The 72,089-nt window shown below is 47.2% G+C and overlaps 2 protein-coding genes across 2 annotated transcripts; both read right to left on the reverse strand.

The window, feature by feature from the left end:
• Nucleotides 1-26,580: 26,580 nt before the first annotated feature.
• Nucleotides 26,581-46,166, reverse strand: LOC126519047 (b(0,+)-type amino acid transporter 1-like). Its single transcript, XM_072284667.1, has 7 exons — nucleotides 46,148-46,166; nucleotides 43,743-43,931; nucleotides 43,109-43,210; nucleotides 42,604-42,864; nucleotides 36,998-37,123; nucleotides 36,011-36,107; nucleotides 26,581-28,131 (listed from the first exon to the last, which is right to left on the reverse strand). Exons 1-7 carry the CDS (start codon nucleotides 46,164-46,166, stop codon nucleotides 27,369-27,371), a joined length of 1,557 nt encoding a protein of 518 aa, XP_072140768.1. The 3' UTR covers nucleotides 26,581-27,368.
• Nucleotides 46,167-49,847: 3,681 nt separating this feature from the next.
• On the reverse strand, nucleotides 49,848-62,156 carry 7B2 (Secretogranin_V domain-containing protein 7B2). The gene is made up of 8 exons (XM_050168803.3): nucleotides 62,004-62,156; nucleotides 61,281-61,414; nucleotides 58,972-59,233; nucleotides 57,858-57,986; nucleotides 53,880-54,097; nucleotides 51,648-51,698; nucleotides 50,515-50,586; nucleotides 49,848-50,116 (listed from the first exon to the last, which is right to left on the reverse strand). The coding sequence occupies exons 2-8, from the start codon at nucleotides 61,401-61,403 to the stop codon at nucleotides 50,042-50,044; spliced, it is 930 nt and encodes a 309-aa protein (XP_050024760.1). The 5' UTR covers nucleotides 61,404-61,414; nucleotides 62,004-62,156; the 3' UTR covers nucleotides 49,848-50,041.
• Nucleotides 62,157-72,089: the final 9,933 nt, after the last annotated feature.

A 72,089-nucleotide genomic window follows, 5' to 3' on the forward strand; every position in this document is an offset into this window, starting at 1 on the left:
GCACATTTAGCGCGTTTCTCAAAGGCTAAATTCCGCCCGCGACTTATAGTGTTCGTGGCCGGCTGTCCTGCGCATCACCTCTCCTGAGACACTTATGAGCAACTTCAGTAGCAAATGCACCACGTATCACACTCAGCATGTGTTTGCAGCGTCTCCATGAAAGCCAGGCGAAAGCATTCCGAGCGCACAACCGTCGACGTGTACAATCGAGGCGATTGATTAGCGTGCGCGAGTTTGCGCTTAAAGTTATTTTACAGCCTCGAAAGTGAATAAGGGTGCTAAATGTTTTAGTGTGGGGGCTGTCGATAGGATAAACTCGGAGGCCCTTCATTGGGAGCTAAAGTTTTCCAGGCGAAGAACAACTTTTCAAGCGCAGGAGCCGCTGCGACAAAGCCAGCGTGAAAATGATGCAGCGCTATGACACCTTCACTGGATCAGGGCTCCATAGTTCTATACTTTCCGCTGTTCCTTATACAGAGAGAGACAAAACGGGGAGGAAATACGGGGAGGTTAGCAAGTGCACGTGCCGGTTGGCAACCCTGTGAATAAATAAATACAGGATGTCTAACGTACCATGCGTAGAAATTTCAAAGGGTCCGGAACTATCCCTCGGGCTTGGCGAAAGAACACAGTCCGCGGATCACATACGCGGCTCTTAACATCTCAGCCATATGTCAAACTCGCAGCCACGGACTTAGCCAAATTAAACACCATGATCCGACGAAGCACAAAGGCAGCCTTGGGCCTTCCGGACCACGCGGCCACCGCAAGGCTAGAGGCCTTAGGCATGCATAACACGATCGAGGAGCTCTTAGACGCTCACCACACAGCCCAAGTCCGTCGTCTCTCGCTAACCCCGGCTGGCCGCACAGTCCTCCGGAAGCTTAGTCTCGCGGCTGTTCCCGAGGGGATAGAGTACATTACGATTCCGCGAAAGGTCAGGGGGCATATTTATGCCCCACCTCTACCCCGCAACATGGACCCCGAGTTCCATCAGGGCCGTCGGCAGGCCCGTAGTGAAGCCATTTGGCGACGCTACGGCTCGCAAGATGGAGTGCTCTACACAGACGCAGCCAGACACCCTCGGGGCGACCTCATGACCGCGGTGGTAGCGGATCACAACGGAGGACTGATAGAATATACAACAATCACGGCTGGCCGAGTGGTGGAAGCGGAGGAAACCGCGATTGCCATGGCCATGCATGCGGAAGCGAATACCGTCATCAGCGACAGCAAGCAGGCCATCGGCTATTTCGTCCGTGGTAGAATTTGCAAACAAGCGTACCATGTCCTCACACGACGCCCCCTAAGCGGCTTGAAAACCCTCGTGTGGACCCCCGCTCACGCGGCTGTGCCCGGCAACGCGTCTGCTCACAGTTTGGCTCGAGATCTCGCGCGCCGAGCCTCGTCCGCGGATGCGGACGGCGTGAATGAGGAGGAGAGACACGAGGAACCCTGCGAGACTTATTATGAAATAGCTCATCGGTATCGCTTGAGGCGTCGCGCGCTGCCACCACCGGCCAAGCAACTCGACAAAACGCAAGCGGTCGCGTTTCGGCGACTTCAGACAAATACATACCCACACCCAAAATACATTAACAAAATCACAGGGGGCAGGGAAAGTGACAAATGTAGGCTCTGTTCAGAAACAGGAACACTAACACACATAATGTGGGAATGCACCTCGCTCCAGTTCTCTCATCCCCCCGTCAGCAGCGAGACTGACTGGACAGCCTGGCTCAGTTCCGGGGACGTCAACCGACAACTTGAACTGGTGGACTGGGCGGAAAAGGCCAAGCAGGCCCAGGGCCTTACTTGAGCCCTAACCCTCAGCCACGTCCCTCTTTACCCTTCCCCCTTCTAGAGTTGTATAGAATTAGCCTGTATTGCTTCTCACTCGGTCTATGCATTCTTGTATGCAAAAGGTCACAGAAACCATTCTGCACTCCTTGAGGAGGAAGAAGAAGACGAGGAGGCGTGCAGACGTGTCTTGCGTGCGCTCCTAGGTTTTTCGATGTTCCTGGCGGATTTATGCCTGTGCTCAAGCCAATTTCGATTGGAATCATCAGCGGAAGTCGCCAGGATCACCTGGATACCAAAATTGCGGCAAGTGAACCCAATTTTCGGATATTTTTCGCCTTTGACGCGTCGTCCCGGCGGCTGCGTTCGACCTAGCGTCGACTCCGACCACTGCCCGCCGACCAAGCGTCGGTGCGCCGCGCAGCCGACCCCTGGGGCTTAGCACGGCTGGATATTTTCGGCGAAAATGGAGGTTGTTGTCCAAGGGGAGGATATTTCTCCTGAAGAATTTTCCGAAAAGGTCGGTTGGTTCACGATCAACACAAACCAGCAAGGCGGCAGCCATGATGGCGGCCGCGAAGGAGGAAGCCAAGGTGTCGGCTCGGATCGAGGAAGGAGACAAGATGGCGGCCGCGGCCACGTGAGCACCAAATCAATCAAGATTGCGGGGAGGAAATTGGCGCTGCGCTCTGTGGCGTCACAGCAACCACGCCTACCTACTGGCCTGCATAAGGTGATAATCCGACCGAGCGGTGGATTGAAAGCTCTATCTTTGGGTGGAGACGTGAAGATATATGAGATTGTTCGAGCCGCTGCGGGCGTGAATTTGAAGGAGGCTAAGGAAGACATTATTCAACTTAACACCAAGCAAAACACCATTTTGGTGGGCACCATGAGTGAAGAAAGAATGCATCGGTACCTGAAGATAAAAATACTTCAGGTTGATCAGGCAAAATACGAAGTAAACGCCTACCTGTCAGCCCCCGATGGTAGTGGCAAAGGAGTTATTCATGGGATCCCGGTGGAACACACGGAAGCACAGATTCTGGACAACCTGGATTGTTCAAGGAACCCCAAAATCAGAGGGGTCAGAAGAATGGGGAAGACATCTACCTCAGTTCTGATACTCTTCGTAAATGATAATGTGCCGTTTTGGATCTATTATGGAGGTGGGCTCCTCAAGTGCTTCCTCTACAAAAAGAAGTTTGAGGTGTGCAACGCATGCGGACATCTTGGGCACCGCTCTGATGTGTGTCCGGACCCGGACGACGTCAAGTGCCGCGGCTGCGGTACGGTGAAGCCACCGGATGGACACGTGTGCGATCCCAAATGTGCTCTTTGTGGAAAGGGACATGAACTGGGCAACAAGAAGTGTCGTGAGATCTACCGAACTCCGTACATCGTCAGGAAACGCCGGTGGGAGCGGAAGCTCCAAGAAGAGGAGGCGAAGAAAACACCCCCGTCTGGGCGAAAAAGCCGCTCAAGAAGCCGGGAGGGCTTCCGGAGCCGCTCCGACTCCTTCCCTCGCCTCGATCACCCGGGCCGTTCCAGCTCCAGGGGCCGCTCGAGCTCCAGGGATCGTTCCGGCTCCGGGGTCCACTCCGGCTCCAGGGCAAGATCGTCGTCAAGGCCGAGGAATGAAGCCAACAAGCAAAGGGAGGTGAGCTGGGTAGATAAGGTCTCCCCAAAAAATACGGAGGCCGAGGAACTCGCCAAGATGAGAATCACGGTAGAGAAACTCATTAAAAGAGTAGATGACCTCGAAAAGGAAAACGCTATGCTAAAAAGGGAGAAGAAATTAGCTAACGCAGTCAAAACAGCTAACACGATTGTAACCCACCCAACCGTTGAAAGCACTGTGGCGATGCAGGTAGATGACACCCGCTCCCCACCTCTGAAAAGGAAACCAGGCGCGAACGCGCCGCAAGAACCCACAATGGCAGATCTGTGCAAAAAAATGGACGACTTCCAGGCGAGCTGGGAGGCAAAGTTCGCATCAGTCATCCAAGCCATCCAGGCGCTATCGGAAGAAAGCCAGAAACACAGGGCCGCGTTGGTGAGCATTAATAACTGGCAGAGGGAAACAGAGCAGAAGGTACATGGTGGTTCTCAGACGGCTGCGACCCTAATACCACTGGCTGATAATTCACAATTCAATCATGGCCAGACACAATAAACACACAATTTGGCAGTGGAATTGCCGCGGGTACCGTCGCAAAAGGGCGGTCCTACAGCAGCTCCTTCTTGGCAAAGACAATCCGGACGTAATCGCTTTGCAAGAAACTGCAGGGATGGCAAAATTATCGGGCTACATATCATTTAGTACAGATGATGGAAGATCCGGAGTAACCACCTTGGTCAGGAGAAATTTGGCAGTCGTTAAGCACGACACGGAGGTTATCAACGTAGACCACGTCCTTGTTGAACTCATTCCGGCAAAAAAGAAAGAAGGCAGCCTCTTTATTCTCAATATCTATAGCAGCCCGAAACAAAGGAAGGCCCGATTTGGGCCTCTTCTCCAAAAAACTCTGCGTATTGCCAACGGGCAAGCTTTGGTAGTGGTGGGAGACTTTAACGCCCAACACGCTGCCTGGGGGTGCAGAAAAGAAGGAGTTAAGGGAAGGGAACTCTGGCTGGATGCACAGCAAGAGGGGCTCACCTTAATGACCGACCCCCAAACCCCCACTAGAACGGGTAATAGTGTCAGCGTAGACACCTCACCCGACCTCACATTCGTCAAAAACGTGGGAGATGCAACCTGGGTTAATACCCAGGAAAACCTAGGTAGCGATCACTTTATTCTCGAAACAGTGGTGAGCGCAGGCCCTGCCAGGAGAAAAGGCAGAAACCAGCTAATTGTTGAATGGGATGCCTTTCGCAAAATAAGAAGCGAGACGGCAGTGAGTGAGATAAGTGATATTGATGAATGGGCTAAGAAACTGGGCCAGGACGTTAAAAACGCAACCAAAGAGATAACGGAGGACTCTGCACTGGAGATAGCGGACAGCCACCTCCTCCATATGTGGGAGGCTAAGCTCAGCATGGAAAAACGGCTCAGGAGGCAAAGGTGGAACCGCAATCTCAGGAGACGGATCGCTAGGCTCAATAAAGATATAGAAGATTACGCGCTCAAACTAACCAGGCAGAACTGGGAGTCCACCTGCGATAGGATGGACGGAAATATAGGCCTAGCTAGGACATGGAATCTACTCCGCTACCTGCTGGATCCACAGGGCTGCAAAACAGCGCAGCGACAGAACCTTCAAAAAATTCTTCACTTGTACGAAGGTACGGAGGTAGATCTAATGAAGGACATACAGGAGAGATACATAGGGGACACTAGCAAGGAACCCCTACCTAACTATGAAGGCGTAGGCAACTCCAGCCTAGACGAACCCATCAGCGAGGCGGAGGTCCGGGCGGAGATCGCCAAGCTCAAAACCAAATCAGCTTCAGGCCCGGATGGCGTTAGCAATAAAATGCTTCGCAATCTAGACGATAACTCTATAACTGCATTAACTAACTTTATGCAGAAGTGCTGGGAAGAGGGTAAACTACCGAATCAGTGGAAAACCGCTAAGGTGGTGATGATCCCAAAACCAGGCAAGAAACTCCAGATAGAGAACTTAAGACCTATCTCTCTAACCTCTTGTGCAGGCAAGCTTTTGGAGCACGTTATTCAAACGCGGCTCAATAACTACATGGAGGATAATGACCTCTATCCGCATTCGATGGTGGGCTTTAGGCCCAGGCTCTCTACCCAGGACGTGATGCTGCAACTAAAACACCAAATCATCGATGCGGAAACGGGGGACGCAAAGGCAATCCTAGGGCTTGACCTAGCGAAGGCCTTTGATAACGTCACACATAAAGCCATTCTTGAGAACCTTCAGGACTTGGGAGTAGGCGTACGAACCTACAATTACATTAGGGACTTCTTGTCAGACCGAGAAGCAAAAATCCAGATTGGAGACTGCCAATCAGATGACATTAAATTAGGCAGCAAAGGGACCCCACAGGGCTCTGTGCTCTCGCCCTTTCTTTTCAATGTGGCCATGATCAAACTCCCTGAAAGACTGCAGGCTATTGAAGGACTAAATCACAGCATATACGCTGATGACATTACGTTGTGGATAGCTAGGGGCAGCGATGCCCAAATAGAGGAAACCCTCCAAAGGGCTATCCAGGCAGTTGAGGGTTACGTCGGACCTAGGGGACTTAAATGTTCACCGCAAAAATCGGAACTGCTTCTATACCAGCCGAAAAACAGGGCCAGTAAGGAGGAACCGCAAATCTCTCTCACGGCTGGGGGGATCCCCATTCCAAAAGTGGACAAAATCAGAGTTCTGGGACTTTTGATTCAGGCCAACAGCTTTAATGGCGAAACAATAAGGAAACTAGACGGCTGCGCACTGCAGACCATGAGGCTGATCCGCAGGATCGCCAACAGGCGGTCCGGGATGAAAGAAGCGAATCTGGTTAGGCTAGTCCAGGCCTTTGTGATAGGTAGAATAGCTTATGTGGCTCCCTTCCTCAATTTTAGGTCATTCGAGAAGAAGAAGATTGAGGGCATCATACGTAAAAGTATAAAACAGGCGCTGGGGCTTCCCATCCGCACTGCAAATGAAAAGCTTTTAGCTCTAGGGCTCCACAACACTCTTGAGGAGATTATTGAAGCAGTGAGGATCTCGCAGTATGAGAGACTTGCGGGAAGCCCTACGGGCAGGAAAATCCTAGCTAGGCTGGGCATAAACTATGAGGGGCAAGAAGGCATCAAAGTCGACCTGCCGCGAAGCGTGCGGAATCGACTAATAATCCCACCACTACCTCAAAACATGCACCCAATCCATCACAAGGAACGCAGAGAGAAACGGGCGGAGGCTCTTGAGAAGCGTTTCAAGAACTCGAAGGACGTGCTCTACGTTGATGCTGCAGACTATGGCAACGGCCGCATGGCGCTAGCTGTAGCGAGCGCTGAAACTAGATTGATAGCCAGTGGCACAGTTCCAACGGATTGCTCTCAGATTGGAGAAGAATCTGCCATAGCACTTGCAATTGCAAGTACTTCAGCCAAAATTATAGTCAGCGACTCTAAGGTTGCGGTGATGAACTTTGCCAGAGGCAGAATTTCTCCCGAGGCGAACAGAATCCTGCAGACCTGCAGAGATAGCAGGAAAATTGAAATAATCTGGGCACCTGCGCACGCCTCCCTCGCTGGGAACGAGGCGGCCCACGAATTAGCTCGAGGACTTACATTCCGAGCTGGTGGGCTAGCCGAAGGCTTCACGGGGCGAGACCGCTTAGTGTGCTACAGAGAGATCACACAACACTACAGACTAGGGCGGGTTAAATATCCTCCGGCTGATGCATCCTTAAACAAGAGCCAGGCCTCCACTTGGCGTCGCCTGCAAACCAACTCGTTTCCAAGCCCGGTGTCGTGCAGCCTCTACTACCCGGGTCAGTACTCCAGCCAGTGTAAGCTATGTAAAGCCAGGGCTAATCTTAATCACATTCTGTGGGAATGCCCACAGGCTCCCTCTGAGGGAAGGATAAAGTCTTTAGAGCAATGGGAGACCTTATTACTCAGCTCCGATCCGGAGATTCAACTGAAGACCGTCCAACTGGCCGAAACCGCCGCTAGGGTCCAAGGACTCCTGGCCGTCGTCTAGGTGGGAAGGCTTAAAGCCTTCCCTACATCTGTTGGACAAATAAAGTTTTACAATCCAATCCAATCCCCCTTCTAATAAAGTTTATCACCACCACCACCACCACCAGCCAAATTTTGCAGTCGTGCGCAGCGCACGAATATCGCAGGCCGAGGCCGAAGTTACCTTTTTCTCGGGCTCTCTTTTCAACAGAAGCCTTCTCCTCACTCTTATTTTAGGCTGCTACATATTGCCATATAGCGAATTTCCGTACGCGACTACTATTCGCTAATAGATGACGTCCATCAAGAAGATTGTTTGAAGCAGTGAGCGTCTTCTCACTGCTACAGTGTATACTTATTGTCGCAGTTTATTGAACAGGCAGAGGCAAGCGAAAATCAAATTTCGATGGGAATTACGCACTTCCGAAGTATCATTTGCTAACGCTCGGTAGCGCCTGCGTGAGTAAGAGCCACACTGCCTGTCAGTGTCGTAGCGGTCGGGTTTCGTTAAGTTCTATTAGTCTTGAGCACTCAACTGCCCTCTAACCACGCGAAGGTTTAAGGTCAAACCACACGTTCGCTTGCCAGCGCGCGCTCGCTCCTGGCCACTCCTGGCAGACTTCGCTTCGTATCGAGCAATTGCGCAAAATGCGCGATTTGGATGTGGCTACTCTCCGTTGGTCGAGCTGCTGTAGTACAAAGCTGGTGCGCATCACATAGCACCACATTCCCGTCCAGACGTGAGAACGTGAGCAAACGCGCACAGTCCAGCCCTGTTGTGCACATAATCACTACAACTTGATGTAGCTGCATCTGCAGCTTAGCGTAGTTACCTCGGCCGCAGCTGGGAGCCCGGACGAGCATGTCCACTGTGCTCCTGCGGCTCGCTCTAAGTGTTACTCCGAGTGGTGTGTGTGCGTGCGTGTGTGTGTGTGTGTGTGTGTGTGTGTGTGTGTGTGTGTGTGTGCGTGCGCGTGCGTGTGTGTGTGTGTGTGTGTGTGTGTGTGTGTGTGTGTGTGTGTGTGTGTGTGTGTGTGTGTGTGTGTGTGTGTGTGTGTGTGTGTGTGTGTGTTGCACACGCTCGAGGTGAGTCGCCAGCATGATGAAAACTCGTTAAGAATTCTTTCAACGCGAATCCGGATTGCGGCATCCTTCGCTGAACCGATGAGCGCGCTGTCGACGTACTTGCCCAAGTGAACATCAAGTTGAAGTTTATTCGACCTTCGGGAATTGTTGAGACAAAATTGAAAGGAAATGCGAGTATAGCGGCGTGTAGGCGTCTAATACACAGTAAAACACTGTAGCACGCCGTGAACTCAAACTTAATCAGAGCAATAACCTCCGAGTTTGGTGTGGCGTAGGCGCCAAAATCGGAAGTGGGGGCGTGTATGTGAACATCCAAAATCAGGTTCCAACTGCGCGCCACGGTGACGTTCATTAGGTGGAGGGTTGTGGGCACCGCCCCGCACCTCCGTAGCCTTCTCAGTGCAAGGCACTGAAGAAGCACCGAGTGAACCGCCATGGGATCACAAGCGATCTTTGATTGCCAATAACTTCGCTTCTGCTGAACGCACTGAAATACTTTTTGCGACAATGTATTTCTAAAGTAGTCTGCTTTAGCCTCAAGCGCGCTTCTCGACTTCTATAAAAACTGGTTCAAGACCCCTGCAATATGTCACAGACCTGCGCGCCACACCCAGCCCATTCACAGCGTAAGCTGCAGGACTGCCTCCACAGGAGCTCCATTCTCGGCACCACGCACTACGGGGTCTTCGCGGCGAAGTCTCTCCTCGTCGTTTTCACGAGAAGGGTCTGAACTGTCCGCCCGCCATCGACAGCCAGCTACGCAGCTGTCTGCTGAGCCCGATGTTCCATGGTTGCGGCCTCGTGCGTTGCTATACGACTGGCTTCTTCACCAGTGGTCGGTACCTTGCGAGGAGGCGCCATAAGGTGTACCGAGGAGTAAACACAGGTATCCAGGCTACGTGGCGCACATTTCACATCCCTTTCCGTGTGACACGGTATGTTGCTGTTGTTGACGATCGTAATAAAGCTTTACTGGCATCCCCTTCAAAACCGGGTGGTCACCAATGGCCTCCTAGCTTGCTTGAGTTAACCAGGGCCAGCAAAGCTCAGCGTGCAACTGCTGCATGGCGGGACGCCTGGTGGAATATAACAGAACTGCGATGCAATGTTTGTACATGTCGACGCTAGGCGACGCGCACGCCACATCGCGTGTCAAATGGCACGATACGATGCTAATAATGGTGATGATGGTGATTTAATGGCATCCCTCTGAAACCGGTCGGTGACAGCGACCTAGCCTATTTGTATTAATCACGTGTGCTATACATGTTTCTCACGACACAAATATTTATACATCTCCATAAGTTCCCGTCCTCAAGACTTCTCTATCTACATTCTACCCCTGTCTATGCAACTGCAACATGAGGTGCCTCCTGGTGTGATAATATGCAGTTGCAAAGCAAAGGGCGCACTTATAGACACCACGCGGAGCGCATCTCACTTCGCAAAGCAAGTGGCTCTATACATCCTATATTTGTTTTTCTTCCCTAAACCTTCTTGACTGCCTCATACCGCTACCTGTGCGACTGCTGCATGGCATTCTGCCTGCTGTAATGATATGCAACTGCAATGCTAAACCTGCACGCATCGACGCCACGCGTTTCGCGTGTCACATCGCGTGTCTCCTCGCACGTTAGGACGCGTTTGCAGGGAAATTTTCTGCGAGATGCCAGCAAGCGCTGGTCTGGGTCGGTGGTAGAGTAGCTGAATCGCACGCAGCAGGCCCTGTTTCAATTCCAGCGGCAAGAGGGCGGCGGAGGCGGCGGACACCATCCCCAACCAAAACGGCTATTGGAATGAGCCTGTAAAAGGCTTACGCTGTAAAACGCGGATTGCCGAACAGGCCACCGTCACATGCGCAGCCGCCCTGGCTCGCTTCGGGGGCCTGTGTGGCGCAAGACGCATGCATCTGGCTTGTCTAGCTTGCCGTTAGCCTGGTTGCTAGGTGACGCAAGAAAACTAAGCCGTAAAGTTTAGGCTCATTTCTACGCAAAGCTGTTACTTTTAGCAGAAAAGAGATAAAAACACTGTAAGTTTAGTTCACATTCTTTTTTTTTTTCAAGCTCGCGTCAGAGAACGGATGGGACGAATGGTAGGTGTGACGTGTTTGCTTTTGCCAGTCTTCGCCGAGTGTCTCTTCTTGTTGAATTTCTTTCTCTATGATTGGACTTCATATGGAACATTCCGGTGATGACGACGGCGAAGGCAACGGCGATGGCAGAAATGTGCCTGGAGTGCTCATATATTTGGTATCGCAATAATATAAAACTTGTTTTCAGAACATTATTTTCCATTGTACAACGTTACAAATTTGTAAGTGTTTGAAGGCTCTCTTCATTTTTATGTCCTTTTTCTTTTTGATCTGGATTGCACAAGAAAGCTCGTGGTACAGGACGCGTAGCCTATAAAGAGTCTCGGAATACCTATCCTAACCCCGCCACTTAACACGTCATCTACCCGGACGTCTACCCCGATGATGTATGCCCCTCGTGCGGGGTCACGGCGACACTCGCACACGTGCTCTGGGAGTGCAGAAACGCTCCGCCCGACTCTACCTCCGACGAGTGGGAGAAGACCCGACGAAGCCCGCTCCTACAAGACCAGCGATGGGCGGTCCTGCAGGCTCGAGCAGTGGCCGCCAGGTACTCCCTGTCGGTCCCTGCGCGGGAGACGCCACTGCGCGCGGACGTGCGTCCTGCAGGACCTTTATTAAAGTTTGTTTTCTGCACAATATAAAACCTCTGGAGGTAAATATTCATGAAGTGCCTGCTGGGATTTATCGCTCACGGCCAACGACGCCGACACCGACGCCGACGGTACCGGCTTTTCTGCGACACGAGCTCCTTAACGCTATCGCGTTGAAAACCAATAACGGATTATTCAAGGTCGCATGCTCTCCGCTCTTGTATACCACTACGCCCTGGCCTTGAATCACAATAACAACGTCAGCATCTGTGAGCTATAATGCATTTTAGCCTGAAATGGTGTGCATTTCTCAAAATTGGGGATTTGTACTGAAACCTCTAGCGTGGAACTAAGCAGTGCCAACTATTCTGCACCCTGTAGGTTTGCACACTGCCAAACTTACCGGCTTTTCAGTGTGCACGAAGTGTGCCGACCAAAAACAGCACGACGTTAATGGATGTATACCGATGTTGACGCGTGTTTTACTGGATATTTTATCAAAACACAACAGAAAATCTGGCTGTGAAACATTCCTGCTTAAACTATTGCACTAAGTTTGAGAATATGTATGATAGGAAAAGAGAGAAGAACCCGTACCGTAGTACGGAGGTTTGAATGAATTAATACTTTGTCAGGTCGAGCAAGCCAGACGCGATCTCATTGACGCTGTTTCGTATGTTGTCGATTGAAGCGAAGGTAGCACTTGTCTTTCACACTTAGGAAGCTAGAGAGAAAAAGTGCTACGCATTCATTTACACGTGAAGGCAGCGCAGAGTATCTTTGCTGAATCAGTGATCTCGGAGGTCATGTTTTGTATGGCGTCATCACGCTCACAATCAGAGCAATATTGTCAATCGGAAACTGGAGACCATCATGAAAAATTCCCGATCCGTCTTTGCGTTGAGCAACACGTGCTACACAAATGTTTTTTTTTTCTTTCAAGCGTTAAGGAAAGCAAACAAAAGAGAAACAAGTGCCGCAGTACTAGTGGCGTGGCACCTTCTCGCGTGCTTTTGCGGATTTCATTGGGTTCCTGTATGCTGCGCTGGCTGTAATGACGCCACCGAACGAGGCCGATGCCGTTGTCATAAAAAAGGGCCATATTCTGATTTTACCGCTGCTCTGTTCTTGCTCAAATTTCGCGAAAAGATAGCGTTTTGGGGTCTTCGACACACAGACAGACAGACAGACAGACAGACAGACAGACAGACAGACAGACAGACAGACAGACAGACAGACAGACAGACACACACAGACGGACAGACAGACACAGACAAACAGACACACACAGACAGACACAGAGAGACAGACAGACAGACAGACAGACAGGCAGACACAGACAGACAGACAGACACAGACAAACAGACACACACAGACAAACAGACACAGACAAACAGACACACACAGACAAACAGACACACACAGACAGACACAGACAGACAGACAGACAGACAGACAGACAGACAGACAGACAGACAGACAGACAGACAGACAGACAGACAGACAGACAGACCCAGGAAATTGTGTGAAGTACTGTCGGCAGTTGCGAAAGCAGCTTTACACGGAGGGCGGCCGCGAGTTCTATTCTGGAACACGCGGCAACCGTCCCTGAACCTCCGCTTTTTGCAGCTGCCGACAAGCGACAACATATGCTTCTGCTTGGCTGGCCTAAGCAACAGCTTTCTGTCCTCTAAACCAATGAAACTTTCCATTTTTATCCTCAAGGACTATGCAAGTAACTGGGTCAAATGTTACATTGAACGGCATGCGCCCTAAAATGTGATTTTCGTGTGAAATTTGAGGAAGAGCAGAGCAGTGGTAAACAGTCTTTCTCTCTCCTAACATTTTAAGAGAAATGCGGGCGTCTCTACGATTGGTTCTAGGTATTGCTTGCAGTACTCTTCTTAAAAGGGCCCCTAACCAGGCCCCATGGCAAATTTTTGTTATACGCTGGAAGTTGTTACGTGTTCTCTAGGAAGCGTTCTGTCGCAAAAAAAAAAAATTCACGTTGGCTCATTAATAGCCGAGATAGAAATATTTCAGATTCGCCAACCCATGATTTCAGAAGGCGAGCGCCACCGCAAACATGGACGCTCTCTCCGCTTGCCCCGTCTTGCCTCCGCAAGCAAAATTCCTGCCCCGCGTTCTCCCGTACCGGACCCCGAGGATCGCGCGACGCATACGTCACGGACCCCGTCTTAAATGTTCTTTCCGGTTTTTCTTTTTCGGCGTGGCGTACTTTTGCTCACGGCACCGTGCGTGAGCTGTTGTGATTGTCTCGTTTCGCGCAGCGCACAATTTTGCGCGCATCGAACGAGGCCAAACGACTAGTGGCATAACTCAGTTCTACGCGAATACTGAGGCAGACACAAGCGGATCGCAGAGCGTGATCACGCGCTGTAACACGGTAGAAATAAACATAGTTTCGGTAGCTGCGCATGTGCCTGCATGACCGTGGGAACAAGCAGACGAGGCGGAAGTACACCTCCCTTGCTTCATTGCCAAGTAAAACAAAGAACACGCGGACATTCTGTTTGTGTGTTTTATTATCTGTCTAAACTTGAATTCGTCAATTCAAGCGGCAGATATCCCACAAATAACAGATGTTGCCTGGAATAATTCTCGAAGTCACGTGCCTAGATGATTGACGTCACACTGCGGACACGAGCCTGTAGGCGCAGGGACATGAGTACGTCACCATCCGGCTTGGAGCACTGTCGCCGAGAGGGAAAGGGAAAACTGCGTTCGGATTGAAATGTCAGACCTCCTCGCGGCGCGTAGCGACGTAATACTTTGCAAACACGATCGTTAGCGCGCACTGTATGATGTGCGCTTGTCAGCTCAATATGGCCAGGCCTGGTGAGGGGCCCTTTAGTATTCGATATCCACCGCGCTGCCACACGAAAACTTTCGTGGTATTCCGCTCAACAGCCTCGTTGTAGAAGTATGCATTTGTTCCGCAACGAACACTACCGCGAAGATCTCTGTAAAACAGTTACATGCTGCGCCTAAATGAGGGGAAAATTACTCTTTACCTAAATATTCAGGGATCGATAATCACTTCAGAAATTTACGTCGAGTTCACTGTGTGTGTCTTCAAAAAAAAAATAAGGGAGTTTTGCGAAGTCTTGAAAACCGAAGCCAACACTGGTGCCAAATTTGACCGGAATACTTTGCGTGTGTAGGAGCTCCACCACCGCTGTTTTTGCTTGATGGCGAAGTTACCCGCGACTGTCACTGGGCTCCGATACAGGCCAGCGTCAGAGACAGTCTGCACAGATTCTATAAGACAACTTCCAAACGAAGTAATGGTAGACGCCTGGAACCATCTGGAAGACGTCAGTGCCACGTTAGGCCAACCAGCGTCAACAAGAAAAAGCCCACACCGTAGCTGTGGTTTCGCACTTTACGTTTGCGAACATATTGAAGACACCACATAGCTTGTATTGGACGCATAGGAAAGCGTGCCTACGTTTTCTTGCGTGCAGACGACCCTCGCGCCGTGTTTTAACCTTCAAGCTTTGCCGCCGTCTTGATTGGACAGCGAAGTAGCCGGCATCGTTTTTAACTTTGATGCTGTCGTGGCGAAGCTCTGTTCTTTTACTCCTTCGCCATAATTGAAACAAGACCTATACCCGATGACAACTTTCCGTAACAGCACAGGCAAAGCTACGCGAACTACTACGAGTCACATTTTCCATGCTAACTCAAAAGTAATTGGCGGTGACTGCGAAATGAGGAGATACCATCGTAGCGTGGAAGCCGTGCCGCTAACGCAGCTGGATGGTACCACAAGTTCTACGCACGTCTGCATCATTGCCACAAAATTTCTGCCGATGTGAACAAATTTCATTTTTTTCCGTAAACAATGCAAAAATCCCTAAATATGGGGAAATTTTTCTATAGCCGACAACACTACCGCAAGAAACGACGTGCAACAACAGCTGTGTACCCTCCGCCACTCCCCCAGTCATGTGCACGCACCACGCCCCCTCCCCGTGCCCCCTCCCCCCAAAAAAGGACTCCTTGTCAGCCACTGGAGGGAAGGAAGCAATGAAAAGCAAGGAGGTCAACCAGGCTCTGTCCAGTTCGTCACCATACATGTAAGGAGAAAATAATGGAAGAGAGAGCGAAATAAACGTAAAGATTAATCACACACACTAGATGAGGCGCAGCACGTCTACAGTCTGGCAAACAAATCCGCCGCGTGTGTGTACTATAACAAGTGTGGCTTTGAGGTATAATGAGCTGCGAAGCCAGGCTCTAGCAACTTCGATCCAGTAAAATGCTCGTCGTGCAATTTACAATGTCCCTTGGATCCCAAAGTGTGCGGTGTGTATTGCGACAAACATCACGCATCGGTACCATACTATGGTATTTTGCCCCCTAAGGTCGGGCCCATTCCATTGTTTCAAAATATAACTCGGTGAACAGGATGCACGCCAGACACCTATTTCGCAAAGCCTGAGGTTGATGCGAACGGAGCCGCAGGCCTGGCTGCCGTCGTGACAGCAGCATAGGAACGCAGTGTATTGCTCACTTCCGATAGGTTACGAGCAAAAACCGAAGGGCAGCACGAATAAAAAAATAGAGAAAGACGTAGTTTTGTGCGATCAATCATTGCACTGGGTCACAAGAAAATCTTCGAGGCTTCAGAATGACTGGATTGTGTTTTGAGTGAAGGGACATATCAAGCTGGAATAACATGTTTTGTAGAGAAATCTGTAAAACAAAAAAGACATGCAAGGTCATATAGCTACAGGTTCACATGCAAGAGCAAATTATGCAATCAATAACTAGCTTTGTTTTACGAAAGCAGCTGCGGAGGGCACTCGGTCGCTAACAAAGTTCTCTTTCATGCACATTAGGAAACTGAGAAACCAGTAGTAGTAAAAAACCTTTATTGTACGAAATATGACGAGCGGTCTTCAGGCTGGTCGAGGCCGCTATGCGGAGTCTCCGCTGGTGCGGGCTATTCTGTTCGCCTGGAGTATGCCAGCTCTGTGGGCTGCCTCATCCGAACTGGAGAGCAAGGTCTGCCATCCCTCCCGCGTCCTAGGAACCCGTAAGACGTACCTATAGCACTGTCAACTACGAGCAAGAAAACCAACAAACGATTCCGCGTGCAACTTTTTACACGCGAACATTATCACTCATACTGTAGACTTCCGAATAGGCCCGGCGGAACTCTTCTCATTTACTTACATTATTAAACTTACATGTAGGAGTTTCAACCTTGCCGAACGATATATATATATATATATATATATATATATATAGATATATATATATATCAAGAAAAAGAAACGGGCATGGGCAGGGCATGTAATGAAGAGGGAAGATAACCGATGGTCATTAAGGGTTACAGACTGGATTCCAAGCGACGTGTTCTAGGGGGTGGCAGAAAGTTAGGTAGGCGGATGAGATTAAGAAGTTTGCAGGGACAAAATGCCCATATCTATCTATCTATCTATCTATCTATCTATCTATCTATCTATCTATCTATCTATCTATCTATCTATCTATCTATCTATCTATCTATCTATCGATCTATCGATCGATCGATCGATCTATCTATCTATCTATCTATATCATCTGCTCACGCCACTCTTCAACCAAATAAAGAAGTATGTTGTTGCTTGCCGGCATCCTGTATTCGTTGTTATACCGTCGTTAGCAGGCCACGGTGGCCGTTTCATCGCCGTCTTCCTAGCTTCGTCATCCAACTCTCCGCATACCGTTTTCGTCACTCCGTCGTCGCAATACCATACTCGCCAGGCCATAGCTGTCAGGCCATAGTCACAATGCAGTCGTCTCCATGTCATCGTCGTCATACACTCATCGTCATCCTATTTTCCTCATGCCATCATCTATACGCTGATATGGTATACCTTCCTCCTCATCTCAGAATTATCCTCTCACTGTCATCCTGCCCTTGTCGTCATGCCCATGCCGTCACGCGATCGACGCCGTTCCTTCTTCCTCATTTCGTCGTCTTCGTGACCTCATGAGCAACGCCTACCCTGGCGAGTGAGTCACATCGCAAAGTGGGCCCCTCCCGGAGACAGTGGATCTCACATATCGCCGAAGCAATGGAAATATCACACTTGCCACTACAGATTAGAAATAAAGATGTCTTCAGCAATATAACGTGTCGCTGCGTTGTTCGAGTGCTAATCGCATTAACTTCGGCAGTCATCGTGGAAAGGGCTATGCCGCAATTTGTAGTCTTCAGGTCTCTCGGCACATTGCCGAATGTAACAAAAACGCACGTTTTTCCCCTTCCTCCTCGCAAACTTGGTAGACCAGTAAAATTTCCTGTCACCTAGTTTTGCTTTGAATGCTTATCAAACTCGGCTTGAGGTCCTTTTAGGAGTAATCAAGCAGACAGAAACAGATTAAAACGTTGTGCACTAGTTTTTATTGGGGCAGCGAAAGGGTTCAACAGCTTTTCAGACAGTCCTTATTTTTGGTACGGCCGCGGTTAGAGCCCCTTGTCATTAAACGGAACCTCCAGCTGTGATCGCAGCTGTTCAGGCTGCGTCCTTGTTTCCCTCCAGCCTCGTCGTTTTATTGAGTGAAATGTGCAGTGCCGGCTGCACTATTCGCCTTTAGGTTCCGCCCTATAGGGATCTCTCTCCGTGCATCACGTCGCCAATGAAGCTTCTAAATGTGCTTCGATTTTCTTCTCATAAAAGCTGCGCGTGTCTCCAAGATACTGTCCCAAATGACAGGCAGCAGTGACGACAGCAGATGCCATGCAACTATGTACTTGAAAAATTATGGACTTATCAGCTTACTGTCCGTTGCCTACAAAGTATTTACTAAGGCAATCGCAAATAGAATCAGGAACACCTTAGACTTCTGTCAAGCAAAGGACCAGGCCGGATTCCGTATAGGCTACTCAACAATAGACCATATTCACACTATCAAACCGGTGACAGAGAAATTTGCAGAATATAGCCAACCCTCATATATAGCTTTCATTGATTACGAGAAAGCGTCTGATTAAGTCGAAACCTCAGCAGTCATGGAGGCATTACGTTATCAGGGTGTAGACGAGCCGTATGTAAAAATACTGAAAGATATCTTTAGCGGCTCCACAGCCACCGTAGTCCTCCATAAAGAAAGCAATAAAATCCCAATAAAGAAAGGCGTTAGGCAGGAAGATACCTTAGTAACTTGAGATTCGCTGATGATATTGCCTTGCTTAGTAACCATGGGACCAATTGCAATGCATCCTGACTGACCTGGAGAGGCAAAGCAGAAGGGTGGGTCTAAAAATTAATCTGCAGGAAACTAAAGTAATGTTAAACAGTCTCAGAAGAGAACAGCAGTTTACACAATAGGTAGCGAGGCACTAGAAGTGGTAAGGAAATACATCTACTTAGGGCAAGTAGTGACCGCGGGTCCGGATCATGAGACTGAAATAATCAGACGAATAACAATGGGCTAGGGCGCGTTTGGCAGGCATTCTCAGATCATGAACAGCAGGTTGCCTTTATCCTTCAAGACAAATGTGTATAACACCTGTGCCTCACCAGTACTCACGTACGGAGCAGAAACCTGGAGGCTTACGAATAGGGCTCTACTTAAATGGAACCAGCTATGGAAAGAAGAATGATGGGCGTAACGTTAACGGATAAGAAAAGAGCAGATTGGGTGAGGGAACAAACGCGGGTTAATGATATCTTAGTTTAAATCAATAAAAATCAATGGGCATGGGCAGGACATGTATTGAGGACGGAAGATAACCGATAGTCATTAAGAGTTACGGAATGGATTCCAAGGGAAGGGAAGCGTAGCAGGGGGCGGCAGAAAATTAGGTGCGCGGATGTACATGGCCGGGGTAGTTGGAGTAGTATGGGAGAGTCCTTAGGCTTGCAGTGGGCGTAACCAGGCTAATGATGACGATGAAGACGGACATAGGACTTTTCGTCCCGTGAGTTGTCTAAGGCTTTGCCTTAATAATTTATTTGCTAACTTGCCTAAGTATATCAGCCCAATAATCCGTATCTAAGCAACGCTCCTAACTGTACCAAGGGGGTGACGAGATTTCTAAAGACTTCTGCCGCAGAAGAACGACGGGTTAAAAGGATGCGCCCCTCTGGAATACGAAATTGATAAATTAACACACGAAAAGTGGCCGACAACTATACTCCTAGAAGCACATTTTACTTAGGTTTAATAAATAAAGCTTGTGTTAAGAATGAGTATAATTTGTTCTTTCGCGAGTTAACATTCGTTGAAGCCATTGTAGCGCAAATAGGACAACGAACAGAGAACCAGACAGCGAGGGTGCTATACACACAAATGATTTATATTCTTTTTCCAGCCGAGCACGAAATAGGTTACGAGTAATGTACATGCATGTTGTGCAGCACACGTGAGACCTGATTCTCTGTTCTTTGTCCTTGTCCAATGGGTATCTTGTGTTCAGAACGCTGCATAGAAACAGAGCGGGTGCCAACTGTAGGCAAGTGCTCTCCAGGGCGACAGAAAATTTAGGTGAGGTGATGAAATTAGACAATTTGCAGGTGCAACTTCGAGTCAGCCAGGAAAAGACAAGAGCAATTAGAGGTCGCTGGGAGAGGCCTCCGTCCTGCCAGTGGACATAAATATAGGCTGATGATGATGATGATGATGATGATGACAATTAATATGAAAAACGTAGAAAGAGCGATCCTCTGTACATGGCTGTCCTGCATTTATAACACTTTTACTTGTGTTGCACGCCCAACGAAAATTGTATTCTAGTAGTCAGAGCGGCGCTCCAATCGGTATGTGCCAGAATGTTTAACCAGATGTGGCGGAAGTCAAAATTATAAATCGTATTCTGGAATGTTTCTATCATTTTGCACGCTTTACATTTTGAATTGTGATACCTGGCTCGTGTTATTCTTTCTGCATTTCTATACAATTGCCGGAGGCTTAAGGCAATGAAATATTATGTAACGAGAGCACCACGGCTTTTAAGTCGTACACAGAGATGTGAATTAAGTGTTGTCTGTAGATAAGTTATGTGCTTTCTTTTTTTTCGTTTCTTATTTAGGACAAACGCAAACAAGGAAAGCAGCTTTCCAACACAGTGGTACTATCTCAGATTCTCTCCGAGTACAGCGTTGGCAGCTTCAACATATGACTATCGATACTGAGTTCATCCCTTAATAAAACACCGTTATTCAGCCATGGTGAAAGCCTGCAGGCGATCGCGTCCCATGCGGCCAGCGACATTCGCTCTAAAGAAAGCATTTTCAATACAGAGAAACTCAGCGCGTGTATGTCTATGACTTCACAGTTATCTGGATGAATGAGGTGTTAGGAGCCATGCTATAATGGCCATCCCGTCAGGCGGCAAGCCGGAGTTATGGGTGAAGCATACTCTTCCATCCGTGTACCTCAAGCATTCCTCGTTACTGCTTGACAGTCTTCGCTACTTATGGTCATGCGATTCTTTAGGCACTCACATTCTATAGAACCTCACCATAACTAAATTCCTCATTTATAGGCAGTTTTTATCTCACATCGTCTTTTTTTTTTGCAGCTTAATCGGAAGAATTTGGCGGTCACTTTGTAATAATTTTCTGAAATACTCATGATATCCTTATTTATAGCTTAAGAACTTCACTTGGGCTGGTTCGGCTTGATCGCCGCTTAGAAGTTGGTTCCAAATATTTTTTCCGTAGATATTTCTCCCCGGTGTAAATTCTCATGAAAGTAAGCAGAAGCAAACCATACTTTAGCTCCAGACAAGGCCACTTGTACCAACTGTATACTACAGCCTCGTACTCCTTTAATATTATTATTATTATTATTATTATTATTATTTGTTTTGAAAACATATATACATTTGACAGGAAAGGGAAGGAGTAGGCTGGCAACTACCACCGATGGGGCACAACGCCTGCCTACTCTTCAAGAAGAGAAAAAGGGAAAACAGGCAGTACACCATACACATAAAGAGCCATATCATCGGATTACAAAACGTCATCGTAGTATTTCACGAAATTATGAGAAATATGTTGCACAATATAGTTGACGGCATGGTAACAAAAATAATTTTGCTGTTCGGTTTACGTAGAAAAGTAGTCCCAATAAAAATTGAAGAAGGATATGAGTTTTTAACTAGCCATTTTCGCTGTTACTCATCCAGGTGTTTTCGCATTTCCTAATGCTGCACATTCTAAGGAACACTTCCCGTGGATGTGCATTTTATGGTCTGTGTACCCACTTTATAATGTATTGAAGAGCTTAGCTTTGTTCCAACAATCCAACCACTTAACTACAAAAAGTGGAAGAACATCACACTTCCCAGTGCAAATAAACCCTGAGCATGCCGATAGCACAAAGCTAGCACTAAAATTCATATAATAGACATTTTTTAAATATCCTAACTCTAAAATAAAAAAGCCTATATAAGAAGGGATGAACATATATTAACATAACAAAAGCTTACAAAACGTGACTCTTGGGTAACTGTACATTCAGCGTTAGGAATCAAAATGGCGAACACAAGTGTGAAGATGCCTGAATGTTTCAACGATATGCAGTACGCACTACCAGAACCCGTTTCATTATTTCATATGATGAAATGCCCGGCAACATTCGGCCTTTACTGAGGCGATTTTATTGGTACTATGCCATAGGCTTCTAGCAGCTGCATCATCGTCTTCGAGGAACAGTGACATGGAGAAAAAAAATGACGTGTTCACTGTATAGCTGCCACCAACGAGCATGTTTCGAATTGTCGTAAAGTAGGACTTTCGCCCGTGTAGATGGTTCCCATATAACCTTGTTATTCCTATCGCTATTTTTTTTTTACACGACACCAGCTGCAGGCAAAGTAAGCAAGTTGTGTCGAAAGCGCCAGCCAGGGCACCAGGCGCCTACTTTCCCATTGCATCGCATGCTTTCTTCTCCATCATCATCAGCCTGGTTACGCCCAATGCAGGGAAAAGGCCTCTCCCATATTTCTCCCACAACCCCGGTCATGTACTAACTGTGGCCATGTCGTCCCTGCAAACTTCTTAATCTCATCCGCCCACCTAACTTTCTGCCGCCCCCTGCTACGCTTCCCTTCCCTTGGAATCCAGTCCGTAACCCTTAATGACCATCGCTTATCTTCCTTCCCCATTACATGTCCTGCCCATGCCCATTTCTTTTTCTTGATTTCAACTAAGATGTCATTAACTCGCGTTTGTTCCCTCACCCAATCTACTCTTTTCTTATCCCTTAACGTTACACCCATCATTCTTCTTTCCATAGCTCGTTGAGTCGTCCTTAATTTAAGTAAAACCCTTTTCGTAAGCCTCCAGGTTCCTGCCCCGTAGGCGAGAACTGGTAAGACACACCTATTATACACTTTTCTCTTGAGGGATAATGGCAACCTGCTGTTCATGATCTGAGAATGCCTGCCAAACGCACCCCAGCCTATTCTTATTCTTCTGATTATTTCCGTCTCATGATCCGGATCCGCCGTCACTACCTGCCCTAAGTAGATGTATTCCCTTACCACTTCCAGTGCCTCGCTAGCTATTGTAAATTGCTGTTCTCTTCCGAGACTGTTAAACATTACTTAAGTTTTGTGCAGATTAATTTTAAGACCTACTCTTCTGCTTTGCCTCTCAAGGTCAGTGAGCATGCATTGCAAACCATCAGCAAATCGCAAGTTACTAAGATATTCTCCATTAACTTTTATCCCCCAATTCTTCCCAATCCAGGTCTCTGAATACCTCCTGTAAACACGCTGTGAATAGCATGGGAGAGATCGTACCTCCCTGCCTGACGCCTTTCTTTATTGGGATTTTGTTCCTTTCTTTATGGAGGACTACGGTGGCTGTGGAGCCGCTATAGATATCTTTCAGTATTCTTACATACGGCTCGTCTACACCCTGATTCCGCAATGCCTCCATGACTGCTGAGGTTACGACAGAATCAAACGTTTTCTCGTAATCAATGATAGCTATATATAAAGGTTGGTTATATTCCGCACATTTCTCTATCCCCTGATCGATGGTGTGAATATAGTCTATTGTTGAGTAGCCTTTACGGAATCCTGCCTGGTCCTTTGTTTGACAGAAGTCTAAGGTGTTCCTGATTCTATTTGCGGCTACCTTAGTAAATAGTTTGTAGGCAACTGACAGTAAGCTGATCGGTCTATAATTTTTCAAGTCTTTGACGTCCCCTTTCTTATGGATTAGGAATATGTTAGCGTTCTTCCAAGATTCCGGTACGCTCGAGGTCACGAGGCATTGCGTACACAGGGTGGCCAGTTTCTCTAGAACAATCTGCCCACAATCCTTCAACAAATCTGCTGTTACCTGATCCTCCCCAGCTGCCTTCCCCCTTTGCATAGCTCCCAAGGCTTTCTTTACTTCTTCCAGCGTTATCTGTGGGATTTCGAATTTCTCTAGACTATTCTCTCTTCCATTGTCGTCGTGGGTGCCACTGGTACTGTATAAATCTCTATAGAACTCCTCAGCCCCTCGAACTATCTCATCCATATTAGTAATGATACTGCATGCTTTAATGTTCATGAAATGTGTGCTCTGGAATACGCAGATCCTGGGCGTGCGAGTGGTCTCGATCACGTGACGGTGTAAATGTCGGTAAAACTTATACAGAAAACCTGTATAAATGGCACAATTACCAATATAGTCACTGCTGCATTGCAAAGGAGACGCGTTTCCTTATTAAAATTGTACCCGTCTGCCTGTCTATTGTCGATTGGCTGGGAGTGTTCCTGCACACGTCTTTGGCGTCGGGGAGGCTACAAGGTGCATCACGCTGCTTCTCGTTAAGAGACACCAAGATGGCACTCAGCAGTAGAATTCAGCTGAAGTATGACATGACAACGGGCAATTTATGTTGGCATTTCATGCTAAGGCTTCATGGAGGACCCTTTTCTCTTACAACATTGAACATGTGTCTTTGATATGTTTGTTTTATAGCAATTTAGCTGTTCCTGATAAGGATTGATCATACTGTACATACCAGGTGCACGGCCCACTGCTGCCATGACCATAGATGTGGCGACGCTCTGAAACTTCTGTGGCGTCACCCGTACCGACTCATCTTGGGACTATATGGATGGTTCTTCGGGCACTCCACTTTCTGTAGTTCACCGGAATAGTTCAACGCAATAGTTCACCAGAATATATTAATTTCAAGCATCGCTGCTTATGAATGTTCCCTAGAAACGGCAAACTTTGGTAAGGCGCCTGGAGAAGAAAAATAAGGAAAGGACGACATAGGTCTTAGGATAGGTACAAAGTAAGATCAACAAAATACATGAAAGGAGGCGGGCCTCCATACTTTCCTTCTTAGAGAGGCGCTGCAATGAGCACATTGATTCAATCATTTAATGCTATGAGTATATCGTGCGCCTTCCGTTGGGTCAGATTTATTGAAGTGAGTTTAAGAATATAACGCATTAGAGTCAGAAATTAGCGTGCGCTTACCCTCGCAGATTTCGCCGCTCGCACGGTAATGTTAAAGAACTATGTGGCTGCACGAGGTTGACAGCATGCGAAATTTTTGTAGACACGATGTTCCATAATGGGTATTTTCCCCCTACTTTTATCAATGTATTTCAACTGTTGCTACATTCTACACCTTTTCCCGCTCTCTATGGAGACACAGCGAACATAAATTTGTGTGTAACGACAGCGCCACGTTTTTCAAATTGCAGCAATAGATTTCTACTATTTTTAGGCCTTCGGAACATGTAAACACACAGGTGTGAACAAGTTGTAAGTGTGCAGAGTACATAGTCTTCTTTCTCCTTTTCACTTGGCACGAACACAATCTTCCAGACCACTTTGCTGCGCAATGCCATCTACCGTCCGAAATGACGTCCTCCCGAGTTTGCTATAACTTTACCAGTTCCGGCGGTCAACATACAAGCCGACTTAATGCCTCAAAAAAAAAATCGCCATTATTCAGGCATTGTCACAGCGTGCGCACCACCGCAGCACCTGTATTTTTCATCCGCTCTTTGCTCAGAGGAGACACATTGATTTCCCAGGTGCCACAGAGTTTTCCAGGCGCCACAAATCCTCAAGCAGGAAACGCGCTCCTAACACACAGTCACGTAGTAACTGATGCAGCAAGCTGCAATGATTATGTGTTTTTTTCTTAAAGGATGAGGTCCAGTGGCGTAGCAACAGGGGGGGGGGGGGCGTGGGCCCCGGGTGCACGGGGCCAGTGAAGGGGGGGGGGGGTGTCATATACATCTGAAGACACCCCTCCTTCCGCCGGCTACACCCGGGGAGGGGGGTGACAGAAGACCTATGGGCCCCGGGTGCCAGACGACCTAGCTACGCCACTGATGAGGTCACCGGTTCTCCGCATCCCTGCACTTTTGCCCTAATCATGAAAACAGCAGACGCTCTTCTCTAACTGCATCACAAACATTTCGTCGGATACTTCATTTCGCACTAAGCCCTAACTCCAGCATTGTTTATTAAAGCAAAATCCTTCGCGCGACCGGTGGTTACTCAGGAACGCAAGTTCTTCGATAAAACATTTTTTTTTTTACAACTAACGGTTTCATCTGAAAATACGCATTATATTTGGCCCTCCTCTTCATCATTCGCGTTGTCAAATAGGGGCTATAACTCGTCCACTTAAAGGCCAACCACAACTAAATTTTGGGTCTCATAAGGAGGAGGGAGTAGATTTTAATGAAGAGAAAGAAGCATAAATAGTTGATACAGAAGAGCCTCCGCGAAAAATTCTGCAGTTGAAAAATGACTGCCTGCTTCCTGCGAGGATCGCAAAAGTGGGCAGTTTTTAGTACAAAAACCGCAAGAAAAGGAAGAAAGCCATTACCACTCGCCGGAAGTGATGCATGACTCAGAAAGCACGACACCTTGGCGTGGCCTCTGAGATTGGGCACCACATGTGGATGCCTTAAATAATGCCGGATGTGACGTGCTGGGACTCACGTAATAGCCGCTAACCACCGCATCCGTGAGTCATCTGCTTAGGCGCGATTTAGAAACTAGTACTAGAAAATTTTGGAAAATTACAAGCCCGCAGCTTTGCCGCAATGTTTTTAGTTGCAATGCTACTTTACTCAGTTATTAGCAAGTTATCCCAGAATTCGAACCTATAAAACAAGATTTGGAGGGCTTATTTTGCCATCAATAGAGAAGGCCGTACCAAAACTGAAAAACAAACGCATAGAGGCCAGACCCAAAAAATAAAACAAAACATGATGTGTAGTCCCCTCTCCCCCCCCCCCCCCCGCATGCACCCATAATCACGAATAAATTGGCCCCAAAATACGTGAAACATGAAACATCATCGTAAACACAATTAGACACACTTTTGGACACCAAAGTTATATAGAGCGTGCCTTAATTGCGAGTCTATGTAACAGCAACGTTATGACATTCGGCAAATCGGACAGAATGTGATCGTTCATGTTTATTTCATATAGCGCCTAAAGATGATATTAAGGGCAATGACGACATTCCTGTTTCACCTATTCCTTAAACGCTATTGCAGCGAGCGCAACACGAATAGCTCAGACAATATAGTGCCAGCTTCATTTGCACGTTGTAGCATAAAATTTGAATGGAGAACCTTCGGCATGGGCGAAAATTATAGAGGTTATACGAGCGCGTTGCTTTATTGCCTTTTCATCATCTCTGCTCTTCTAAATCAAACATATGGTTTTTCCGAAGGAGCTAGCAATTGGAGGACAATATTCTAAATCGGATTTCCGCACGAAAACGAAGGTTTGGCGTGTTGCAGAAAGGCGTCCTTATCAGGCGCTTAGACTAGTACGCAGATCTACTTCTTGACACATTAAAGCGGAATTTTCCTATTCTGTGGTCAAGAAACATTGTCTATGTAGTAATCAGAAGCGATTTAAATGCTTTCATTACCAATACCATCCTTCTCATAGCAATGAAACACTTTGCGGTCCTTAAATGTCTCAACAGGTAGTGCGACCAATCCCCGCTACTCGTAGAGAAATTTCTAAAGTATGCGAACACTTTTGAGGCACAAAAAAAACGGGATTTTATTCAATTGCTCATCTTCTATTACGCAAGACGGTTGTGGCGGCAAATGCTTGAACTCATCCATCAGTCGCTTTTGATGCCACCAGACTTTCACAGTAAATTAAGAGCCCCACGTTTCAATAGATGCAGCTGTCGCGACATGGCACTGAAAGGAAAAGCTTCTGTAGAAACATTGACATGCGCGAAGTGCCCGGCATTGCGCATCCATAGACCTGGAACACTAAGTACGCGACGCTCCCAGCGAAAAGAACCGCCATCATTACGACGAGCACGTAAAAGTCCGCAGCTTTCCATAGGTCCATGACCACACTCGCAAGGTTTACAACGAAGCTAACAACGATGAAGAAGTACGGCACTTTCACTGGTCTCGGCGCATCCCTCATCGTGCAACGAAGCCTGAGCAGGGCGAGCATTGTAAGCAGGTTGAAGACGATACCCAACAGCATTACGCTGTTCACTACAGACTCTAGGGAGCCAACGGCGGTGAAGGCGGCGGACAGTGCGCCTCGAACTACCAGTGAGACAACGGGCACGGACGACTTTGCGGAAACGAGGCGCAGGGCGGACGGCAGGTGGCCTCTCCTGGCGGCTGCGAAGCCAAGCCTGCTTTGGCTGAAGAATCCTGCCGATAGCGTCCCGAACGTGCTCACTGAGGCCAACAGCGGTACGATGGCGGTTCCGGCCGGACCCCAGCACTTCGCGGCGAAGGTTAGGGCTGTGGTCTCGGAGGATGCGATGGCGGTGGGTTCGAGTACGACGAAGTAAGCGAGATTGGTCGCGATGTACATGAGCATGACCGTGGTGACGCCGAAGACCAGTGCTCGAGGAATGACCCGAGACGGATTTCGTATTTCTTCGGCTAGGTTGCAGATGCTGGACCTGCGCGTACAAAAGATTATGATTTTAGAGAGGCTCGATGCGGATCTAACAGAAGCGCGACTACTGTGGATAAGAAGTTTCCTATATTTTTCCCAGAAGTGCACGATCGCCCATTTTCGTACGTAGTTTTTCTTTCCCTATGCTGTGGTGGGCCTACATTACTTTTTTTTTGTTGAATAAACGTTGTCGCATCGTTGTCACATTGACTCGATAAACAATTTAAAATTGTATGCATCAGGCTCTCTTATGAAAGATGCAAACTTTTCTTTAGGCTTTTCTGCTTTAGTTATTGCTCTATTAATCAGTGATCACCGCTGCGCTTGCACTATGAGGTTCCTGAAATTGTGAAAGCATAGACATAGCTTAACAATTGGAAGTATTTATAGGCATATATAGGGATAGTGACTCACAAATTTGCATTAAACTTGCAAGCCTTTATAAAACCCTGTCAAACCAGTCCTGTCCGCTGGTTTGCAATCTGGTATTTTAGCGCTAGAGAAATGTTAAGCTGAACTAAAAGACAACACTTTCTACGACCAGTGTTACATGCATGGTTCTGCGAAAATAGAGTAAACATGTCCCCATATATATATATATATATATATATATATATATATATATATATATATATATATTGCGATGAGGTTTATTCTCGTTCACGACGTTGTGGAACGCTAGGTAAATCAAAGCACTGCAAGGGCTGTCCGAAGCACGGGGCTCGCTCGAGATCACGGCACGGCCCTTCGTCTTCCTCTTCAGACGGCACATACACAAGGGCGCGTCTGCTTCATTACAATGTCCCGGGAGCGAAGCGTAGCCATCCTGGCGACTCAGGGCGCGGAGAAGATGAGCGGGTCGTAGTACGGTTTCAGGCGGTTGACATGTACTGTCTCTCGCCCGCGACGACGCAGGTCTGGTGACACTGTGAGCGGCTCGACGATGTAGTTGACCGGTGAAGTGGCCTAGATTATACGGTATGGACCGTGATAACGCGCCAGGAGTTTGGAAGAAAGGCCAGGAATGTGGGCTGGTATCCAAAGCCACACAAGCGAACCAGGAGCAAAGTTGTGCGGTGGTTGATGAGCACGGTCAGGTCTTGTCTTTTGACGTTCTTGAGTCTCACTAGTCAGGGCACGTGCCAGCTGACGGCAATCTTCAGCATATTTGGCGACTTCGGAAAGTAGAGTATACTCTGTAGCGTCAGGTTGGTACGGCAGTATGGTGTCCAAAGGGCATAGAGGCTCACGGCCATACACAAGGAAAAAGGGGGAAAAGCCGGTGGTCGCTTGCGTCGCGGTGTTGTACGCGAACCTAACAAAGGGGAGTACGGTGTCCCAGTTGGAGTGGTCGGATGAAATATACATCCGCAACATGTCGCCAAGTGTGCGATTGAAGCGCTCGGCCAGACCGTTGGTTTGGGGATGGTGCGCGGTCGATTTGCGATGAATTATCCTGCACTCAGCGAGGAGGGCTTGGATGCCCTCCGACAGGAAGACACGGCCCCTATCACCCAGTAATTCTCGGGCAGCACCGTGGCGAAGAACAAAATTGTGAAGGATGAAAAAACCAACGTCACGGGCGGTCGCTGCTGGCAGTGCTGCAGTCTCAGCGTAGCGAGTAAGGTGATCTACGCCGACAATAATCCACCTATTTCCACGCCCGCTGCATAGAAACGGGCCGTAGAGGTCGATGCCGACGCGGTCGAACGGACGAGACGGGCATGGTAGCGGCTGCAACAGTCCTGTGAAACGCTGTGTAGGTGTCTTGCTTTGTTGGCATGTAGTGCAAGACTGAATGTACTTTTGCACAAAGTTGTACATGCCTCTCCAAAAATAGCGCTGACGCAACCTTGTGTAAGTTTTGAGGACGCCGGCATGAGCGCTTAGGGGGTCAGCGTGAAAAGACGCGCAGACGTCAGAGCGCATATGACGAGTTATAGCGAGGAGCCATTTGCGTCCGTCGGGCACGTAGTTTCGGCGATATAGAATGCTGTCCCGCACTGAAAAGTGGGTTGCTTGGCGACGCAGTGCTCGTGTCGAAGGGACATCAGACGGAGCAGCAAGGTAGTCGAGTAACGTGGCGAGAGATGGGTCCTTGCACTGCTCTGTGAGCATGTCAGTGATGGTGAACGGTGACAGGGGGGACGAGGAAGCTGACAACGACGCCAAATCAGGCGTCAGTGGAGAGCGAGAGAGCGCATCAGCGTCGGAGTGCTTGCGACCGGAGCGGTACGTGACGCGGATGTCGTACTCTTGCAAGCTAAGCGCCCAACGTCCCAAGCGTCCAGACGGGTCTTTCAAGGAAGAAAGCCAACAAAGGGCATGGTGGTCAGTAACAACGGCGAAAGAACGGCAGTAAAGGTATGGGCGAAACTTGCTTAATGCCCAGATGATCGCTAGACACTCCTCTTCTGTGACGGAGTAATTTAATTCTGCTTTCTTTAGAGTACGGCTCGCATAAGCGACGACGTATTCATCATAGCCAGCTTTCCGTTGCGCTAAGACCGCACCAAGGCCAACTCCGCTGGCGTCAGTATGGACTTCCGTGGGAGCATCACGGTCGTAGTGACGAAGGATCGGTGGTGAGGTCAACAAGTGGCGCAATTGCTGAAATGCTGCATCACATTCAGGTGACCATGCTGCTATGCCGTTACTGGCGGAAAATAAACTTGTCAAAGGCGCCATGATGGATGCGAAATTGCGTACGAAGCGACGAAAATAAGAACATAAGCCACTAAAACTTCTGAGGGTTCTGATAGACGTGGGCCTTGGGAACTCTGCAACAGCGCGGAGCTTGTCTGGATCCGGGAGGACGCCGTCTTTTGAGATAACGTGACCCAATATGGTTAGCTTGCTTGCAGCAAAGCGGCACTTTTTAAGGTTAAGCTGTAGACTGGCAGAGGCGAGACAGGTCAGAATGTCATGCAGGCGAGCGAGGTGCGTAGGAAAATCGGTTGAGAAGACGACGATGTCGTCGAGGTAACATAAACAGATCTTCCATTTGTGGCCACGAGGGATGGTGTCGATCATACGCTCAAAAGTAGCAGGCGCGTTGCACAACCCGAAGGGCATGACGTTAAATTCGTAGAGGCCATCGGGTGTAACGAATGCGGTTTTCGGACGGTCAGGCTTGGCCATTGGAACCTGGCGGTACCCGGAGCGCAGATCCAAGGAACTGAAGTATTCTGCGCCTTGTAAACAGTCGAGAGCGTCATCGATTTGAGGCAGAGCATAAACGTCTTTCCTCGTTATCTTGTTTAGGCGTCTGTAGTCGACACAAAAGCGAATGGAGCCATCTTTTTTCCTCACCAATACGACAGGTGAAGACCAAGGACTTTGAGAGGGACGGATGACTTTACGTTTGAGCATGTCGTCCACTTGCTCCGTGATGATTCGGCACTCTTCGGCAGAGACACGATACGGGCGCTGTCGCAAGGGGGAGTGGGAACCGGTGTCGATGATGTGAGAAACACCGGTGGCACGACCCAGTGACGTCTGATGACAGTCGAAAAAAGAGACAAACTTGTGAAGGAGAGCGAGAAGTTGGCGGCGATGAGATGGGGAAAGTGTAGGGTCGATGGCCTTGTCAAAACCCACTGAAGGTGATGAGCTGGAGACCGAAGCAATGGCGTCAACGTGACGGAGGGAGTCGGCAGGAACATCGAGGTCGTCGACGTAGTCCACCGCTTGGAAGTATCCTACTGTCTCTCGACGCAGTAGACTGATCGGGTACTGGTAGTAGTTGGTGACCAGCATCAGAGTTGACCCAGATGTTAGAGTAAGCACGGCAAACGGAAGAACAATGCCCTTGCGTTGAGCAAACACATCGGACGCCGTGAACACTACGGTGGCGTCAGATGCGGCATCAGACGACAAGACAACAGCCATCGACGACTCAGGAGGTATGGTTGTGTCGGCATCAACAGTGAGTTTGTCGGCAAAGTGAGGAGAGCTGGTCGGCAGTCATTCACATAGTGGTAAAAGCGACACTTCTGCACGGGAACAGTCAATGACAGCATGATGACGTGACAGGAAATCCCAACCAATGATGAGGTCGTGAGAGCACGATGGTAGCACGAAACACTCGATTATGTACAGAACGTCGTTGATGACGACACGGGCCGTACATACAGCTGAACGGTGAACTCGCTGCGCGCTGGCAGTGGCTAGCACCAGGCCAGAGCGAGCTGTAGTCACTTTTCGTAGCTTGCGGCAAAGGCCCTCGTGAATGACGGAAACGGCTGCTCCGGTGTCGACTAGTGCCACTGCTGGCACTCCCTCTACAAAAACGGTAATTACATTTTGCGGCGAAGATTGAGGTCTTGAGAACGTCGATGTATTTGCAGTTCTTGCCTCAGGAACTTCAGCAGTCAGTTTCCCTCTTCAGTGGGAACTCGACGACGTAGGGGCGAAATCGAACGCCGACGAGGGGAAAGGGAACGCCGAGTTTCCAACCGGCGATCAGTGTCGAGACGTCGCGGTGATAATGGAGGCGTGGCGGCGTATTGTGGTGCGTAGCTGGGCGTGTAAAAGCTGGTACGCGCAGTTGAGGCGCGGCGGCGACAGAAGCGTGCCACATGGCCAGCAATGCCGCAGGCGAAGCAGATAGGCCGGTCGTCTTGAGTGCGCCACGTCTCGGTGGGACGAAAAAAGTGTGGTGACGGTCGGGCAACTTGAAATGAAGCCGGATGCATGGGCGATGAAAAGGAAGCTGTCTGCGCAGGTGGCCGTGCAACCACGGCTGCATAACTGAGCGGCAGCGATGTAGGGTGATTGGCAAAGTTGGTATGGGCCAGCGGCACACTCATAGGGTTGGGTGGGGGGGGTTGTAGGAGCTGCAGGAAGCGCTTCAGATATCTGATTTCGGATGACTTCCTGCAGCGTTGGAGGCAAAGCTGCCGTAGGTGCGTCACTGTGAGGCAGCAGCGAGAGCTGCCTGGCCACCTCTTCACGGATAAAATCTTTGATATGCTGCGAGAGGGTCGAGTTGGTTATTTCGGTAGAAACCGCGATGCTCGAGACGGAATCGGCGTGCTGAATGCTCTGGCGGGCGATGGAACGTTGGCGGCGCAGCTCGTTAAAGCTCTGGCAGAGGTTAATGAGGACGGATACGCTAGTTGGGCTTTTGGCCAGCAACATCTGGAAAGCGCTGTCCTCGATGCCCTTGAGGATGTGATTGATCTTGTCATCCTCTGACATGCTGGGATTTACCCGCTTGCACAAATCGAGAACATTCTCGATGTAGCTGGGGAATGTCTCTCCAGGCTGCTGTGCGCGCTGGCGTAGACGCTGTTCAGCGCGTAGCTTACGCACAGCTGGGCGATCAAACACTTCTGCAAACAGAGTCTTAAACGCGGACCAGCTTGTAAAGTCTGATTCGTGGTTGAAGAACCAAAGTTTGGCTACGTCGGCGAGGTAGAACGGCGCGTGGGTTAGCTTAGACTGGTCATCCCATTTGTTATGGGCACTTACATGTTCGTACGATGAGAGCCAGTCTTCCACGTCGTGTTCGGCGGTCCCACTGAAAATGGGTGGGTCGCGTTGACGAGGGACGCCGGCGCAGATGACAGTGGCAGCCGGTGGTGCAGGCAACGAGGTGGCGGGATCAGGCATAGTGCAAGGCGATCTTGTTGGCAGGGTTCGAGTGCGGAGCTCCAGGACGAAGCGAAGGATCTCAGCAACCTCCACCAAATGCGATGAGGTTTATTCTCGTTCACGACATTGTGAAACGCTAGGTAAATCAAAGCACTGCAAGGGCTGTCCGGAGGACGGGGGTCGCTCGAGATCACGGCACGGCCCTTCGTCTTCCTCTTCAGACGGCACATACACAGGGGCGCGTCTGCTTCATTACAATATATATATATATATATATATAGAGGTTGTCTTTTAATCTGACGACTGCCAGTTATTGATTGTGCTTGTGCGTGTAATTGGGATAAATTTATCAATTTATTTCATAGAAACTATTATTAATATCATTTTTTAACCCTTGGATCGCCCAATTTATAGCCCATGCCTCAGTGTGGGCTGAGCCCTTTCGCTAAGGTACAGTCAACAAAACACATTCGAGCGACACGTAGCAGTAGAACAGATATACTAAAGCTGATGTTCCATTCCATGAGTGCGTCTTATACACAAATAGACCTCATCATACATATGACATATGACGCTCGCCAAATACAATTACACGCGTGGCCTTCAGTGATGCATAAACAGATGGTCATTAGTTCTTCCTTATCTTCCCTCAGAAACGCGTAAATGTGGAAAATATATTTATCTTTTCTTTACAGCCGAAGAACAGCAGCTGTATTTCGACAGACGGTAATTTTGCCGAAATACAAGTGAGACAGTTGCTTATATGCGTCAGTTTTGTAGGCAAATTGTTAGGGCTATTGCAAAACACAATTGTGTAAGTTGAAGGCGTTATGAAATCTGTGGTGGTTTCGTTTCGGGTCATTGAAGGCAAGGTCTTGTTTAGCGACTTCACATGTGCTTGAGGTACAGATCTGGGTACATATCTGGTCTCTTGGCCACAAACAGCCATGTCCCATCTGCAAAACGTCGTAGCTAGATACAAAAATTATTAAGATATAGGTATAATGAGTCGTGCAGCAAATGAAATAACGGTATGGCCGTAATTAGCACCAATGAAGTAAAAATTAACCCCTTTGCATCATAGACAGCGCTACATTTCATATCGGACAACATTAGCTCTTGGTGAAAAAAAAAAAACGTGTAAACCACAGTCTACGTGAAAGAAGACAACATCGACGCACATGCGCATAAAAAAGTGAATAGAAGCACTCGGCACGAATAAAATAAATAAAGGGTCCAGAACAAAAATGTGAGGACTCACAATTAAAAGAAAAATAATCCAAATAATGGTGCCAAAAAACGTGCACTCGCCAAGAATAAAAAAATTAACAAAACAAATATAAAAGTAAAAATAAAAACAAAAATAAAGTACCTTTTTGTTTTACTCTTGGCGAGTGCACATTTCTTGGCACCATTATTTGGAGTATTTTTCTTTTAATTATGAGTCCTCACATCCTTGTTTCCACCATTATGAGTCCACCATTATGTTTCCTCGCCAGACGATTCTTCGTCGAAGACTTGACAATCGAAATAATGCAGGAATATTATATTAGAGGTTGGATTGTGCAACATTTTGACGGGACACAGAAGAAAAACACACCACATAGCGCTCTGTGGGGTGTGTTTCGCTCCTTTGAGTCTCGTCGAAATGTTGCGGAATCCAACCTCTAGTATGCTATACCAACACGCCCAGTCTTCAGCCTTGGCAAGAAATATCATGGAGTCATCCCACATCGCATTATATTTAATCTACAAATTTAAGAACTTCTAATTACATATATGTGCACGTCGGCATTCTGTTATTTTGCATTATTATTGGATTACGTGCCTTTTTTTAGGCATTTTGCAAACACTAGGACATCCTAACGTTTTTTTTTTTTTTTTCGTGCATCTCAAACCGAAATCGTGAGGGTATTTTAGATTACTGCGAGATCAATTGAAACTACCTGAAGAAATATTCGCATCAAACTACCTGTTTCAAAAGCCTATTTTTTTGCGACAGCCATTTTGACATAGCATAACAGAGACTAAGCATTGTAAAGCTTGTTGACTTCTTTTTAAATGTAGAATATTATAGTTTACTATGCCAAAAATGTGTCATGATTACAACATGATTTCACTTCATAAGTTCCCTACAGTTCTATGTACGCTGTTTTCATCATGTAGAAGAGCTCCCAACAATATCATTCTAGAGCTCGCTGCAAGGTGATGCATGCCATCCATGGTCTTTGTTATTCAAAAAAAGGGCTCATTTAGATCTACTTCTAATCAAAAAAGAAACACACCCTCCGTCCATAGTCATGTAGGCCGCGAAGTAGGCTTCAGTAAGGCCGCTGGCGGAGACATCATCATTAAAGAAGGGCGCTTTCAGGTGATTGGTTCCTTTGAAAAGAAATTCTGCGTGTAAATTTCAAGCAGTAGCCTTCATATCTTCACAGCAGCTGCTATCCAGAAAAAAAAAACAATGTTTAAAGCTATTTGCTGGAAAGCAAGGCCTTGGGAGAATGACTCGGCTCCTCCATAAACGTGTATCTGAAGTAACGCCTCGGCTCTTAATGACCGCGTAATGCCGTTGCCACTGCAGCTATCATTAAATGTAGCCTGTGGTTTTTACAGATTCCTTCTCCTAGAGGTTTTAGCCTTATCAAATCTAAATCAAATCATGAAAGCCATAACCTTCAAGGTGAATAAGCAGGGTATGGGAAATGCCGTTATAATGAGAGCTCCAGATTAATTGCGAATGTTTGGGCTTGCTTAACATGCCTGTTGAAGTACTGACATTTTTCCAACCCGCCACCATCGAATTGTTGCCGCTGCCACCATAAATCAAAGCCTCATCCCCGTTTTCAGCAATACAACGTCATAGCCACAGAACAACCATGACGAATCAAGGCGTTTATCAGCATCATGCAAACTTCAAGAATTTTCCTGTACTATCAAGCTTCAAGAAGATGAGGTTTTTTAACTCTAAGGCTTCCACTGATCAACAAAATAAAGCTTTTTTTTCAGTGAGAGGTTTAATCGAAGTGTCAGCAATATTTTCCTTCTGGCGTTTTCAATGGCTTGCACAACACAGTCCTCGGTATCCATCACTAAATATTGAAGTTTATTTGCTTGCCAAATATGCTGACATAAGAAGGCAGTAGTTTCAAACAGAACTTCTGCGAGCACTACCTTTCTTCTCCTCTCATTGCATAGCTGAACATAAATTAGCATTGCTATTTGGGGGAAAATTACTTGTTTACTATAAATGTCGATTACACTCCACTTACCATTTGCGGCGGCCACAATTCCTGTGCCAATAATACAAACCAGCATCACGATTTTGACTACCACAAGAATGTTCTGCAGCTTCGTGGACACGGTGACTGAGATGGCATTGAGAATGGTTGCCAATGCTGCAATGGAACAGGCATTGACGTTATCGGTTTGCCACATTTTTACACCGAAGATACGAACCAACCGGCATACGTCAAAGGCTATTGTCTACAGATTAGGCATTTTATTTGCTGAAACTAAAATGCGATGTTTCCCGAATCGACATTAAGCAGAGGTTAACATGGGTTAGTAGCCAACCTCTGGCTGGCCTACAGGTGAGGCTTATTGCAGTGGTCGCCACATATCAGCCGACCAGTGGTGCCCTCTGGGCACGAGCAATGGGTGCAGGTGCAAAATGGAGTTTGGTTCTGAAACCATGTGCTTGTCACCTCGCATGCTCCGCTCTTTCGTGGCCTGCCAGCGTCCCCTCACAGGAACGCCACGCAATATTGTGTCGGAAGTGGGGTCAGTGTGAAAAACTTCCATCTCTGAACGGCCGTCAGCGACAGGATGCCCTTCGAAGAAAGCGCCCAAGCGACTCAGTGGCTAGGCCTCACTCTTCAGCCACAGGACGAGTTCGACTTCGTTAGCCCCACAAGTTGATCCTCGTGGAAGTCTCTCTACCAAGATTATGTCGCTGCTTCCGCGCTACAGAAAGCTTCAATAGACGTCCAAGTACATACGCTACTTTACTGCATGGGCCCAGACGCTCATCCGCTCCAGGACACCCTTTCACTCGACGCAGGCTCGTTCGCGGCCTACGACGCTGTTGTCAAACGCTTCACCAAGCACTTCGTGCATTCTAATAATGATGAATTCTGCCGCTTTCTTAAGGGTGTGCAACTACTTGGCGAAAGCGTCCACCCATTTTGCGCAGGACACTGCAAGTTACCCTCGTATTCAGAGATGCATCTTAACCTGAAGCCCATGCTTGACGATATCAATGTAGCCTGGTGCGAACTCGCCAAAGACGTTCATTGCGTTTCCTTTGGTGCGTTCACGGCAGACATCATTTAAATCAAGTCAAGCGTGGGCTTCAATTTAGGATATATTTCTGTATACGGGGGTTAGTAAAACGATGCAACTAGCCGTCACCAGTGGTGGAAGAACGCTTGGTTCGCGACAGGTTCACTGTCGGCTAATGGGATACGCGTTTCTCAGACGAGCTGTGCGTCTCCCCGAAGCCATAGCCGAAGCTCTCTCTCAAAGAAGCTTGCACGCAAGCTCGTCAGTCCGAAAACGCCGATAAGGAACGCTCACTCGCGCAATCTACTTTGCCAGCCGCGGTCAACGCTGATGCCGCAAAAGCTCGAAAGGTCACTTCGCGACAGCGTCTGGACGCCAGAACAGCTCGATCAATGGACGCGAAGTCAGAACGCGGCCACCCGGAGTTGCTCTTTGTGCCTGCTGTGGTCGCGCGTTTCACGTACGCTCAGAGTGCCCAGCACGGAACTCTGTCTGCAATTTTTGTGGCAAGAAAGGACATTTCGCTGAAGTCTGTCGTTCCAGGAAGTCGAAGCACACCAAACATTGCCATCGAGCTGCATACTCGGGAGGCACCCGCCAAAGCCAAATTATGGGATCTCACACTCGACAATTACGCAACTAAATTCAAAGTACACTCAGGAGCTCAGGTCTCTGCAGTCCCAAGTGAATTGCTTGAAGTCCCGGCCGAGCTTGAGAACGTTGATGCAGTCTTGACAGGACACGGAGGACAACGTCTCCGTGTACGGGGCTCGTATCTGGCACGTCTATTTTGGCAATAGAAGACAAGCCCTCTTTACGTCATTGAATCCCTTTCTGTACCATTACGAGGTCTACAGGCTATCCAGGTCTTTGAGGTCGTCAAATCCCTTCGTGCCGTAAAGACTCCTCTGCAAACGTTCCATGCCGTATTGTTCGGTGGCCTCGGCACACTCCGATATCAGTACACAATTCGCTTAAGGCAAGACGCTGTACCAATCTCACTCAGTTGCCCGTCGTCGGATACCTATCCCGCTGCGTGAAGTCGTTCGACAAGAAGTGGTAAAACTTGAAGCTGACGGCCTTGTTCGTCGTATCGATAAACCAATCCCGTGGTGTGCCGGTTTCGTAGTGGCACCTAGGAAGAATTGAAAGTATCGTCTGTGTGATGATCTCACTCGACTGAACCAGGTCACCTTCAAAGGGCGTCACATTCTGCCTACAGTTTAACGAGTCCTTGGTCTTCTCAGCGATGCAGCTGTTTCTTTCGAACCTGGATGCCCCTACAGGCTTTCATCAAGTCAAGCTGTCAGCGGATTCTCACGAACTGATAACATTCACCACACCTTTCGGTCGCTATTGTTTCTGCTGACTGCCCTTTGGTATCACACATGCCCCGTAGTATTTTCAAAAACAAATGGCACGGATTATGGAAGGCCAGGATGGTGCTATTAATACAATTGATGGTCTTGTGCTTGGACATACCAAGCAGAAACATGATGCAAGGCTTGAGCGACCGTTGACTCGTCTTGCAACTGCAGACATCATTTTAGCAAAGAGAAGTTTTGCTTTGGGGTCACGGAAGTCTCATTTCTAGGCGTCATTGTCTCAGCACAAAGAATCAAGCCAAATCCCGTCAAGATCGAAGCAGTCCATGTAATGGCACCTCCCAGAGAACATTCAGGTGTCAGATGTCTACTCGGGATGGTAAATCGTCTTGCCGGATTTGTACAGGTTTCGGAAGCTACTGCATCGATACGCACCCTTCTAAACAAGAATATCAGTTGGACTTGGCAGCACGAACAGGAAGCAGCATTCACAAAAATCAAGGAACTTCTGACATCCGACAGCTACTTGGCCAAGTATCACACATCTTATGCCACAGCAGTCTCGGCCGATGCCAGCTCTTTTGGACTTTCAGCGATTCAGTTGCCATCACGACCATGTGGCGAACGCGGGCCAGTACCTTTGCCTCAAGGTCAATAACCACCACAGAAGAAAGGTGTAGCCAAACAGAAAAAGAGGCCTTGGCTACAACATGGGCTATCCAGAGGTTTGATGAGTTTATCAGAGGCATCACCTTCGCTGTAGAAACTGATCCCCCCACCTTCCTTTTGCGTCATTGTCTGGCAAGATGGACCTTGAGGAGATTATTCCGGGGGTGTAAGGACTCAGGCTAAAGTCAGTGCCCTATCAGTTACAGATCATGTACGTCCAAGGAAAATTGTTCGCTACGGATTGAGAGGAGTGCATCCAGTAGACACTGTGGAACGTTTTGTTACAGCATTCGTGGCTTCCGCTCCAGATGCGTTGCCTATGAACATACAGGATATCAGGAAGGGCCAGAACTTTGATGGAGAGTGCAGCGCGCTGATTTCGTTTTGCCAGCACGGCTGGCAGAACAAGTAAAATATGCTTTGTCGTGTATCAAAGTATGCATCAGTGAAGGATGAACTTTCCGTTTGTGATGACGTTCTCAAGGACACTCGTCTCATTATATCTTCATTACAGAGACCAGCAGTATTGATGCTTCTACACGAAACACACCAAAGCATAAGTCGTACAAAGGCCCTCGCTCATGAATCAGTTTGGTGGCTGGGCATAGCGGCTGAGATCACTTCTTCCGTTGCCAGTTGTCCAGAATTGGCCCTTACATGAGTGAATCCAGCCGAACCGCCCCTTCCTACCAACCTCCCTGACAGTACCTGGGAACATCTGGGCCTGGAGTTGTTTCGCCTCAGTGGCCAAACCGTCTTAATGGCACTAGGCTACTATTACTGGTTCCCGGAGGTGTTGACGCTGAAGAGCACAACAGCTCAAGTGGTCATTGATGTGCTCAAAAGGCTGTTTGCGCGACACGGGATACCGCAAGAACTAAGGTCGGACAATGGTCCACACTTCTCACGCGAATTCACCGCATTTGCTCCCTTCTTTGGCTTTGACCACATCACCAGTAGCCCCCATTACCCACAGTCTGGTGAGGAGGGGGAAACGATGATACGCACTGTAAAAGACCTCCTCCGTAGGGCGAACGATCCTCACATGGCCCTTCTCAGCTATAGGCACCCACCCGGGGTGAGTGGCTTTAGCCCTTCTCAACTCCTCACGGAAGGCGACTGAGAACTCGAGTCGCAAGGACGGACGGAGCTTTGTCCACACTGGCCGGTAAGAGAGTAGATAGCAGTTAGAGATCAGCCTTACAGGAAAAAGACTGGTCAGGACTTCGACCGACGTCATCACGCCAGAGATCTGCCGTCACTGAAAGCGGGCGAAGTGGTCTGGATACGGTTAGGTAAGGTTCGTGCTAAATCTTTGAGCCGTGCTCACCGTCCAAGGTTGTTTGCAGTCGAAATAGAGCATGGAACAGTTCTGCAGCGAAATCGCAGTCAACTAGTTCCCTCCGTGCTAATGTCAGCAGGGACCCCATTGCATCCCCCAAGACAAGTGGCAGCAAAACCTGAGCGGCCCCCTTCGATGGCAGCACCTGCTGCTTCACGTAATGCTGGTGATACTGTTGTGTGCGCCTTTAGCGGCCGTCGTGTCGCTCCACCCGGCCGCTTGAATTTGCGACTTGAGGGGGAAGATTTAGTGGTAGCCACATATTAGCTGACCAGTGGTGCCTTCTGGGCACAAGCAATGGGGACGCGTGCCAAATGAATCACTTGTTTGGGTCTGAAAGGATGTGCTTGTCCTCTCACATGCTCCGCTCCTTCGTGGCCTGCCAGCACAGCCTTACAGGAATACCAAGCGATACTTATGTCAACCTAGCCAGCGCTGATAGCGCCGACAGAGAGTGCCCGCTGAACTGTGGCCATGGAGCAGTTTTACTACAACTTGCTTCCATAAAGCTTTTCGCTTATGCGTCTGTCTTCCTCAATGTTCTCTTACATTTTCGTCAAATATTTTCTTCGCAATATTTCTTGTTTTCAAAAGGTTCTCCTTCAACTAATTATGAGGACCACAAAGCTCCGCTACAATTCTTGTCCACCACAAGACTGTACAATTCGTGCTTTTTCTGAGATGCGTCATGGGTAGCGTTCTTCTTCCCTTTATATGCTTCTTTTCTTTTTCCTTTTACTATCCCACCCCTTTGAGCGGGTGCGTACAGTTTCCTTTTTAGGAGGCAATTCCGCCAGACCACTTCTTTTGCTCTTTTCGCGGTGTTATAGGAGTTTGCATTCTTAATCGTAGTAGTATCGCCTCTAGAAAGGGCTACACAGAAAAAATGTATCCTCGTCTGTAACTTCCGTGTTTCTATTTTTTTTTTTTCTAAAAAAGCAGAACAAGAGTACTTAGCCAAAAGAAGAAATGACGCGGGGGTATTTGCGCACGACAATAAATTTGCTGCATTATTTTCATAGCAGGCTGTGCCGCCCTGTTGCTGTGAAATGTCACAGAATTCTCATAACAGTGATAATGAAATTCAGGCTAGTTTCTGAGAAAGTAAGAGATTCCTACAATTTGAGGTTGCCCATTGCACACCGTTGCACAAAAGCACTATTTCACACCCCATTTTGTGTTTCACAACTGCTTCTTTCCACAAAATTTTGCTGCGAAAAACATGCACCACATTTTCGTCAATAGTCAAGCGACTTACTAGAGAAACTCGCTGCTACCAGCACAGTAACTGCGTACGGTGCCTCGCATGTCGGGTAGGCAAGTCGCAATGCATAACTGGTGAACGTGAGTGCCTGCAGAGCGGCACCCAGAGCGTCTCCCAGGAGGATCCGAGTCCATGAGAACATGAAGACTACGTAGTCGCCCGGCCTGCCCAGCGTGTCGCAGGCAGCGCAAATGTACGCGTACTCGCCGCCAGATGTCGGCAGCAATGTTCCCAACTCTGCCATACAGAAGGCATCTGCGAGAGGCATTGAAAAGTACTGTGTTTAAGCATTAAGGCACAACCTCTCATGGTACTTTTTAGACCACAGCATAATACAGCAATCGAGTGACCATTCAGTCTTTGAGAAAGGACGTGGCTCTGATTCTTGGCAAGAAAACAAGAAAATCCCTTTGCTTCTGTGATGTATTTTGCTATGTTAGTATTTTGAGGCATTGTAAATGTGGCAATGTTGATGTATTTGTATGTTAGCACAGCTCACAGATTATGGCCATCAATCCAGCGCCGATCCACACGAGGAGACTGGCACCAGTTGATCCTGAGTTTCTGAAGACCAAGCTTGGTGACACGAATATGCCACATCCTGTACGCAAAACAGAAATGTCCGGTGCTGAGTGATGGTTGGAGAAATATCTGAGGAGATAATGGAGAGGGCTAATCCTTGACGTTCATAATTTGCGTTCGTAAAATAGGCAATGAAATTTCAGGAAATGAGAAATCCGACTTTTATAATAATTTTAATCACAAAGCTATCGGAAGCTTCAACATTTCTGTGTGCTTAAGCTGCCAGCGCGAATAAACGAGGTTATAGAGTCCATATAACACCCTATATGGCAATTAACAATGTTTCTTACTAAGAAATAGGTCGTAATTGTTGTATTCGAGAAACTTTCGACTGGTAGAAAACACTCCCCGCACCCCCCGAAAAAATTTATACCGTTACCCAAATTAGTCCTTGTTACCTTGTGTTTTGAGAAAGATGCTCAGGTTTCTAAACCAGTTCGCGATGGGAAAGACATAACGATGTAAACCGTGCCAACGCTTCTCCTAAAATCTAATGAAGATCCCAGAACCAACCCATTTTTGCATGCACCATTGCAGTCTAGAGGTCTTACCAATAACACTGCCAATCACCACTGCGGTGGCGCTGAACAGTCCCACTTTTCTTTTGAGTGTGGTGCCTACGACAGCAGTGTCAACAGAGGAGATCCCTGATGTGCTCTCATTGAATTCTGCTGCACAATGTGTTGTGCGAGTGTACCTGCGGTGCCCTACAAGAGAGATGAAAGAACTTAAGTACTTCTCTCACGTATCGCTGCACGCAAAATCGCGCATAATTGCGCATATAACTTGAGACATTATACGAATACGCTCATGAACTAACATAGCACTGGTACTACGTGACGCGCTTATGTATTGTCATGGCAATATCGCTTACAACGTCCTTATTGTTCTACAAATGCCAGAATGGAAGTAACCATACCTTTACAAACCTATCCTGCTCCTCAGTTTTTCATAATGAAGCCATCCTTATCAAACAATTTCGAAATACTTTGTCATCACCTAAATATTTCAAAACGTCATGAAACATTATCAAAATATTCTAAAGATGTCGCGGCAGAGAGGTGCCTTTCATGTATCGTTTATTACAAAAAATATGTAACTCGCTGCAATATTACCTGCAATAGACATGAATCCTGAGCACTCCCTAGTAGCATATGATCTTTACGCTGCGGGTTTCTGTTCTCACAAGCCAAGCCAGTGACAGATAACATACCGCCGCGGTGAACAGGCGAGGCATTTATCGTGTCGAATATGCTAGTTACTGTGTGCACACGAGTGACAAGGCTTCATCAAAAAAAGAAAAGAAGACATTACACAGATCTCACCAAGATCTTGGAATCCGAGAAGCGAAGCTTTTGCGGAGACATTAAATAAATGCCATGCTACAGGTTATAGCGTATTGCAAAGCGTTTCGCACCATAGTGATTACATGCCTGGCAATGACGATGGCAAGACGCATATACCCACACCACTTGACTCACTTGATCCCGCATTATAGTGTCTTCGGGATTGGCTCCCTCGGTTATTAAGGCGAAAGCCCTTCTAGGCTCATGGTGAAGTTTGTGTCAGCAGATTTGACCGCCGGAGTGTCCGCCGACGCGTCATCATGCCATATAAAGACAGATTAAAGAATGAAAAATGGTTGATAGTGACAGTTAGGGAATGATAACGTTATAATAGAGATTAGTGGAGGTTAATAACGACTAATATTGACTGCTAATGACTTGTAATGATTACTAATGACTCCGAAATGACCAATATGTCTTACAACGGCTTGTAATGACCACAATTGATTAGAAGTGACTAGAAATCTCTAGTAATGAGTAGCAATAACTGAAATTACTACTAATGACTTGTAATGAGTACTAATGACTACGAAAAGACCAATATGTCTAACGACGGCTTGTATTGATCCCAATTGATTGCAAAGGAATAAATATACTTACTAGTGAGCAGTAATCAATAATAATGACTGAAATGACTTGTAATGACTAGTAATGACTATGAAATTGCCAATATGTTTAACGACAACTTCTAACGTCTACAATTCATTAGAAATGACTAAATATGCTTAGTAATGACCAGTAATGACCAATAACGACTGAAATGACTTGTAATGACTACTAATAACTATGATAAGACCAGCATGTCTAACGATGGCTTGTAATGACTACAATTGATTACAAATGACTAAAAAGGCTTAGTAGTGAACAGTAATGACTAAAAAAAGAAGCGAAAGAGAAAAGGCAAGGAGAAAGAGGCGAATGATAAGAGGAGAAAGACTAGGCTTCCGCCATTCACCACTTAAGAGAGATCTTAAGAGACCCTGTAATTTTTGCACTGTATCCAGAGTCCGTGCACCGACTAGAGCGGGTCAGTACTGAATGTGCAGATTACTGAAGATTGGTCGCCTTCATTAAAATAATTATGGTCCTGATGACGTATATTTGTTGCAATTAGGATATTTAGGTACAACTTGCTTAATCGCCTGCGTAATTCCATATGAAATCTGGTCCAGCAGCCAGTACACCTGTAAGGGGAGTAAAAGTGGTAGTGCAGTCCTTCGTATGAGCTATTTGGCAAGAAACCCAGCAGCACCGAGCAGCTACGTTAATGAAAGTCCGGGAGGGCTCGCAAATGCGGCTTCGCTTCAATATTGGTACTACGCCAGCCATTTACCAATAAAATGTCCTTTTTCCTTCCGAGTCCAATGTCCGTTTCGCAATGCAGTTTCAAGTCATACTTGTATTACTTTATCTACCAAATCGGCACACGAAAACCACAGCGCGTTTGAACGATACAGACGCGGAGTTCTCTGGCAGCTGTGCTTGCACATGCTATAGCTTGGCGCTTGTGCGCGCATGTGCGCTCAGTTGCAACACTTAGTTGTGTGCTCAGTTGCAACACTGAGTGCTCTTAAAGCACTCACAGGATGCGAACAAGAAAAGAAACTTACCTCTCTTATTTGAAGTCATCACGCGATCGTGAAAGTCCCCTCACCTGAAAAGTTTTGTGGTAGCTCAAACCTTTCTTACCATTTCAGATACAAAGACATCAGTGCCTGTAATTGAAAACAAAGCCATGGCTTCTTAGTGAGTTAGTTTGCTGTCCTCCTCCATAAGGTACTAAAGTGAACAATGCTCGTCAGAGAAGCCATATTCTTTTTTTTTTAATTCGAGAGTACCTACCCTCACTTAAACTAAACGTAAAGAAGAAAACAGCCATTTGAAATGATTACCTGTCTCACATCCGACTGTAGCACAAAGGTACAAAGAAAAGCCAAATGGCTTTCCCCCCCCAAAAGAACATAAGCTTTGCAGCCGAAAAAAATATTCGTCATGCTCCGCGATCTAATCCTAGACTAACACTTTTTGGGGCGGTCACTTTATCATCTTAGCTAACCACAAGGCTAGCAGATTGGCAGAGCAAGGCCGAAGTATTCAACAACTCCAAGCCCAGAAACACATATGGCAAATCAGGTATGCGTACACCTGCAAGCTTACGGTTTTGCACAGTACCGATTTGCAACACTAACATTCCTAACATGTTTGCGACGCTTCCCATCGCTTGACTTGAGATTGCCGCACATTAACTAAATGCAGTAGCAATCTCTCAAGCGATCGCGAGCATGCCTAAGAGAGCAGAACAGATAGTACTTAGAGGGCCTTAGAGGGCTACGTTCCTGCAGCACAGTGGTCATCTTTGCACGCCTTGAAAAGGCCTTTCACGAGAGAACAGAAATGGCTCACTCGGGCAAGCTTAAACAGCGATACTTAATACTTGTTGCACTTGAGCAGCCCGTTGTAGCAGGAACCCTGCTGCACGCGATCGGTTGACGAATGCTTCCTTGATAAATGCGCGTTTATCAGCGAAAATTACCTTGGTTGTGACAGCCTCTGATGTGGTCGCCGACGGTAAAGCCGCACCGCTCTCCAACTGCTTTCCTTTTCGACACGGCCCACTGCACGCAGGTGTGCGGTATACGAGTTCGCAAAGCTTTGGCAAACGTTACTGCTTTTCACACATGTCGCACTGTGCACAAGCACAATTTTTCATCTTCATGCCTTATGCTGAAATATCCTTTTAAATTAAAACGAAGTTGAAACCATATTTTAGCGTACAACGCTTCATGAGTGCAATACATATGACAACCTCCAGAAGCTGTGAGTGCCTATGTTCGCAGTTCGTGTTCTCTTAATACTCGTACGAGCTTGTTAAGCGTTTTTCGTATTGATAAAAATAAAGGCACCTTGAAAATTAAATAACAAGGCACGTAAACAGGATGATCAAATCATTTTCTTTATAATGTGCGCGTGTGCGCGTGAGTTAGGTGAGGAGATATACTGAAAGCTCACTCAGCATCAACACACATCCGAGGACCGCTAAGTGTGGCTGAGCTTCATGCCATTGAATTGGCGCACGTGGTATTTAACACTATGCTCCTTATATATACCAGTGAAATGAGGAAGTCGGGAAAAAGACGTGTGTGTGTGTTGCGTGGTTCTGCAGATGAAATCCGTCGTAGTTGCCATGACCCAAATATCGTAGCAAAAGTAGCCGACGGAGCAAAAAGCAAGATCACGGCAAAAAATCTCTTGAATTGACGTTAGATTTCTCGCGGAAGTTCATGTAAACAAAATAAATTAACGGGTCCGAAAAGAAAATTTGCTTCGTTTCGGCCTGGGTGGGAATCCAACCGGGCCCTCCGGCGCCCGGCACGAGCACGCTTCTCCGACGACACGGTGGCTGCACGGTTCTAGCAGACTAAAGTTGTGCCTAGGGCCTGCGTCACTGGCCACGTGACGGTGCAGCCAATAGGGAATAGGTGGCGCCACGTCATTACTGTATAAAATGAGCACGTTCATGACGTTTCGAGGTCTACAAACGGTACATAATGCACTTGTATTCCCACACGTAAGCAGAACTAAGTGTGTATGCCGAATTTTTTTTCACAGTTTACAATTAATAACCCTTCTCTATGTGTTTCTTACACTTTTCCCTGTGCCCTACATGTTTGAGGATTTCGTCTACTACCATTCTATGAGGACACCGTCCGAGCACGTTGACAATGTGTTTGCTTAGGTGTTAAAAGAATCAATATGGGTTGTTCGAATATGTTCGAGCAAAGTACATTTGCCGTTAGCGTGTACCCGCGTTACAGTTAGGCAGCACATATGCTTACGTTATGCCAGAACGCTCACGAAGACGCTACCTGCCTGCAGAATTTTCCGCACATTGCAGAAGTGCTGTGGAGTCTCCACGCTTACAGCAGCACCCATTCGTTTGTTTCTTTATTATTCATGGTTCGCTTCACTGCTTCTTTCTACGCGAGAAAGAAGGCCAAGAACTTCATCGACGAAAAACTGGGCAAGTGCCAGCTGTTAATTGTTCGTTAAGAGTACGACAAATGCATAAGACAAGAGCTCACGATGAGAAGTAAGAAATTGTGCCGAAAGCCATCGACAATCATTTTCAGCGTATCCTAATAGCCCGAATGAATGAACGAATGAAAACTCCCGCTCGACGACCTCCCCTTCCGCCTCGCTTGCTCCTCCTCGAAATTCGCCGGCCCGAGAGTAGGCGGCTTTTCTCTCGGTGCCTTTGTATTGAAAGTCCGATCACTGACCTTCCGCTACTGACCACCGACCACGAACCGCCGCCTAGCACGAAAACGTGTAAAAGAGCCACAAATAAAGCTGTTCGCTATAAAAGGCCCATAAAAAAGAGAACTGGCGATGTATCTGCACTTCTGCTTCCGCAATTACGTGGATGGATTTGTGCAGTTCGCGTCAATCATTTCAACAGCTGCTTCTGCAAGCACCACTTAAGATGTAACTCGCATAGTTACTGGATCATTCTTTAGCAAAGGTTAGGCTTCCAAGATTTCTCGTGCTTTCTACGAACACTAGCGAACCAATGTGTCCGTTTCTTTGAATACAGATTTGTAGCCGCACCACGCGCAGTCTGCTACCAAATTTCCTTGCGACTCGTGGATTCCTGTTGCATGCCTGTTACCTCTTAACGTGAAGTGCATGACCCAGGCCATTCGCCCTTGTTATAATATGCCGTTTTTGACAGGGTGAAAAATTGACTCGCCATCCGTCCCCGCTGAAATGGATGTCCAGCGAAGCTGTACCTCCGCAACTGCTGAGGGGTGTATGCAATGCTTTATTGCTTTAGAGTAAAGGTAGTAATAGTAAGTTACAGTAATGGTAGTAACGGTAATTTTAACAACATGCTGCCACTGGTCGTATTGCCTTGTCCCTTTGCTACCTCTCGTATTCACCCTGCTCCTCGGGAATCCCAACTACGCGCCGCCTACCCATAGCGGTGCTGCAAAAACAATGAAAACCAGTTTCTAGGCTGGTTCTTTTAGATGCCAAATGCTAGTGACGTCATTTCCCACGTGCATTTAGCCAGGGTTGTAAGCTAGCACTTTCTGTGTCTTTTTTTGTCTCTCTTATTTTTCGCATTCATATGTGGACTTGTTCTGAAAGGGTTTTGTCATTTTGGTATGTCTCTTCTGTGTTACTGCCTTCCTTGCCAAACCATACGAGATAGCCGTCCTATTCAGTGGTCCATCGTTATATGCTTCGCAGTTATAAAGACGAAGTCCTTCTAGCCAGTCCCCCAGACAGTGGAATCGAGAGACAAAAGAGTTTTAACAACATAAATTATTTTATTCGTCAAACGTCTGGTGGAACATTGGTCAGCGAGAGCAACACTGTGACATCGTGAAGAGATAAGAGGGAAACTTGCTTTAAATTATTCACGTTGCATATCACAACAATAACAACACATATTGTAAATGTGTCACTAGTTTAGATGATATAAATATACTCTTCCTTCCTCACTTTCGTGGCGCCAGAGGGGCCTTTTTGGCGACCACGGGTAGCTTCTCGCCCTGGAGGTATGGGTTCTTTCCCTGCATTGAAAAGAAATGAGTCCGTTATACACTCTGATATTTTTTTATCGGAACACATCTAACTTGTTTTTTTCTCGTACTATAGAGCAATTGTAAAGACAGAATTGTAGCTCTGAGTGACACAACCTTCAGTCCAGCCTAAGTGAACGCACTTACTGCTTCTCTATATGTAGGGTCTTGCATCCATCATAATGTCCACATTAGCCTCAATTACCACCGTAGGTAATGTACGCAATACGTACGAAACAAACAATTAGACTATAGTGAAATAAAATTGATTTCCACAAGAGCAGCAAAGCCTCGACCTCAAGTGCAGTGTGTGGCTTTAGAAGATCCACGAAATCGCTTTGAACTCTTTTGATGTGGAAAAAAAAAGCAGCTAGCATGAAGGGACTTACAGCTCTTGTCTTTGGCTGCTTGACGGACTTCTTGGATTTTCTCGTGTGTCGCTTTGCATAGGACTCGTGGTCCTAAGAGACAAAAGGTACAGGGGTACGTGTAACTACTGTACGCGTCAAGTGAACGACTACTAAAATGCAATACCCAAATAATGCCGCAAAAGTGCTATCTTATTTTCCAAATTATACGCTAAACCTTATGGGGAACATCACATGCTTTTTAGTGACACCAGTGTTTCAGTGCAGTAATTTCGTTTCTTAAACGACGGCAAAGATCGGTGCCCGTCAATTTTAAGAAGGCCGATAATGCAACACGAGAGATCGAAGAATTACGTTACAATATCGCCGTTACGCACTCAACAAACTGTCTCCAGATACAGAGCTTCTTATTTCTTATTTGTGCAAAAATCGAATTTGCTCCAAAAATCACCGAAGGGCATGCCTATTATTCTTTTCTTTCTCAAAAAATGATCCAGCGCTGCTTATTTAGACAAGGACACAATGAGACATGACAGGACGGACGGTACTCCAACTATGTTCGCTATACATGAACATGTTCACTGGAAACTTTTAACCACCGCACGATGTTACACAAGGTGTCACATGGTATGGTAGGATTTCATATATTTAGTTTGTATGTGCAGTTACAGCCATACTTTGTCGTGTGTGTTAGTTGTAAAAATCAACTCACCGCTAAAAATTAAGTACTGATGTCTCAATGCTGAACCCAAGCGTATCGTTTGCGTGTGTGTTTCCTAATGCGTTTCGTTCTTATGTCTAAATTTTCTTCTTGAACATCAAACAAGAATTATCGACACTGTTCTAAAGAGAACAATATTTATCGAGTTCCTAGTTAATTATGCAAACGTTATGTGTGAATTCACAAGCCGCCATATGTTTCTTGTTACGAGTGACCTGAGGAGATAATCTGTAAGAGTCCACTTAGTGTACGTGTCAATTTCGTCTGCTGTTGAAGTTCTGGTTGGCTGTCACGCCTGGCTGCTGTGAACGCACAGCCCAGCCCAGCAGATCAAAACTTCAGCAGCAGACGAAATGGACATGTCTACTAGGTGGACTCTTACAGAATACCTCCCCTGATAATGCTGTGCAATAGAATACTATAGAAATCATACCTCTTTTCTGAAGAATTTCTTTGCCATCACAGTCTTGTGCTGTCCTTCCACCTGTTCGAAAACAAAGGCAGGTTTGTTACTCAGCATGTGCAGGAGAAAATAACAACTTTAGCTTTTATTATTACCCTCGTTTCGCTCGAGGCAGTGCTACACACTAACAACCTGTAAGCCATCCAAGTTACAGAGGCATACGTTCAGGAAGAGAATTACAAACATAACCGTTGTACGCCAAGGGCTCCGTTTATGTACAAAATTGTGGAGGAACCACCGGCGATTATTCTCATAGTAAGAGAATAGTCTAACGCTATTGGAGAGCTACTCACTTTCGTTAATAAATTATGCGTTTCAAGGCGTATAGTCTTGCAGTTACGACATATAGATGACGTTCGCTGTTTCAATGCATAATTCCGTAGAGAATAGAAGCATTTAGCAGCACACCTGCCGATGACTATCTTGGAGAAAGTGGCGGGAGAAGAGAAGCGCCATCCTTCGCGAGCACCCCACCGCGGAGTCTAAACCTTCAGACATGCGAACACTCTCACGCTGCGTTACATGCAGGAAGGTTCCGCCTACTCATCATCATCATCATCATCATCATCATCATCATCATCATCATCAGCCTGGTTACGCCCACTGCAGGGCAAAGGCCTCTCCCATACTTCTCCAACAACCCCGGTCATGTACTAATTGTGGCCATGCCGTCCCTGCAAACTTCTTAATCTCATCCGCCCACCTAACTTTCTGCCGCCCCCTGCTACGCTTCCCTTCCCTTGGGATCCAGTCCGTAACCCTTAATGACAATCGATTATCTTCCCTCCTCATTACATGTCCTGCCCATGCCCATTTCTTTTTCTTGATTTCAACTAAGATGTCATTAACTCGCGTTTGTTCCCTCACCCAATCTGCTCTTTTCTTATGCCTTAACGTTACACCTATCATTCTTCTTTCCGCCTACTCACTGACGCGCACAACCATAGACGATGTTACGAAGGAATCTATTGAACCGAGCCAAGATCTACTTTCGCATTGTTGCCCCACCGCCTACTGTCGCTACCTACCCAATAGCTCGGCATCTTTATGAAAGCTGGCCAAACATTTCTTTTAGCTTTGCAAATAACATGTCTAGAAGTGATGAGTTTGTGAGAGCTCTACGTTCACATCTAGCGTTTTTATTCCATTTTGATATTACGTATATCGGCATGAATATGTTGGCTTCCGGCGCGTGCCACGCAACTCGGTTGCTCGAGTGCACGCGCTATTTGTATCGGCACTGAAAGTGCGACTGCCAACCGCCAGTCGCCAACAGTTAGTCGACAACCAGGAATAACCTAGTCACGAACCGCCGACCACGAAAATGGGCTATACGGCTTAAGAAAGCTATTCGCTTTGAAGAACATTGGTTTTCAGCACTTTCAAACGCAGCGGTCCAAAAAGTGTGAAAAAGAAAGCAAATAAAGCAACAGTGCGTTTCGAGCCCACATAACGGGCCACTGAACTCGGTGTCTAACTCCTGTTTCAGCAGAATATACATCGATATCCCCTCCGGTTTTGTATATCGTGACGCTGCTTGCAAACCCCACTCTCGGACAAACGAACCAATGACTCAGGATTGGTTTAGTGGTTTCGTGGCCAATTAAATAACGTAACTATGTATTACAGGCTATTCAGTGACTATGATCAAACGTACACATATGCCTCGATCTGTTCGCTAGGCGAGGCCGCACTATAATAGCGCTATGGTAATGAATGAGCGAGATATATCGGAATAGCCTTCATCATATTCACAAGAAAGGATACGGATTATGTCACGGGGCCGTCAACGGCTCTACGGGAAAAGGAACTTGAAAATTTTGTCGTCCTAGTTATCGTGCTCATTCGCTCTTTGAGACTACCGTACATTTTTGCTGCTGTCGAAGCAGCAATTAGTCCATCGTTCCGAAAATAAAAATTGTCAACGCGGCGTGTTGTCGATGCTTCGTCGCCGTTGCGTATCTGCGCCACCTCGGTATGGAAAACCGAGGTCACAGTTACAGCCTAGCTGACTCCCTAACCTGAGCCCCAAATCTAAGTATGGGAGCGTCTCCGCATTTCGCCTACGAAGAGGCGAAACCAGCGGCCGTTGGGCACCAAACATAAAGGCGTCGTGTTCTAAGTACGGCGATAACGTAAGCAGCCAGTCAATGTACGGTGCCCTCCATGCGGCAAACGCTAGCGGACGCTGAACTCTCGCACCGGTACGGCGGGGTCAATGTGCTGCACGATGCGGTCCAGCGTGGACTCCATGAGGCCCTCGTTCTGGATGGAGCGCGCCAGGGCGTCGATCTCGTTCTCCTGGGTGGCGCCCGGGCAGTCGAACATGTGCTCGGTGTCGCACATGCAGTCCTGCGCCGCCTGGTAGTCTCGGCTGAAGGCCGCCGTGTTCTCGAACTCCTCCAGGCAGCCGTCCTCGGCTGCGAGCCCGATCGGGCAACGTAGATTGGGCGTTAAAACAAAAAGCGGCCGTGGCTTAGCTTGGTTAAGCCTGGTGATTGCGAAGCAATAGTGTGTTATTCTCGGATCAGCTGGTAGTAATTGAGTAAATATACTCAGTAATGCCTGAGAGGAGCGGGAGTTAGGCCGCCATTGGTGGCTACGGCCTCGCCTCGCGACGGCGTGAGATGGGGCCCCGTTTTTACACAGCTGGTGTGACGTCAGTCTAGGTCACGTGGTGTGACGTCACGCAGCGAGGTCACGCTAAAGGTCAATGGTGCCTACCACCGCCTCGCCACGGAACGGGCTGAAGTGCGACCTAAAGTAGTATTGCTTCGCAATAAAAAAAAAACATAACTCTCGGCCATGTTGGCACATCGTTATAGAGGACGTTTCGTCTACTTTCAGCGCCCCGCTCACGCGTGGAAAGTCCTCACCCGACGCGACTGTTGCTGCCAATGCCCATTTCATTTCGAAAATTGTTGTCGAAGCGGTTGAGTCCCCAAGTGTAGTTAAGTTCTTGTTCTTTTACTCGCATAGTTGCCATGTTTGTGCGTTTACACTTGCTCCCTTTGTAGCCTGCCAATTTCTCAACCAACATTGGCAATTTTCCCTTTTTTATTTTCATTTTTATTGTAGTTTCTTTTTCATGTGTTGCTTCCTTGTGATGTACTTGCGACTCATTCTACTTCATCTTCGGGCTTTCCGTGTTACTGTGTATGCTCGTGCTATTCCTTTTCATATTTGTAATGAGCCTCCCGTACAATCATGCCCTCCGGGCGAGTGTAGTGATATAAATACATGAAAAGTAAATAAATAAATAAAGTTGCGCGAATCTTAGTTTCCGTGCTCCTTAGCCCTGTATCGCTATTGTAGTGGTAATCGGGACTTGCTTCAGCGCTGCCAGCGCATATACATACGACCATAGAAAGTAATAGCCAAGCGTCTTTTCTATTTCAGTGACTTTCTTGTGCAACCACAAGGCACTTCGTGGGATCATGGGCAGTTTCGCCTGCAAATGAGAGCGAGTCCAAAGTGGACCTGAAAATGTCGAAAAACAATGTCCTCGATACCAACGACGTGGACGTCTATTAAGGCGATATATTTTGCTTGTCATCCTTGCCCCACTGACAAGAAGGTATGGTTTAACCAATAAATACCTACACGTATGCTTTTCTCGCGTATCTTGTTAGATGTGCTGTTGTTTCTTGGCTAGACAACTTACCTTTGTATAAATTCATTAAATGCCATAATGTGTAAATAAACAAGCAAATTAACACTCGCAAACGTGAAACTGATCCCTGACCCATAAACACAAACACACACACACATACATACATACATGTATGTATGTATGTGTGTTTATGGGTCAGTGATCAGTTTCACGTTTGCGAGTGTTAATTTATATATATATATATATATATATATATATATATATATATATATATATATATATATATATATATATATATATATATATAAACAGGGTGTCTACAAAGCTGAAATTTCCAAATCCTTTGAGCTCTTTAGGTTTTCCCTGAGTGCCTTTGCAAAATTCGCTGAGTGACACAGAACTCTGTTTTATGTCAAGACGGGCTGACACCATGTCGCCCGATGCTGTAACTCTCTATGAAGCATGTTCAAAAATAGAAAAACGACTTAATCCAGTTTGATTCGTGAAGAGCAGTATTTATATTATCTTAAAGAAAAGAGAATGGAGGCGATTGTAAAATGCATAGCGAAAAAGATATCTTCAAAAAAGTGGCAAAGCCCATTGCAAATACGAAAAAATGGTAAAGCCATTGCAAATCGAGTCAAACATTTTCAAATACAAATAAAAAGAGATGCATACAGCAGTAAATATTTTCGAATACGAGCCATTTCTGCCAGCTGGCAGCAAGCTCATTGGTATGAGGACCGAACTTCGTTACAAGTGCAATTCTCTCTTTGCAGCTGGAAAATTAACCTCTACTGTCCTGACATACTTTCAGCCCGTGCACAACGCCTCAGTATTGCGTTTCATTGCTCTGAAGAGTTTATTTTGGTTTGGATGACAGAGACGTGCATCTCGGCATCAGACAACCCTTAGAGTTTTTTTTTTTTTTTTACAAGTTGAGGCAGGGCCTTGACGTTCCCCCGTGGGAGACCTGAGCCCGGGTCGCGTTAAACCTTGCCGGACGTACAAGAAAGTTGTATCCATCCATCCATCCATCAAGCTCCTTCAAAGAAGCGGGTGCATGCGTGTATACACAGTGTGTTCCGTGACTATTGCCCCTTCCCACGCTTGTTAAGCTTCACAGCGATACTTTGCGTCTGCTTCGCAGCGTAACAGTGCTTTGTTGAGGTAAAGCTGACTTTCAAAAACAGGCATTATACAACGCGTCTTGCTTTCCGAGCTTTGAAGCCAATCGCGACGATTACAATAGCGGAGTCGGTGCCACTGCTGAAAGCAACGAATTCTTTCAATGAAAAACACGGCGCCGAACCGCAAGAACCTTTATAGCGAACATCGAAGCAGCTCGGCCTAGCATTGCCGCGATAGTGGTTAGACTGCCAGCGGATCTGCGTGCGAGAGCGTCGATTCGAGGCGGCAAGATAATCAGATGGCCGCGGTGGCGGCTTTGATTAATGCCGTTTCGGTCCTGCTGTGACGGTAAAAAGTCAGGAAACTCGGACGGTGAAGGGTTCTTGCGTCCGAAATTTCGGACGTTCTTATACATTGACTCCATGGGGTAGGTGGTGGTACCGCGAGGCCTTCCGAATTATCGGGCGTGTCCCAAAAATCGGGTGTCCGAAAAATCGGTCGTTGACTGTACAGTTGTTATTCCTCCAGCCGACGAAACCGCGTGAAAGGCGATTCATTACGATTGCTTTATTACTCGAGCCAGCATCAGCGCAACTTTCGTTCTCTTTCAAGAAAATTACAGCTAATTTTACCTGATACACGCACAAATTCCCTGATTTTTACTTGAGTACTTCCAGAATATGCAAGATCCCTGAGAATTCCCGGTCTTCCCGGTTGGTGGACACCCTGATAATTCAATGAAAAGTTATCTAGCTCCGGTGCATAGGTAGTTGAAAAAACGAAGGGGCACACTTACGAAAATTGCATGGTTAATGATTTAACGTTTCGACCGTTTTAACGTTTCGACCAATTTAACGTTTTTAGCGTAACGACAGGTCCTTTGTTAGAATAGACGTTTTTATTTTGACCAAGGCCGTGCCACGGCTAAAACGTTGAACCGTCAAACATGCAAGTTTCGTAAGTGTGCCTCTTTCTTTCTTCAACTAACTGTATATAAACAGTGTGAAAGCGCCGTTATAGCCATGATGGACACTCTCACTAGCGACCGCGTTGGCACGCCTTGATGACAGGCCACTTTCAGAACAGTCAGTTTTGGAATGCCGACGTGAACTGTCGTCGCAGCAAAAGTCGGTCAAGGCTTTGTTGACTTTTCTACGTAACAGTGGCGTATTAGAAAGACTATAATGACCCCATTTCGCCCCTTCTCACATTTTTTCTCTCACGCTTTTATTTTTGTCACGCTCTTCTTTCCGCCTTTACTTCCCCTTTTCCCTTCCCCTAGTGCAGGGTAGCAAACCGGACATTTTAAGTCTGGTTAACCTCCCTGCCTTTCTCTCATTTGCATCTCCCCCCTTTGCATTGATCCCTCTCGAATCTTTTTTTGTGGCTTCAGTTACACTTAGCCTGATACCAGACACATTAAGGCTTGCAGTCACCTGTGTATCCCTTGGGGCAAGGGTTGGGTGGGTTGCAGTAGGCAGGAAGCACAGCGTCAGTTTTCACCACCTGCACGTTCTTGGCACTGCCATCAGGTTTCAGGCGCTGGAAGCCTTCACCGGCGCCACCTGCGATATAACGACGTGCTCAGCGTGGGCTGGTGTAGCCATCGCACAAGTATGTGCTGTAAAAACAGTTGCCTGTATAGAAAAAGGCCCCTGAACTGTCCTACTTACCTGTAAACCTTAGCAAACGGAAATGATGAAAACCAGAAAATTGTGGATGAAAAGAAGCCTTACATTCAACTTGTCTCTTTCCGGAAGCCATCTGAGGCTTGTCTCTCCCTTCGTTGTGGTCATCGCCATTTCACAGCTTCGGGTTCAAGTTTAGCTCACTACTCACAAGCCAGAGGACGCTGCAAGCGGCGCGTGTAATGCAACTACGAAAGAGACAAAAGAAACCGAGGGGGCCTGATTTGCGTCAGTGACTGTCATACGACGCCATCAGATAATAAAACGAAGATAAACAAAGGGGAATAATTTGTTCTTCTAATGTAAGTGAGCAAATAACAAGGTAAATCGAAATGAAAGTGGACAGAAAAAGCACTTGCCACTTTTGGTAGCGGAACCCGCACTCCCCGCTTTGTGAATGCTAAACTATGAATGCTTAAATTCAAGGTCATCAGTCTTGTTCCCTTTATTAACGAACAGAAGTATGTCCCTTGCATCTGCTTTCATCGCGTCCAAACATTCACTGCGAGATGATGATGCTCACCAGTTCTTTGCGATTTTCTCTCCCGTGGCCTTAGCAGGAAATGTCGCATTAGTAGTGCTCGAAACCTCATGCAAATTAGTGCTCTTACCAACAGAACAGCAGGTGTTATCATTACACCACTGCTGCCCAAGTTGACTCCAACTACTCGTTTACAACGACTGCAACTACCTGCAAAAGAAGTTATCGTAGTCACCTATGCTAATTTTACTACTTCGATAGGCTAATACTACCCAGTAACTCCATTCTGATTGCTACAACTCATTCCAAGAAAACTGCCTCGGCTTACTCCTTGCCTTATACCACGACCACTGTTACCAACACCAGACGTGTTTCACCCACCAGCGACGTACTGGTGTCCCCAGAGCGAGCTGTGCTGCAAGTACTCCTGGTCTCGAATGCTGGGTCCTCCGAGGATGTCCACCTGAGGGGCTTGACCCCCGCCTTCCTTTCTGTACCTGCCCAGGTGGTGTGCGCCGAAACTCGGGTCGCGCTGGTACACGCCCGCCGAAAGCGGCGGCTCCTGCTTGGCGCGCTGCTCGGCGGCGAACTCGAGCGAGCTGTCCGATAGGTCCAGACCGGAGCCCTGGATCCTGGACATCACCTACGGCCGGGTAGTTAGACGTAGAGACGCTCAGTGCTGACCCAGGTGTGGAAACACAAGCACATCTGGTGCCCCGTTAGCTAGGCAAGCACAAGTTTGTCGCAAGCTTCACATCCGGCAGACTGGGCTTCGGAAAGATGACTCTCAGCGACAACGGAAGTCTGCAGCTGTTAGCAAGCTTACAGCTGATCACCCACAGTGATCTACGCCTGTTTGATTGGTAGCTCGCGGCAGACATCCTTGCGTCTGCCTAACAACTTGGCAACAAACGGCGTTTTTTTTTTAGAAACTGACAATTGAAGTTCTGTTGCTCTTCTTCAAAACCACCATGGACATCGCGTGCAGGAGCGCACATCTAAAATAAAATGTAGGCCTATAAAGCCTTCATTTGAAACGCACTGTATTGCATATCAGCCATGGCGGGACACTCAGTCCCCCAGCAAGTCGCTGCTGAACAATATGTCGCAAGTTCGACTCAAGAATGCACTTCGCTTGAGACGAACGCTGGTGTACGGATATTTGTGTGCCCTTTCACGGTGTGCAGGTCATGCACTTTATTCTTTAACTCATTACTACGACATTTTCTCCATCGCGCAGCCACGGCTTTCGAGCTTGAAATGCCACCACTTATGAAATATGCTCCTTTTAATGCGAAGGCATAATATGCTGCATCACACGAAAATCCTTCGGCGTAGTCGGCGGGACCGAAAGATGGCACCAAAAATGACCGACGACGCAAAGACGTCAGAAAAATGCTCGGACTGACGCCAAGTTTCTAAAAGAGGTTTCTGTAACGAAAGAAAATTAATTACCTTGAAAAAAAGATTCGGTAAATTTCGGTGTGACGGGCAATCGAACCCGGGCCTCTAGCGCGCGAGACGAGCCCGCTTCCCCAACACCACGGTGGTTGGCGCATTACAGGTGACTAAAGCTATGCCTAGTGCGCGCGTCATTGTACACGTGACGGCGCAGCCAATGCGGAGGAGGTGGTGCCACGTCATCAGTATACAAGATGACTATAAAAACAAAGATCGATAATGTCCTATCGAACGGCGTTGCAGCGGTTGTTTCGAGTTATGAACTCATCGCGGGCAAGCGAGCACGTTGGGATGCTTGGGGAATTTTCGTTTGGCTTCACCGAGCAGCAGTTAGAACACAGGCGAGAGTGTGCGCGGACAAGGAATGCACAGAGAAGGCATTTCCCCACAGGGATTACGTTGTTTTCGCATGCCCACACGTAAGCAGTCTTAGATGTGTCTCTGCCGAATTTTTGTTTTGCTTTTTTCATTTTGTCGCTACGTAAATACTTGTATATGCTAGAAGAGTGTAAGTGCATACAGTGTCCCTGAAATTTTATCTGCACATTGTCCGCCTTCCGTATAGTTGTTTTCTATTGATTTGCTCTCGCGAGGGCCCAGGACGCGGCCCGAGCTCGAGGCATTCTGGAATGAGGACGCCCCTCCAAAGATACATTCACATAATTAGGATGATTATCCTCTCTCTTGCTGAAGCATATGTTTTTCCTGCCGAAGCTTGTGTGCATATTGTGCGCTTTAGGCTACTCTGTGGGAAACCATTATTGTCCCATTTTTGCTGCTCCCATTTGTACCATTGTAAATGCACATCCCATTAGGCTCCACCTTGTGGACTCGTATATTATCTGCATGTTTCAGTATTTAACGCAGTTACCAATGAACAAATAAGAATTACAAAAATCCCACATTTACCTAAAATTCTACTTCTATGTTGATCGGATCAATGACTGTGTATCAACAAGTATTGTCTCGTGCCAGAGGAATGATTGATATCAAATACAATGAATGCTTATTTTCCGTTTATACGCATATATATATACAGCCTCATGGTCTCTGAAAGGAGGCTGTCTGAACCACATGACAAGTCAGGGTGCTTCAAATATTTTGGAGCTCAGTGCGATGTCTCTTACATAAACGACGTGGAAGTATCGAGCAGGTGCATAAATGAATTTGTGATAGTCATTGTAGTATTTTTGTATAGTTCACCCTATCTTCAGAAATATACAACTCACCTGCTTGAGGAAGCCATCAGTGAACCCTTCCAGACCCCGATCATACGAGGCTGGATTAAAGGTGAAACTTCGCGTCGCCGCATTTAGAAGAACAGCTGTGAAGAAGAGTCTGCCGTTGATCATGCCGAGTGATTCTGAAAAAGATGTGAAGCTACCGTGAACACTACGGTCACAATTTTTCTTTATTCAGGCAGCACGGAGCTTCGCCGTCGCTTTTGTAGTCCTCATCATCGAAGTCGTACAATTACCGCTTTCAGCACTGCCTCAGAACAGAGCAAACTAAAAGGTGACAGTAAAAATAATACGTTTCAAAGCAACAACTCAAGCATCCCGGGAAGCTGGAAGTTTTACTAAACTTTAGTTTTAAACGTACAGACATGAACAGAATGTCTCTGCTCCTAAAATAATTCGGCCCCTTTTCAGTTCCTCACGGCAGCCATTTGTTGACTTCGACGCATATTGCCTAATGACATGCTGCTTATCCTCTTTCATAGCAACAGACGTCAATGCCAAGAACGACCTATGACTATGGGTATGCGAACAAACGCGCCTACGCCACGCATTGCGCAACAACAACGGAGTGTTCGACCTCCGAAGAACAGTGCGCCGACCAACTTGCCCTCCATCAGCTCGCACTGCGTCGCGCTTTCCGCGGCGACACCGTCTGCGAACAGCGTACGAAGAACACTATGAGAAATGTGCATCTTTAGCCTCCGTACTCACCTCACTTGTGCGTTGGGTATATCTGTCGGCGCTCTACAACGCCCGTTTGCCTCGTCAACAATGCAGGGTCCGGAAAAATAGCCTCTGCCGGCAGTGTCTCTCCCAGCCTCGGTTGCGGCGTCAACGTCCAATATGGCGGCGCAAAGGGGGAGACGCTTCCCGACACGCAACGGGCGCGCGCCGCCGTCGTCCCTCTTTCTCCGCGCGGCGCGGCTAGCGCAAAAATCGATATCGTCACTAGGTGGCTCCGAGATGGCGCCAGCTCCCCTACGCCGCAACGTCTTTGTTCGAGACTCGGGGTTCCGGACGTACGCTGCTGCTCCACAGGTTGCAACGGAAGAGTTTCGCCAACAGATGGACTAATATAGGGGAAGGAACTAACTGTTGCATCAGATAGGTTGCCAAAATTCGCTTGCGTTCGCTTCGGCTCATTCTTGGGCGTTAACAGAATTTCAATGCCTCATTATTTTGAGAAGGTGTCAAGGTACGACAATCTTAAGATATTAGGGTACGACAATAGGATATGCGTCAGTAGAAATAAAGATAAATTGTTCATGAGAGGCGCACAACATAAACAATAACTAGCCGGTAGTGCAAGAGACTGTTTTAATGGAGCCCTAACTAAAATAAAACACTTTTTTTTTAATTTCGACCAATATTTTGGGAAACCTAAGAGGGATAGCGCTGTTCAGCTTTCCCAAGTTCTTTTCTGGCAAAGTCATACATTTTCCTCATACTGCAATACAGTTCCCAGCTGAATAATTAAAAAGAATAACTAAATAACTGTTTCATTTTCAGAGTAGTGTTTCAGAGTAACTGTTTCAGAGTAGTGTCATGTAATTCAACATTAAGGCCGACCTGTAGTGAAGCGATGCTTCTTTAACAATATTTGTAACACTAGCACCACTTTCCAGATATGCGGCCACACTGTGCTGTGAAATACACTGCAGTTCCAGCTAAATTTCCCAAGAGTATTCGTCAAGCACTTCGGGCGACCTTAGATATCCGCCGAATTTCGGCAGCGTGTGCCGTCGGACGCCTTTATAGCGAAGTGCTCAGGACCTCCAATATACTTTCTTTTACATGGTCACTCCGTCGTGATGTTTGCGCACCGTACCGCTTACAATAGAGCAGGCTAACCACGTTCCACAAAAGAAAGCTGTTATCTAACGCACAATTCAAGAGAGGCTCACCGAAATTAGTCGCCACTTCTTCCGTGCAAGCTATGTGTGCCCGAATGTGCGAATGCAGCTAACCCCAATGCACCGGGATTCACAGTGTGCTTCCACGGCGAAATGCAGGATCTACGCGAAGTGAAGCTACGGGTTTTCGAATGCCGTGGCAGGCTCCTTTGCCCTCAAAATTATTGGTTCGTTTACGATAGTTCGATCGCCTTTTGCCTTTCTTGACATTCGCGTCCTCTCCAACCAACATGGCTTTGGAGATGTTGCCCGTCGTTAGAGATGGTTCATTCATTACATCGTCACCAACTGCGATGTATTCGTCGGCCGACGCAGCCGGTGATCCGTATGATTTGAGCACTTCCTGGAGCACTGTCGCAGGGATGCTACTGACATCGGCACACCCGTCAAGCGGGCGTCGTTACTGCTGCCGTTAGCGATAACGCAGAGTGGCACCTCTGCCTTGGAGGCTTCTCAGGACGGCAATGGCGGCACCACTAGGTGGGGTTCGTTGTAGAGCAACATGTCTACCTGTTTGTTGACGACTTGTACGGGCGCCTCAATTTATTCGCTGTGCACGCAAATTCGTTGTAGTAGTCTGTGTTGTAGAGGTGTCCGCAATACGTATGAAAGGAAAGAATTAGTTTCAGGCATGATCAATACGTTGTGACAGAAGGCATTTCACTGTAGAGGCGTTCGTTGTAAAGGCATTGGCCTGTATTTCGAAACGAGCGCTAGTCCTAGGATTTCTGCTGAGCAGACATCACTACTGCTTGGCTTGAATATTATAATTGGAGCATGTGCCATAAGCTAATCATTAAACAGTTAATTGTTGAATATTTTCGTTAGCCACCAGGACATGGCGCTTTGTTGTGCATGTAATTTAGTCTACATAAAAGAACCGAATTGCGAACATGCTATGAGGTCCCTTAAGTATATTTGGTCACAGAAAAGAAACTGCGCCTCCATTCCACCCTGTGAAAATGGATGCACAGCGAAGCTGGTATGGATGTTAGACGAGCACCGCCACCCCAACCTGCAGTGGATAGCATGTCTGTAGGTGCAGCACATATCCTCATTCTTTTAGGCCATCCGCCAAGCACAAGTGCCTTATTGAACTACTTTATTGTTTAAAAGTCAATTGTGGTAAAAAACACCCAAATTGCGACTCACACACATGTCGCTGACATGATAGTTTCGGATTGTTATTCAAATATACTAGGAAAGATAAATTTCTTACGCAGGAACCGAAAGACAAAGGCAGCTTCCAGCTGCCGCTTGTAGTCTGTGAGAGGAGCCGCAGCCACTAGGTGGCGGTATTCTTAACACAGCACAAATCCTCATTTTTGTAGACCCTCCGCCTTGCGAGGGTGCGTTATTGAAGTAATTGTATTTCTCAAAGTAAAATGCCTCAGAAAATTCGTAAAGTTCGACTTACGAAAAACGCACAGATATGAATGCATCGGATTGTAATTCGAATATACGAGAAAACATAAGTTGGTTTCGCGGAAACTCAAACACGCACACACACCTTTTCCAGCGGCAGTTTTTTGTATGAGCACACCACGAAAAATCGTGACCAACTGAAGGCAAACAGCCTCGCTGCGAAAAAAAAAAAAAGACGCCTGGTACATCGGGTGGCTTGGCGTTTTGCATTAGAGACAATTGATCTACTTTTTCGGCGACACGCTGTTTACGCCGTCGGATAGCAAAATTGCGTGAAAACCACTGATACTCTCTTTACTATATGAAATTGGCAAGTTACCCTTTAGTTAATTCAGGAATGAAGTGCGACTTATGCGCTTGCACCTGTAATGTTACAAGGCATGTCGACTCGTGGCCACCCGTTTCGTAATACACGCCCCTGAACTTGCGGAGAAGTTTATTATTTTCCTAGGCGCGCTCTCTTACGCCTTGCAAAACAGAGCTACGCGGAACGTCAGTGTACTCTATAGCAAAATTTGTGTCAGGAGCGCTTCAACACCTATCGTAGTCCCTGAAATCTTTACTAAGAAGAGGGAGAAAGAAATATTGTTTTAAGCGCGAGCATCGCATACCTGGTTTGAGAACTTTTAATTCAGGGCACCGTTGGCTCACCCCACTCCGCGCGTCCACTCGCTGGATCACCCATCGCTGCTCAGTGTGACCTGGACAATTCTCAGGTGCAGTAGTACACTGTGAGATTTGCTCTTTGCTCCACCGAAGTCCTTGGCTAACCTTCCTGCCTTTTTCTCGCTCTCTCTACATGACAGGAACTGTATGATGAATGTTGATTGGGGTTGAATAGGTGTAGGACGAAGATACAGGGGAATGAATTGGTTGGTAATTGCCGCCACGCGATGGCTTCCTCTCGGTCAAGCTAAAGGTTTGGTAGAGGGGTTTGTCTCTTGGTGCGTCTGTAGTGTTGCAGCACTTCAGTGCAGCTTAGAAGTTCCGTTGGTGCGCCGTCTGAGAGGCGATGCCTTGCGAAATCTCAAGCATGAATTACGCAATCGTATCATGCACCACTATTGTTTAGGGGTTAGTATGAACCTTCCTCATTTAAACAGTTGGCAGTTATCTGGAATTCTGTCTCTCTCTTGTGGCCATGAATATGTTGAAGGAAACACCACATCTTTATCTTTACTGCGCTCTCTTCATTCATTGAAATTTACGCTAGGACGCCCGCCAAATAATATGATTGCATAAGTACACGAACATTATTTCATTTTTCAACTTCCAAGATGTGTCACGCTTTCTATAAGTAACAATTCTGCACAAATATAATTACCCTCACTCAAGAACACACTTTATGATTGCGATAGCAATTATGGGGACACTCCAAGTGCATTTCTGCGGTCGGCATCAGCGCGAGCGTCGGTTTGGCCGTGACGATCCGCATAAAGTCGAAGGGCGGATGGATGGATGTATGGATGGATGGATGTTATGAGCGTCCCCTTTGGAACGGGGCGGTGGCTTGCGCCACCAAGCTCTTGCTACTATGCTGCCTAATATCCTACCTAGGTTAACCAATGAAAAAAAAAAACCCACTATGAACTACCACGTCCAAATTTTCTGATACCCTATTGCGAACTGTGCTTTTGTACGTCTCCGTCTTTTGTGTTTTCTTCCACCAATCCTCCAATCGCCTCTTACTGATGTCTATTGCGGACCTGTTTGCTTTACCACTGCTCCCGCTGAACCCAAGGGCTTCAAGGAGGCCAGTGGTGCCTAAATCTACCGCTGGGTAGACGTCTTCACATTCTAATAAAATATGCTCCGTCGTTTCCCTAGCTTTACCGCAGCAAGCACATGCTTCTTCTTCCTTCTTATATCTCGCTTTATAGGTGCGTGTTCTAAGGCATCCCGATCTCGCTTCGAAAAGTAATGAGCTTCCCTTTGAGTTATCATAAATGGTTTCTTTCCTAATTTCGTTTTTTCGCGATAGCCATGTTGCCACGCCCCCTATACACTCTGTGGGCGAATGAAAGCTTGCGAGGAGAACCGACGATCGCGGCTTAATCTCGACCGCACGAAAGCCACGAATGCGAAGAGGAAGTGCGCCGTCCTGCGCGCGAGGCACCCAACGTTGCGAGGCGCCGGGAGGAGGAAAGGGAGGAGGGGGGGGGCGGTGTTCTTTCCGGCTGCAATTGCGCATGTGACAGCCGCGCGTGGTAGCGCGGCCGTGCCTCGACAGCCATCTGCGTTGGGGGCAGAGTCTAGGTACGTCGGCGGCTCGTAGCTTCGTGCGTGCCGCGTGCCCGCGGCGCTCGCTTTGCGTTGAAGCGATAGGCAGTACGAATGTCACTTCGCTCGCTGCTGCTGCCGCGTTTCCTCACGACAGCGTTTTGACAGCGAGTGTCCGCAGTCATCGATTGTGATGTGTTCACGTTCGCGGTGCGCGCTGACAACATGCTTATTAAGTTAGTTAGCAAGCGAATGTTTACAGTTGATACGGCCAATAAAAGTAATATCCTTACTTCGTGTGGCTGTCTGATAATTTGCTATCGCAACAGATGTTTCGCCTTTCAGGCGAAACTGCGTTTTTTTTTTATTATTAGCGGCTTTGTGGCGTACCTCCTTACGAACAAGGCTGTGCTAATATGAGCTTGTGTGACCGAGAAACAGGTGACACAATTTCCAAGACTAAAAACGCAATTTAAAAAATGGTGACGAATGCCTCTTTTTCTTAAATTTATGCCTCAAATGCCTCAAACAGGCTATCATTTCTGTGAACACACACTTTTTCAACTTCAAACAGAGCAACAGTGTCCTCTTGAAAGCACGTGCAGTCAAGCCAAAAAGGTTTGTGGGCCACGACTAGAGCGAAAAGGCCAGTTGGTAGAACCGGTCGGCGTCCCTTATGAAACGCTACATTCACCTGATGCGTCAACAGCTAAGTGCAGAAGTGAATTTCTCTTTGAGCATATAGAGAAAAATTACTATGACGACCTTTTTTTTGGCATTTACAACCTACCAACTTCATTACGGAGCTGCGCAGTGAAATATTTGCCTCCTATTCACAGTGTGGTATTAGAGCTGTTTATTTAATCTGTTCCGCTGTTTTGGTGTACTTGCTGCAAGAAAAATTAGGGAAAGAAGCGCATGACCTTACTAAAAGAAAGCAACGGCGATTTTGGAACTCCTCCCCCCGCCCCCCCCCCCGCCCATCCAAATACAGTTTCGCATTGCGAAATGGCAGTGAATCACTGAAACAAGGCACTTATAAACACGTGTAATCGCGGTGCACAAGAGCGCGAAACCTAAGCCGCAGAGCCATTTTAGTCCATTTAACCATTTTAGTCTCGGCCTAGTATTAACTGCTTCGCACCAGACAAGCTTGCGTAGACAAATTTCCGCTACAGTCTATATGAGACAACACACTTTTGTACAGAGCTTTCTGGATGGAAGTCATGTTTCTGTCGTACATTACACTTTTGCTCTCGTCATCGTACCTTGGTTTGCAGTCACGCTGTATCTAATAGCACGCGCGACGCTGTTTGCATAGAACACGTACATTGCCTTTGTTGGGGCTGCAAACGCTACGCCAGTGTTCAGAGCCCGAGACCGCGCTCCAGGCGTAGGATCTTTACTGATTCACGAGTCAAGGCCAAGCCGGAAGCGTAATCTAATTCCCCAGCAAATAACGTACTAAGCTAGTTACTTGGGCGAAATTAATGGAACGATTAATAATTCCTTTCCATCAAAGAGGTAGCAGTGAGGGCCATCGCTAACTCCATTAGGGTGGGTTTAGTGCCTGCCCCCTACACTTACATACGCAGTGAAGACCAGCGACTTCCCTGGGCTTTTCAATCCTGCATAGGCCGCCCTGCTTGGCAGAAACAACGCCATAGTGCGTAAAATGGAGAGCAGCACCGTCGGAAAGAAAAGCTTAAGCTCAATCTGCTCGCGGCCCCGCCCAAGCAACAGAACCATTTTATTTATTTATTTATTTATTTATTTATTTATTTATTTATTTATTTAATCATTAGATCCAGATAGACCGGACTTCTCTTGTATGTTGATATTTTATGTGAAACGCTATTCCATTTAGATAAATGGCAAGTATTTCAGGAAAATTCCGCAGTGGGGCAAGTTGGCTGGACTTAACATTCTTGCTCAGAGCGATGAAGCGACAGGACTTGAGCGAGAAAACAACAGACGACACCTGAACGCGAACTATCAGCTGGTTTATTTTTCCGCGAAAAAAGATAAATACACCTGTTGATAGTTTGCGCTCAGGTGTCGAGTTCTTTTCTCGCTCAAGTCTTGTCCCTTCATCGCTCTGCGCAAAAGTGTTAAGGAAAGTATTTGCAAAAGTATTCCACTTCTAGCTGGAATCTAGGAGAAACAAAATGAAGCGTTAAGTCTGCGAACAAGGCCCGGCGCAGATGTATGGCATGGATTCAATCTGATTCAACGACAGGATCACTAATAACAAAAAAATAGATAGAGAGGGAGAGAGAGAAATAGAAGAAAGGAAAGCGAAGCGCACGTCTGGTTTGCTACTCTGCAAAAGGGGAAGGGGATATAGGATTGAAAAAAGAGAGAGAGAGAAGAACGAGCACAGTTTCGCGCACGTTTGAATGCACGCACGAAATCCGCAAACGGTCGCCAAGACCTGTCGACTTGAGGTACTGCAATAACGCTTTCGTGACTTCTTGTGCGGCATGTACAGTGATGGTCCAGAGATCCTCATTTCCGAAAATGATCTATAGTCCTTCCGGTTCCATGCTGTGCGGAGAGACTCACGCTCGACGTCGTAGCGGGAACGGAGACATAAGATGCGATCACTCGTTTCTGTAGTTCCAGAGGAGTCGCACTCTGGGCGTATCCCCCATTCCTGTGCAGAACGCCTGGCCCTTTGTAAATGCCACCTCGAGCCAGAGGCGGCACAACTCTGTCGCCTCAGAGCGGGAAACCTTTCATGGCACTTGTAGCTTTAAGGATGCATCAAGTGTATGCAGATGACACTTCGGGGGGCTAATAGAAGACTAGTACTTGCGTGTCATACCTTTAGCCATGAAATGAAGCTTTCTTGCAACGTCGGTTCTGGATAAGGGGATATGAACAACGAAGTCATTTTTCACTGTGGCAACCGCACTTGTTCCACACTATATTCAGTTACAACCTAATCATTCAGCAGAGGCTCCGCCCACATAACCGCGCATGCGCTTGCCCTCTCTGCATCCGCACTCCCAATTATGTTTCCCGATGGCTGCCCATACTGATTGAAATTCGCCTTCGCCGTGACTTTGCGGGAACGAGCGAACGTAATCGGCAGGCCCACTATACAAATTCTCAAGTTGTGCAGCGTTGCATTTGTCACTGCATTCTGAGTCTGTCAACGACTATTGTATCCGTTGAATACAGCAATATCTCTGAACGCATTACATGAGTATCCAACAAGTCCACCTGCGTCCAATCTCGTAATTATTCAGCAGTAGGAAAGAATAGCGAGCTGAGCTAGCATAATGTGGAATGATACTGGGCACAGAAGAAGGCGGAAGGGAAACGGAAAGAATGACAGGACAGGTCAAGACAGAGGCTCCTGGACAGGGTGTGCAGTGGGAGCAAGCCCCCCCCCCCCCCCCTCCCGCTCTTACAGATGTAACTTGCGCGTAAGCTTTAGAAAAACAAACAATTCTACACTCAAAATACGCTTACGGAGCCTGGATGACGACAATGGCAGAAAGAAGCAATACACGTATGCAACTATCCCTTAACGCAGTCGCTTCTACACTGCCTCGCGTGTAGGACAGTGTCGTGCAAACGACCCAGAGCAGCCCTCGTAGCGGTTTTTGATGCCATGCGGCCGTGCCATGCGCCGTGACTCGCCGATTCCGATAATGTTTGCCTTTCGGATGTTTGCCATCGCAAAAATTACCATCTGCCGCTTTCGCAATCGTAAAAGAATTAAAAAGCGAAACGTAAAAGAAACAAGGTCGACCCATCACTAAAGCTCCTTAAAGTTATGTGCCCCGCACGAAGGCTAGGGAGGCAAACATGGACTGATTAAAAGCTCTCGAACATGCGTAGGCGCGCTCTAAAAAGCTTCGTAGGCAGTTCGACCGAATATAATTTTTTTAACGGCTCATAGAGTGCGCATGGGCTTGGCAAACTTCCCGATGCGATGCGCTAATACCACTGCCTGCATACAGCGCGATAGTTCGATGCAGAAGGGAGGGAAATTTTCATTTCCATGCAAATCCGGCCTTTATCTGGCGCGCAGCCACGGCTTAAAAAAATGCTGGATCAAAAGGAGTTTGGCACGCGATGCATCAAAGACGTCACGTTCTCATGCATTTTTCGAACATGCTCGCTCCTTTTACGAAAAAAAAAAACAGGAAGAGAAAAAAAAAGACGGCCATGGGCTTGTTTCCTCAGCAAAATTCTGTTGAAGGATAACCGAAACTACGTGTGAATGTGCTTTCTAGAGCGAAATATGATCACGCTTACGAAATACGGAGATGTATGCAACAGGGACAAAGCGTTTCTCACACCTCGTGTGAGGGAAAGAAAAGAGCGATGGGGAGGGATGTACGGCGCGCGCGCGCACACACACACACACACACACACACAGACACACACACACACACACACACACACACACACACACACACACACACACACACACACACATTCCACAGCACTTCTTATATGCGCGTATTTGCGTATTCCGACCACTAACACGACAACGACACACAGCCGCGAAACTTTTCGAAGCCAAAACCTGCTTAAGAACAAATTATAGCGCAGCTCAGAAACGCAATTGTACGATAAGCATCACCAGCATTTTTCTTTCATGACAGTACATTCCCAGAGAAGGGCGAAGTACAGAGGGAGGGGGGAGAGGAAGGCGGCGCATTTCGACGAATTTGTTGTGTGAATGATACTGCATACTTAAGAAACGACTGAATGCAAATGACGCGCGCTGCTTCCCATTTTGGGGAGAACCCTATCTGTAGCACAAGCACCATTCTCGCTAGAGCAAGACAAGCGTCGTAATGTAGCATTAGACAGTTCAGAAAGACTCCAGAGCCCGACAAGCTCGCATGAAAGACATGTGACACTTCTGACGTCATCTAGAATAGCGCCTACCTCGTCCTACACGACTTTTGCTCTCTCGAGAATTCAGCGCGTTATGCACGTTGCAGAAGTCTCGCTCTAACACCCGAAACCTGTGCGTCATTGTGGGTTATTGCGCGTATGACCGCCTACCACAACCACTTGTACGGATTCATGACAGCGACACGTGGTGCATTAGAGTGCGCACGTAAGCACAAAGCCAATAAACCCTCACTAGAGCGTAAAACCTGTTATTCGGATGATACAGGCAGTCGACATTGAATACGAGATCACGCTGTCGTCTCAAATCCTGGAAAATCCCCTGAACATCAAGCAGACGACTGAATAGAAGCATAGA

The sequence above is a fragment of the Dermacentor andersoni genome, chromosome 10 (assembly GCF_023375885.2).
Source record: "Dermacentor andersoni chromosome 10, qqDerAnde1_hic_scaffold, whole genome shotgun sequence".
NCBI lineage: Eukaryota > Metazoa > Arthropoda > Arachnida > Ixodida > Ixodidae > Dermacentor > Dermacentor andersoni.

Excerpts from the sequence above, each read along its gene's own strand:
- 7B2 (XM_050168803.3), bottom strand. The coding sequence starts at position 61,403 with ATGATCAACGGCAGACTCTTCTTCACAGCTGTTCTTCTAAATGCGGCG. Across the intron at positions 59,234-61,280 it reads CTGATGGCTTCCTCAAGCAG|GTGATGTCCAGGATCCAGGG; the intron begins GTGAGTTGTATA and ends ACCCGGCCGTAG. Across the intron at positions 57,987-58,971 it reads GGGACACCAGTACGTCGCTG|GTGGCGCCGGTGAAGGCTTC; the intron begins GTGGGTGAAACA and ends GTTATATCGCAG.
- LOC126519047 (XM_072284667.1), bottom strand. Across the intron at positions 36,108-36,997 it reads AATTGTGGCCGCCGCAAATG|GAACCAATCACCTGAAAGCG; the intron begins GTAAGTGGAGTG and ends TTCTTTTCAAAG. Across the intron at positions 28,132-36,010 it reads TACATGACTATGGACGGAGG|GTCCAGCATCTGCAACCTAG; the intron begins GTGTGTTTCTTT and ends TTGTACGCGCAG.